General features: G+C 38.5%; 2 protein-coding genes across 15 annotated transcripts; both read right to left on the bottom strand.

Moving 5' to 3' along the window:
- Positions 1–3,220: 3,220 nt before the first annotated feature.
- Positions 3,221–38,426, bottom strand: LOC104115712 (uncharacterized). Of its 14 annotated transcripts, none has more exons than XM_070192625.1 (19): positions 38,292–38,405; positions 35,220–35,281; positions 34,437–34,666; positions 27,510–27,618; positions 26,942–27,365; positions 26,736–26,858; positions 26,151–26,292; positions 25,872–26,083; positions 25,683–25,741; positions 25,391–25,485; positions 21,993–22,095; positions 21,758–21,852; positions 21,585–21,647; positions 8,175–8,250; positions 7,954–8,062; positions 7,527–7,708; positions 7,390–7,448; positions 4,072–4,180; positions 3,221–3,695 (listed from the first exon to the last, which is right to left on the bottom strand). In XM_070192625.1, the coding sequence occupies exons 5-19, from the start codon at positions 27,327–27,329 to the stop codon at positions 3,561–3,563; spliced, it is 1,950 nt and encodes a 649-aa protein (XP_070048726.1). In that variant the 5' UTR covers positions 27,330–27,365; positions 27,510–27,618; positions 34,437–34,666; positions 35,220–35,281; positions 38,292–38,405; the 3' UTR covers positions 3,221–3,560. The 14 variants fall into 14 exon arrangements, with proteins under 14 accessions (XP_070048726.1, XP_070048725.1, XP_070048727.1 ...); XM_070192624.1 differs by having other exon boundaries at positions 25,866–26,083; positions 38,292–38,404; XM_070192626.1 differs by having other exon boundaries at positions 7,596–7,708; positions 25,857–26,083; positions 38,292–38,403.
- LOC138891659 (uncharacterized) lies at positions 28,428–29,770 on the bottom strand. Its single transcript, XM_070175346.1, has 2 exons — positions 29,341–29,770; positions 28,428–28,780 (listed from the first exon to the last, which is right to left on the bottom strand). Exons 1-2 carry the CDS (start codon positions 29,768–29,770, stop codon positions 28,428–28,430), a joined length of 783 nt encoding a protein of 260 aa, XP_070031447.1.
- Positions 38,427–72,089: the final 33,663 nt, after the last annotated feature.

Below are 72,089 nucleotides of genomic sequence, written 5' to 3' on the forward strand. Positions count from 1 at the left end.
AGAAAAGCCGAAATTTATTCTGACCGTATACAGAAACCACCAATAAGAGATATACAAATCCCAAAAAAACCCATAGTTGTTATATATTGGACAAAGAGGACATGGACAACCACAAACAAGAGTGTAAAACAAATATATAAATGTACAGAAAATAAATCAGATAACATATTAAACCCCAAGAAAGAGACAATAGTTGCAGGTTCCCAAATATTAACAAACCCTATAAGTTTTAAACTTAAAGTTGTAAACACTTACATTAATCGAAGAAAGATTGCAAGATAATGCTAAATATGAAAGATTCTTCAATTTCGTCCACCAAATCAAAGCGACCAACTAACCTTACTGAAACCCTAAAATTGCCATCTGAACGACCTCAGACCAAACGAGAAGAGAAATGGAAAGAGAGGAGTTTGGTTGGTGGGGTTGAGGGTTATTTTTAACGCGGGTAACAAAAAACAAGGTCGAGTTCAGTTAATGGGGCTAATTAGGGCTGGGCATACACGGGGTAAAACCGATAGCCCGAACTGAAAAAAACTTATTGAATTATCGGTATCGGGTTATTGGGCTAACGGTTCGATAACGGTTTTGGTGTTATTTTACCATTGGGTTATCGTTCGGATCTCGATTTGCCCAATTTTTTAACGGTTTAACGGATAACCCAATAAACTTTATAAAAATATAATTTTACCCTTAGATATATAAATTTTTCAATTCTCCCAATTCTCTATCTATTGTTCTAACCCTCCCAAATTTGTCATTCAACATACATAGAAGCAATGTTATAAGGTTTATTATATTCTTTGAGAGGGTTACAACAATCGAGAAAGTTTATCATATTGTTTATACAGTACACATTATCTTTCATTACTTCTTCTAATAGAATCGAGATTGAGTTATCTTATCGGGTAAACCGATAACGATCGATAACCGATTAACCGATAATCGAAAATCGATATCCTATCGGTTCGGTTATCGGTTTAGCATATTTATAAACCGATAACCGATATGCTAAACCGATAACATTCACAGCTGAACCGAACCGACCGATGCCTACCCTAGGGCGAATATTATACTCAAATTTGGTTGAACAGGAGAGCTGCATGGCCCAGTTTTAAAAAATGACAACGCATCAATTTTGTGGCCCACATGCGGCACCTTAAAACGTGATAGCTTTAGGTTTAAAAATAATGTCGCCTGTATTTTTAGATCAACTAGTTTATCCGTTTTGCGCGTGACCCCTATATCCCTGTATCAATGTAGTTAATACTAAAAAATTATATAAATATTATTAAATAATGTGTTTAACTTATAAAGCAGTAACAATTAAAGAAAAAGGAAAGAAATTATGTCGCGCAAAAGTCTCGATATCTTTTTGTTATTTCTAAAAACTTATATAATCTAGTGATAATTGTCACTGTTTCTATTTCCTAGTAATGAAAACAAACATATGCACGATTCTTCAAAGATCTGTTAGTTTGATTTGAGATTTGAATGAAGAGGTTAGCCTTGTAGCTCCTAGAAAAAGTTGCTAAGTAAAAATGCTGGTCTATAAATGACTAATGTTGACTTAATTTTCTATTTATAAGTGCAATTATAATTTTATTCACTCCAACTTTTATATTTTCAAATGGTAAAAAGTTGATTTAATATTTCACTTCTTTGTGTTTGTAGAACTATTAGTGTTATTGACTCTTCAACTACTTTGAATTTCTGTCTTTTATATTCTTAAATACTTTCTTGGTTTCTCGTTCTAATTATTGAGTGTAGTGTTCAAATATTGCAAGAAAAAGTTGATGAATAAAAAATATAATTTGAGTAGGAAAGTAGTTCAAATATAAAAATCAAATATTTTATAATTTATATATGTCGTTGAAAGGTAATATGTACCGAATTATTGATATATTAACACCTTTAATAAAGCTTCATTATAAAGTTTGGTGTATAAATATAATTTATAATCAGTTTTTGAAAAGGCAAAACTAACAGCTTCTTTGGAGGGTTGTTACACATCGTTTCATAATGTATCGTATTATATTGTATTGTACTGTATTGTATCGTTTGATAAATATAATGTTTGGATAGATTGTATCGTTTTTTGTTGTTTCATGATATCACACCACGGCAATATGAAGAATAAACTTGCAATATTATAAAGAAAAATCATGATACGGGGTAAATTTATTATATAAAAGGTAGGGTAAATGATAAAATAAAATTATTTAATAATAATGAGGGGTGAGATGAGAAAAAAAAGACAAGATAACGACACAACCACACCAAATCGGTCGTTACATAAAGTGACACATTCCGTCGTTACGTAACGACAAATTTAACGATACCATACAATAAAATTTAAATAACAACCAAAACAAGCATAATATTTAAAGTAACAATACGATACAATACAATAGGTACCAACCATCCAAACAAATTGTAATGTGTCTAGCCTACTTTATCATATCGGTAAAAGTTTTCCAAGGTTAATATTCATATAGATAGGCTGCTAATACGCCCATATCTTTTTTCTATTAACTTTTCTTTAAATAACTAAATATATTTATTATTGAATAAATAACTATAAATCAAGAAGTATTGGAGTATTGTACAGAGATCGCTATTCCAAAAGGAGTTGATTTTTGTACGGATAGTACTTTCAAGTTTCACGATTTTATAATTACGTTACCTATTTTAAAAAGTAAGAATTTATACAAATAAAAAATCTTAATCATTTTTAGATAAACATTAAAGCTTTTTTACACATTCAAATAAGGAAAGATTACTAAACTTTTAGTTTATTTCGAACTCTTAAATATTATGAAAAATAATTAAATGACTATTTTGTCCAGTGTAAAATCAGTTTTTATTAGGGTAAAAAAGGCGAACGACATTTCGTTAAGGAATTTCGTGCTTTTAATATAATATAGATAGATATATGGACGGAGGGTAAATATAATCTATTTTCAAACAATAGAGGTAATTTTGACTTTTTTGCGATCATCAATTGTCAAGGTTGATGTTTTTTTAGATAGTAGAGAACGGCTATTAATACCTGTTTGATTTGAATTATGAAATCTACTAGATTCTACTTTTAACTATCTAAATAAGTTAATTAATCACTTATCTTGAGGAAATAGACAGCGCTCCAAAAGTTGATTTGTTTTCATGACAATCAAAACACTGACTGATGAAACTAACTTAATAAACACATACAATAAGCAAATTAATCTAAAATCATTCTCAATATATTTAATTACTTGAAGCTATTCCCTTTCAAAGTTAACAGAGTAGATTGGATACAGCAAAATCATTTGATCCACTATTGCACAATCTCTACGCCTGAAGGATTTTTGCTGCATCGTAAGGTCCCAAAGAGTTCATGAAGCAAGAATATAAAGCTAGCACCTTTATATTCTACTGTTGCTTTCAATGATGCCTTTGACTAATGGTTGTAATCAAAACTTAAAATTGGACAGATAGCTTTCAAGGTCCACATAGACACTGGAAAACAAACTTAAAATTTACTATCCGAAACAACAACTCACAAGAGAAACCAGAAGCTGTCATGCCATAGATGTAACCCGAACCGAGTGATCTGCAGATCCAGTCAAGAAGATGGGCGACGTCGGATGCCAGTCTACTGTTGTTATAGATGCACTGTGAGGAAGACTTCTCATCCCATATGCATGACCGCGGACCTAAGACAATTAAGAGGAATTATTTATAGTCAAAAAATCTTTAAACTGAAGTAAACCAGCAAGGCAAGAAATAACAGTAACTGGAAATGAAGAGGGGGCATAGCAAGGACCGATGAAACTACATCTTATCAGACTGCTCCTAGGCCTTCTGACACCATATGTGCAGTGCTATTCCCAACAGTACTTGTTAAATACTCATAAACAACTATTAAAAGAGAGATCCAATTGGTTTACTGATGGGACAATTCAGTGACCCCCACAAGTGATCTCCATTTACAGATAGAGGCCAACCTAGAGCTTATGAACAAATAGTTAAGCTCTGAGACAATCAAAGCAAAGGAACCTAAACACATCAATCAGAGTGAAACAAATTCACCTGGTAAATAGGCGCTCTCAGGGAGTTGGATGTCACCAGAAGTCTTCTTCCATCAGCATCGAGAGCCATTTCATGCTTATAGTGTAACGAATTCTGAAGGTTACATAATCTGCAACAAGGAAAGAATAGATGTCAAGTCTTATTCTACAACAACACAGGGAAAGAGAACATCTTTCAACTTAGAGAACAATTTAATGGGGAAAAGAAGAAATTTTAACAGATATTACCCTGCTACTTGATAGAAAGTATATTCAAGCACAATGCAGTCCGTACGAGCAAAAAGATTCATGTATATTTATTTTATTCTTTCCACAGTTAGTATACAGTTCGAAGGTCCAAACAACTTATTTATGCAGTTTTATAGAAAACAAAGAATTTATGGCTGAATCATCCCACAGAGCTAGTATGAACAGTTTGAAGGAGACTTCATGTCAACCTAACCATTTCGTTCTCTTCACTGCCTATTGAATAGAGAGAATTGATCTTTACTCATCAAAACCTTCATAAAGTGTCCTAGCACCATGCCAAAATGAGATGGATATGAGTTTTCACTGCTTGCCAATGAAACCTACTAAATATCCGTACATCCTTCACAAGCACCACACAATTCCCCTTAAGGTAAATGTCACTATCCTAAAAGTTTTAAAGCTTGCATTATGATGAGCGTAGACGAGTTAGCTTCTTTGACAATAGTAACTCTCAGGGGTCGTTTGGTAAGCGAACTAAGTTATCCCGGGATAATAATCTCAAGATTATAATCCTTGGACTATTTTATCCCCCTGGGAGGTGGAATAAAATAATCCCAAGTTTGATGGAATAAGAGAGGATGATGTGGGATATCCAGTATTAAGTCTAGGATTAAATTTATACTATGTTTGGTTTATGGTATAAATTTATCCCAGGATAAATTTAGGATAAATTTATAGCATCAACCAAACATGATATAAATCTAATCCCTTACCTTATCCCACCTTAACCCGCGTACCAAACGATCCCTCAGTGCATGACCACTTTTTTAGTAAAAGACATAACTCCACCCACAACTATACAATTATCCTGCAAGTGGAGAAGCCTTTGAAGAAATGTACTTGTGAGAAATAATGAAAAAAATTATATTATTGATGTCTTAAGTGTTTTTACAATAGCCCTACTCGTATATAATGTTTACATAGTACTATATAGCTAGTTTTCTGCTAACTATCTAACACTCCCCCTTAAGCTGGTGCATATAAATCATATGTACCGAGCTTGTTACAAATATAACTAATATGAGGACCAGTAAGGGACTTGGTGAAAATATCTGCAAGCTGATCACTCGACTTCACAAACTGTATAACAATATCTCCTGAGAGTATCTTTTCTCTCACAAAATGACAATCAATTTCAATGTGTTTAGTCCTTGTTAGATAGTTATGTGTAAATAGTCTTAATCTCATATGAAGAGGAGAATTGTTGATGTCCCCGTGAGGAGTTGTGAGAGATTGGTTGTGGTGGCATGAGGATAGATAGAGGTAGGCCTAATAAGAATTGGGGTGAGGTGATTAGGCAGGATATGAAGAAACTTCAGCTTACTGAGAACTTGACCCTAGATAGGAGGGTGTGGAGGTCGAGGATTAGGGTAGAAGGTTAGGGGGTAGTTGGGTGTATTCCTTTGTCATCCTAGTGGCAGTAGTATTAGTCTTGTAGTCTTTTTTTTCTTTTTTCCTGTTCGTAGAGCTATATTTCTGCATGTTATTTATTTTGCTTCAGTTATTTACTGTATCGCTATTGTTTATATATTGATGTTGTTACTTATTGCTACTGCTCCTTTTCATTTGGTCCTTGAGTCGAGGGTCTTCGGAAACAGCATCTCTACCTCCACGAGGTAGGGGTAAGATCTGCGTACACACTACCCTCCCAAGACCTCATTCGTGGAATTATAATGGGTATGTTGTTGATTATAGTGACATTTTCTCTCTCGTGGCTAAAGTAGTATTTGTTCGCCTTTTTCTGTCCATGATTGTTGTTCGTCATTGGCCTCTTTATCAATTGGACATTAAGAATGCCTTTTTCCATGGTGATGTTGAGGATGAAGTCTATATGGAACAACCACATGGTTTTGTTGCTCAATGGGGAGTCTAGTAGTCTTGTATGTCGATTACACAGGTCACTCTATAGTTTGAAATAATCTACTCAAGCCTATTTGGTAAGTTCGGCACAGTTATTTAGGAGTTCGGCATGACTCGTATTGAAGTTAATCACTCTGTGTTTTATCGGCATTTTGCTCCTAATTTGTGTATTTATCTGGTGGTTTATGTTGATAATATTGCTATTACTGGCAATGATCAGGATGGAATTACAAATCTGAATCAACATCTCTTTCAACACTTCCAGATTAAGGATCTAGGTAGATTAAAGTATTTTCTAGGTATTAAGGTCGCTCAGTCTAGCTCAAATATTGTTATTTCACAAAAATATATACTTTAGATATTCTTGAGGAGAAAGGAATGATGGGCTGCAGACCTGTTGACACTCCCAAGGATCTGAATGCTAAGCTCTTCTGCCAGGACAGGGGGAGCTCTTAGCGATCCTTCGAGATATAGACTATTGGTTGGAAAATTGAATTACCTCATACTGACTAGACCTGACATTTCATTTACGTTCTACATCTGGATATTGTGTTTTAGTAGAAGGTAATTTTGTCTCTTGAAAAAGCAAGAAATAGAATGTAGTTGCTCGATCGAGCGCATAAGCAGAATATTGAGTCATGGTTATGACAACATGTGAGCTAGTTTGAATCAAGCAGTTGCTCAAAGAATTAAAATTTGAAGAAATCAGCCAAATGAAATTTGTGTATGATAATCAAGTTTCCCTTCATATTGCATTAAATCCAATGTTCCATACAAGGACTAGATTGACTTTCGCTTCATCAGAGAGAAGATTCTCTTAGGAGATGTTATTACAAAGTTTGCGAAGTCAAATGATCAACTTGCAGATATTTTCACCAAATCTCTCAGGGGTCCTCGTATTAGTATGTAACAAGCTTAGTACATATAACTTATATGCACCAGCTTGAGGGGAATATTAGAGTTAGTTCATGTAAATATAATCCCACATGGAATAGGAGTAATGTATATATTGTGTATTGTTATAAATAGGAGTCCTTGTATTACAGTTTAAACACATCAATAATATATTTTTCCCGTGTCAATGTTTCTCACAAATACCATGTGAGATGCGCATGCATGAGGCTAGGGCTAGAAAAACCTTGCTAGTTAAGTGGAATTGTCATACAAGAATGAAAAACCAAAACTAAAGGATTAAACAATCCATATTTACCTGCTGCAATCTCTTGACCAAAGTACTTTGCCTTGATTCTGCAAACTCCACTCAAATATCTGATTCACAAGCTACTGAGTTAGATTCTTCACAATGCAGCTAACAAAGCAAAGCTTTCAGCAAGGAGATAACCGTACATATATGGAGAAGCACTCAAATGCATGAAAGAAAAATAAAGTGGATTTGGTGACTGCTGAATAACTTGCCTTTCCATCTATACCCAAAGTGAAAATGCTTGTCTCATCAGAACCAAACAAAACAGAACTAATTGCAGAATCATGTGCAGGCCATCCAGTAATTTGCAAGCCAGCAGACATATCTATCACCTTGTTAAGGTTATGCTGGCTATGGAGGCCAGCGAAGTTATTATGCTCGCTATGGAGGCCAGCGAAGTTATGAAAGCATCTCAACTAACTGAACAGGTTCCTTCCCTAAACACCATTACTCACAATCATCCAGAGAGAGAAATAGGCAGAGACAATGCGAAATAAATTCAAAGGCTTCTAATGCAAGGTATAAGAGAGGACATCGACACACTATATTCACTAGTTCAGACAAGGATACCAAACATGTGTATCATTCCATCAGTAGCTGCAGCTGCTAAAAGTTTTCCATTGTGATTGAAGCATACTGAAGTAATTGCAGGTGGATCTTCGCCAAGAGGAAGGACTGTCTTCAATAAAGTTTGAAGAAAGTTAGGCTTGAGAATCCTCTTGCTGAAAGGGAAAGTAATAGTATTGAAAATTCAGCATTGGATACAACTGGGACCCAGAATATGAACATACCATAGCCTTCCACATCCTCATGTTCCAGACAGTTAAAGAAGCACAGCCCAATTTGCCAATGTCACTCGAACCACGCCTACAAAACTGCCATTTAGGATCGGTTCTTGAGGCTAACAAGAACTACCAAATACATCTTAATTAAGCATATCAGAACTCTCACATAGGTCCCCTAAAAATTGTTTAACCAGAATAAAACAAGTGAATCTTGCTTTAAATGAATAAACTACAAAGTAAAACAAGTGAATGTTTTAACTGAAAAAAGAATCTTGCTTCCATTAGCAGAATAGTTTTTTTCTTTTAGAAAGGTAACAGGTATTTACAATTGCAAAAGGCATTGTTCATCTTACAAGGCTTCAAAAAATTCAAAAGAAGTTTCTATATACTCTACATAATTTTCTTTACACCAGAAAAGAAAGGACAAAAAGCACTTCATCTTGATTTTCTGTATAGATCAAGAATTGTCTTCAAAACACCTAGCGATCCTTTCTTGCCATACAGTCCACCAAATGCAGGCAGGAACACATTCCACCATTTCTTCTGTCCGATACTACCTGCTGCATTCTTTCAGCTCCCCAACAGATCCTTTGTAGCTCTAGGCATTACACAATTGATCCCAGCCAAGGACAAAAACCATTGCCATAAGATACAAGTGACCCTACGATGAAGGAATAAATGGCTATTGTTTTCTGCTTGCTCTTGACACAAGAAACACCTGGAGGTCAATGAAATCCCTCTTTTCTGGAGATTTTCATGTGTCAAACATGCTTTCCTAGCCACCAACCAAGTGAAACAGACAACTTTGAATGGAGCATTGACTTTCCAGATGGAGTTACAAGGCCAATCAGAACCTGTGTGAGAAGAATCTGACAAGAGATGATAAGCTGACATTACCGGGAACTTCTTGTTGCTGCTCCCATTCCAATGCAGTGAATCATCCATATTGCTAACACCATGAAAAACCTTTAGTGTCTTTGGAATACCAACCACCCTCTCAATCTCCCAATCATTCAATAATCTTCTGAAAACAAGATTCCAACCCTGTTGACTCCATGCATCTTCAATGGTAGCTTCAAGTGAAGAGGCTAAACTGAACAGGTCTGGATATGTCTCTAAGAGGACCATGTCCTACCCAATTATCATTCCGGAAATTTTTTTCAACTACAAAAATTCAGTATCTTCCCCCGAATTAGTGAATTAGACAGGATTCCTTTGTCCAGAATAAAAAGTGGTGGGTCAATTTTCAGAAATATTTTCCTGCTATTACTGTTGAATGATAGAGGATTCCCAAGAAGATATTGTCCATATCAAGATCTGATCCTCTAAGATTTTAGAGATAATTGTTGTAATCTAGAATATCAAATTCTGATTCTTTTTTTATTTTATTCTGTATAATCCCCTATTTTATGGGATTTAAATGATTCTATTTCTAACCTCTTCTTGTATATAAAGCCATGTATATGACACTCAAAGACATGAATGAAATTATTCAAGTTTCTTACTCTTTCCACATGGTATCAGAGCGTTAGGCTTATTCCTGACTGATTTGTTTTCATTCATCCATCTTTTCATCACATTTGTCCTCTTTATCCGCCCAAGGGTTGAAACCATTTGAAAACCATGTCCGAAAAGAGTACTATTGCAAATATTCCAGTCTCTGAAATAGTTTCTGCCACTGTAGAGCATAGTTCTACAGTTTCAACTGGAGATTTACAAAATATCCAAGCCTCTTATCGGTTGAATGGGAAAAATTATCTAAAATGGTCTCAGCTTGTTCGTACCTTTCTAAAAGGTAAAGGGAAATTAGGACATCTCCTCGGTACAGGACCATCTAAAGAAGACCCCAAGTTTGATGCATGGGATGAACATGATTCAATGGTGATGTCATGGTTATGGAACTCCATGCTTCCAGAAATTAGTGATACCGTTATATTTCTGAATACTGCTAAGGAAATTTGGGATGCAGTGAAGGAGACATACTCTAAAGTTCATGATGCTGCCAGGATCTATGAAATAAAAACAAAATTATCTGCAACAAAACAGGGAGCTCGATCTGTCACTGAATATTCTAACCTTTTATAGGGGTGGTTATGGCAAGAGACGGATCACTATCAATGCATTCAAATGCATTGCACAGACGGTGCTGTAATTTTGAAAAGATTTATTGAAAAAGAAAGGATTTATGAATTTCTTGCGGGGCTAAATGCAAAGTTTGATGTTGTACGAGTGCAAATTTTAGGGAAAGAAGATCTGCCATCATTGAATGAGACAATGGCCATTATACGGACAGAGGAAGGACGAAGGAGTGTTATGCTTGAAACTCAAATAAATGAAGGATCGGCTCTTATGACAAAAGGGACAAATAATAAGGAGTCTGGAGTTTCACAATTGAAGAGCACCGTCAAGCCCGCAAGTTCATTCAAACCGCTTGTCAACAGGGACAATCTTTACTGCACTTACTGCAAAAAGTACCGGCACACGAGAGAAAGATGTTGGAAACTCAATGGTAAACCTCCAACCAAAAATACTTTTGATGGAAAGCAGGCACACATTGCTAGCAACCCTCAGATTGATGAAAAAAAATCCATTAGTCCCAGAATTCAACAAAATTGAAGACATTGCTAGAATCTCTGGAGCTATCATCTTCGGCAGGTAGTTGTTCAATGGCCTTTGCAGGTATTTCTTCCACTTTTGTTGCTAATGTTAGAGACAAATTTTCTCCAATGTGGGTAGTTGATTCCGGGGCAACTGATCATATGACTTGTTCCTCCCATCTCTTTATATCATATTCACCTTGCCCTAGCTATAAAAAAATAACTATAACGGATGGTTCAGTTATTACTGTAGCTGGCCAAGGAGACATACAACTGGGAAAGTCTTTGATACTTAAGAATGTTCTTCATGTCCCAAAGTTATTTGCAAATCTCATTTCTGTCCACAAAGTCACCAAAGATTCCAAATGCAAAGTAACTTTTTTCTCTTCATATTGTGCATTTCAGATACAGGACACGAAGGAGATGATTGGGCGTGCTAGTGAGAAAGGTGGTCTTTATTTTCTGGATTTTCACAATGGTGGAGATACAATTAAGAATTCCTTATCTAGTTCATTCTTGTCTGAATATGTTATGTCCAATAAAGAGAGAGTTTGGCTCTATCATCGTCGCTTAGGTCATCCTTCTTTTTATGTAATCAAGCTAATGTTTCCATCTTTATTCAAAGATTTGGTTGTTGAATCTTTTCATCGTGAAGATTGTGAAATTGTAAAACATAAACGTGTTTCGTTTCCAATAAGCAACAAAAGATGTCAGACTCCATTTTCTCTTATTCATAGTGATGTTTGGGGACCCTCTTCCATTCCTAATATTTCTGGTGCTAGATGGTTTGTGTCATTCATTGATGATTGTAAAAGAGTAACGTGGATCTATTTGTTAAAGCAAAAATCAGATGTCAGCCATGTTCTTCCTACCTTTTTTAATCTGGTCAAAACCCAATTTGATGTGACAATTAAAAGATTCCGTTCTGATAATGCCAAGGACTACTTCAATCAAAACCTCTCTGTTTTCTTCAAAAAGGAGGGAATTATTCATGAATCCTCGTGTGTCAATACTCCTCAACAAAATGGGATAGCGGAGAGAAGAAACGGTTTGTTACTTGACATTACTAGATCACTATTGTTTCACAAAAGGGTCCCAAATCAGTATTGGGGGGAAGCTGTCCTAACTGCTGCATACCTTAGTAACAGAATACCATCAAGAATTCTGAATTTTAAAAGCCCACTTGATACTCTTAGGAGTTTCTTCCCGAATTTCGAAAATTCCAGTAAATCGATTCCTAGAATCTTTGGGAGTATTGCCTATGTTCACGTTCATTCTCAGAATATAGGCAAATTAGATCCACGTGCTCTTAAGTGTGTTTTCTTGGATATTCTCCTACTCAAAAAGGATATAAGTGTAACCAACCATCAACCAAGAAGTTTTTTGTTTCAGCTGATGTTACATTGATGAAAGTGAGTCATGTTTTAAAAATTATTACATTCAGGGGGAGTCATTGGATGGAAAAGGATCTCTAGACTTATCACTACTTGATTTGTTTATTCCTAGCCATGACAAATCCTTATCTGTGTCCTTGCCCAAGTCACCATCTCTTCACTCATCTGAGTCTCTAAATCCTAATGAACCTATTGAGTCTTCTAATCTTGATATAGATGAAGGAATTCAAGAAAGTAATCCACCATTGCAGGTTTATTCCAGAAGAAAGAGGGTAACTGATCAAACTACTCAACCACAATTATCTCCTCATGTTACTACTCCTAATACCTATCCTGAACCTGTTGAACCAACAGAAACACCAAACCAAACTGATCATAAAGAAGATCATAACCAACCAAATGACCTTGACCTTCCCATTGCACTTAGAAAAGGAACCAGAACCTGCACACAACACCCTTTGTGCCTTTCCTTGACATATCAAAACTTATCCCCAAGCCATAAAGCTTTTCTCAGTAACCTCCACACAATTCCTGTTCCAAAAAATTTATCTGAAGCATTAGGTAACAAAGAGTGAGAAGAAGCTATGAAGGTAGAAATGGAAGCATTGCAGAAGAATAAAACTTGGGAAATGGTGGAATTACCAAAAGGGAAAAAGGCGGTAGGGTGTAGATGGGTGTTACCGTGAAATACAAGTCAGATGGGTCTATAGAAAGATTTAAAGCCCGTTTGGTAGCAAAGGGTCACACACAGACCTATGGAATTGATTATTTGGAGACTTTTGCCCCAGCGGCAAAAATGAACACAGTGAGGATCTTATTGTTATTGGCTGTGATTTTTAATTGGAAGCTACAGCAATTTGATGTTAAAAATGCTTTTCTACATGGAGATTTAGATGAGGAGATCTATATGGAGGTACCACCTGGTTTTGAAAGCAAGAAGGGAATGGTATGCAGACTGAAGAAGGCACTCTACGGACTAAAGCAATCACCCCGTGCATGGTTTGAAAGATTTACAAAGGTTATGATCAAGCTAGGTTGTCGGCAGAGTCAAGGAGACCACACCTTGTTCATAAGGCACTCAAAAACAGGAAAGGTAACTGCTCTACTAGTCTATGTAGATGATATCATAGTAAGATGTGATGATTCAAAGGAGATACACAATTTGAAGAATTGTTTACTCAAGGAATTTGATATCAAGGATCTTGGAAAATTAAAGTATTTTTTGGGAATTGAAGTAGCACATTCTAAACAAGGAATCTTTATTTCCCAACAAAAATATGTGCTTGATTTGCTGAAAGAAACAGGGAAATTAGGGTGTAAACCAGTGGCCACACCAATTGAATATAATCATGGGTTGTGCAATGCTGCAGAAGATTCTGTGGTAGATAAAGGCTCGAATCAAAGGCTTGTAGGGAAATTGATCTACTGGTCCCATACAAGGCCAGACATTGCCTTTGTTGGAAGTGTCGTTAGCCAATTTATGCATGACCCTAGAGAAATGCATCTCCAAGCGACCAACAGGATTCTACAATATCTTAAAGGAAGTCCGGGAAAAGGAATACTATTCAGAAGAGGAGGAGACATGGTTTTAGAGGCTTATACTGATGCGGATTATGTTGGTTCATTAGTGGATCGAAGGTCAACTTCTGGATACTGTACTTTTTTAGGAGGAAATCTTGTGACTTGGAGAAGTAAAAAACAAAATGTTGTGGCCAGATCAAGTGCAGAATCCGAGTTCAGATCTATGAAGATGGGAGTTTGTGAGTAGTTATGATTAAAGATAATCCTTGATGATTTTAAGATAAAATGGGAAGGACCTATGAGACTATATTGTGACAATAAATCAACAATAAGTATAGCTCATAATCCTGTACAGCATGATCGCACTAAGCATATTGAGGTAGATAGACACTTCATTAAGGAGAAATTAGTTAGTGGACTCATCTGTACGCCATTTGTATCTACAAAAGATTAGTTGGCCGATGTTTTAACAAAAGGACTGCCAAACAATGTGTTTCAAGACCTGATAAGCAAGCTAGGAATGGAAGATATCCATTCACCAGCTTGAGGGGGAGTGTTGAATGATAGAGGATATTGTCCATATCAAGATCTGATCCTCTAAGATTTTAGAGATAATTGTTGTAATCTAAAATATCAAATTCTGATTCTTTTTTTATTTTATTCTGTATAATCCCTGATTTTATGGGATTTAAATGATTCTGTTTCTAAGCTTTTCTTGTATATAAAGTCATGTATATGGCATTCAAAGGCATGAATGAAATTATTCAAGTTTCTTACTCTTTCCACAATTACCAACTCTGAAACCAGTATTCATAACAAATTCCTCCCAGTATTTTCTGATTGCTTTCCAAATGCTAACTCAAAAGAAGAACTTACTGATTTAGTACTGCAATGTCCTTGTTGCCCATATTTCTGCATAAACACCTTCCTCCATGAAGCTTTGACTTCAGTGTTGTATCTCCAAAGCCACTTCCATAGAAGGCTTTTCTTATGCAATCTTAAATTTCTAATACCCATTCTACCGATTCTTTTGCTAGAGATCAAAGATTTCCATCTCACGAGATGAAAGCATCTATTCTCCTTGTTTCCTTCCATATGAAATTCCTTCTAAGCGAGTCCAACCTTTTTTCCACTTTAGAAGGTAAAGGAGAAAGTGACATGGCATAGGTAGGCAGTGAATCCAAAATGCTATTTACCAGAATTATCCTTTTCCCACACGATAAATATTGAGTCTTCCATCTTGCTAATCTCTTCTCACGTTTATCTGTCACTCCATTCCGTATTTCCATGGACTTGTTTTTTGCCCCAGAGAAAGACCAAGGTATAATGTAGGTAAAAAACCTATTTCACATCCCAATGTCGGCCGAAATTTGATCTTTTTTTTTCTCCACTTCATTGATTGGAAACAACAAACCAGGGCCCAGACAACCTCAAACAAGGTGAGAATCAATCTCACATACCTCAATTGATCCACTTCAGCATCACAAAAGAACAAAGTGTCATCAGCATACAATAACTGAGGGATAATGGGTGGCAATGAGACACGAACTCAGCACCTCTGTCTACTCTGGTACCATATAAAGAAATAGACTTTGGGCCTAACTCAACCCCTAAATCAAGACGTGAGGATTTCCCAAGATAATATAAGAAGACAACATCCTATTTTCTCCACCAATGTGGGTCACTTAACACCCCTTCATGCGTAAGACTGGACATCTAGAGCATGGATAATATAACATGGGGCCTAATATTGGGTAAATCAAGATAGAAATGGGTGTCGCTTTGATACCATGTTGAATTGTATGATCAACTCGTTTAAAATCTTAAGCGTTTAGATGAGATGGTCACACATACTGCAATATGGTATTAGAGCAAGTAGAGGTATCTTAGGTTCGAATCTCAACACCACCCATTATCGGAAAAAAAATTCACGTGCTTGACCCATGAAAAAAGAATCATGCTTGCACGTGAGATGGCGTGCTGAAGACACAATTAAGAAAAATAAGTGTTCTCTTTCTAACGGCATAAGCATTTAGATGAGATGATTACACACACTTCGACCAAAAAATTGTCTTACAAGACCTAGAATCTCCAGAAAAATCAACACACTTAACTGAGAATAGAAGACAATGAAAGACTTAATTGGGTTGTACTTATATTGAGTACATTGTTTGTCAGGAATTTTTCAATCTTTTTTATATGGTTAGGGATTTGTATGGTAATGTAGGAATAAGTGTGTGATTTGAAGAACCTCTAATTTTAGAAAACCTCTTAATTTGTACTAAAAGATGACTATTTACTAGTATTGGGATGAAATGGACCCGAATTAAGGAAAAATAAATATTAAGAAATGTTGGTACTAGTTATTAGTATTAGTATTGTGAGAAGGCACGGGAGAAAATATGTTATTGATATTGGATGATAAATACTGTGAGAAGGCACGGGAGAAAATATGTTATTGATATTGGAGGATAAATACAATAGGTCCCTATTTATAGCTATACACTACAAGGAGATATTACTCCTCTTCCAATGTGGGACAAGACTACACTATACATATCTATAAACTAACACTCTCCCTCAAGCCGGTGCATACACATCATATGTACCGAGCTTGTTACACATGTAACTAATACGAGAACCAATAAGAGACTTAGTAAAAATATCTACTAGTTGATCATTCGACTTTACAAACTTTGTAACAATATCTCCTAAAAGTATTTTTTCTCTGACAAAGTGACAGTCGATCTCAATGGGTTTAGTCCTCTCATGGAACACCGGATTTGACGCAATATGAAAAGCAGCTTGGTTATCACACACTAGTTCCATCTTGCTGATTTTTCCGAACTTTAACTCCTTGAGCAACTGCTTGACCCAAACTAACTCACACGTCACCATAGCCATGGCCCGATATTCGGCTTCGGTGCTAGATCGAGCAACTACATTCTGTTTATTGCTCTTCCACTAAACCAAATTACCTCCTACTAGAACACAATATCCAGACGTAGAACGTCTATCAAAAGGTGATCTTGCCCAATCAGCATCTGTGTACCCAACAATCTGCTCGTGGCCTCGATCTTCGAATAGTAATCTTTTGCCTGGAGCTGACTTTATATACCGAATAATGCGAACAACTGCATCCCAGTGACTATCACACGGAGAATCCATAAACTGACTTACAACACTCATCGAAAAAGAAATGTCAGGTCTAGTCACTGTGAGGTAATTCAATTTGCCAACCAACCTCCTATATCTCGTAGGGTCTCTAAGAGGCTCCCTCTGTCCAGGCAGAAACTTAGCATTCGGATCCATAGGAGAGTCAATAGATCTGCAACCCATCATTCCAGTCTCCTCAAGAATGTCTAAGGCATACTTCCGCTGTGAAATAACAATACCTGAGCTAGACTGAGCGACCTCAATACCTAGAAAATACTTCAATCTGCCCAGATCCTTAGTCTGAAAGTGCTGAAAGAGATGTTCCTTCAGATTAGTAATACCATCCTGATCATTACCAGTAATAACAATATCATCAAAATAAACCACTAGATAAATACACAGATTAGGAGCAGAATGCCGATAAAACACTGAGTGATCAGCCTCACTACGAGTCATGCCGAACTCCCGAATAATTGTGCTGAACTTACCAAACCAAGCTCGAGGGGACTGTTTCAAATCATATAGTGACCTGCGCAATCTGCACACACAACCATTAAACTCCCCCTGAGCAACAAAACTAGGTGGTTGCTCCATATAAACTTCTTCCTCAAGATCACCGTGGAGAAAAGCACTCTTAATGTCTAACTGATAAAGAGGCCAATGACGTACAGCAGCCATGGACAAAAAGAGACGAACAGATGCTACTTTAGCCACGGGAGAGAAAGTATCACTATAATCAAGCCCAAAAATCTGAGTATATCCTTTTGCAACAAGACGAGTCTTAAGCCGATCAACCTGGCCATCCGGGACGACTTTGACTGCATAAACCCAACGACAACCAATAGTAGACTTACCTGCAGGAAGAGGAACAAGCTCCCAAGTGCCACTCGCATGTAAAGCAGACATCTCGTCAATCATAGCATGTCTCCATCCTGGATGAGATAGTGCCTCACCTGTAGACTTAGGGATAGAAACAGTGGACAAAGAAGATATAAAGGCATAATGAGGTGACGACAGACGATGATAACTTAAACCGACATAGTGGGGATTAGGATTAAGTGTGGATCGTAAACCTTTGCGGAGTGCAATTGGTTGACTAAGAGGAGACAAGTCCGCAGTAGGTGCAGAATCGGATGCGGGGCGTGAATCACCTGGGCTTGATGCTGGATGTGGACGACGATGATAAGTCAAGAGTAGTAGAGCTGCAGAAGGTTGAACTGGATTATGTGGAGAAAATGGAGCTATAGGTGGTGGAGCCACAACCGGAGCTGTAGGTGGTACAACCGGAGCTATAGGTGGTGGAGCTACAACTGGAGATATAGGTGGTGGAGCTACAACTGGAGCTGTAGGTGGTGGAGCTGAAGTGACAGAATCTCCAAAAGATGAAACTGGTAGTACCTCAGAAATATCTAAGTGATGACCTGAACCTGTGAAGTATGATTGGGTTTCAAAGAAGGTAACATCAGGCATCAGCGGACATAAGGTACCGCTGGAGGTCAGGAGAGTAGCATCAATACCCCTTTTGTGTTCTCGAGAAACCCAGAAATACGCACTTAAGAACACGAGGAGCTAACTTATTTGTTCCTGGAGTAAGGTTATGGACAAAACAAGTGCTTCCAAAGATACGGGGTGGAAGAGAGAACAAAGGTAAGTGGGGAAACATGACAGAGAATGGAACTTGGTTCTGGATAGCTGAAGATCGCATACGATTAATAAGATAGCAAGATGTAAGAACTGCATCCCCCAAAAAAAGCAACGGAGCATGAGATTGTATGAGTAGGGTACGAGCAGTTTCAATAAGATGTCTATTCTTTCTTTCAGCTACCCCATTTTGTTGAGATGTGTACGGACAAGATGTTTGACGAATAATCCCATGAGAATTCATAAACTGCTGAAATGGGGAAGACAAATACTCTCGGGCATTATCACTACGAAATGTGCGAATAGAAACCCCAAATTGATTTTGAATTTTAGCGTGGAAGGTCTGGAAAATAGAAAACAGCTCAGATTGATTTTTTATCAAAAATATCCAAGTGCACTTGGAATAATCATCAATGAAACTGACAAAGTAGCGAAATCCCAAGGTGGAACTGACCCGACTAGGACCCCAAACATCTTAATGGACTAAAGTAAAAGGTGACTCTGCTCGATTATCAAGACGCCGAGAGAAATGGGAGCGGGTATGCTTACCGAGCTTACATGACTCACACTTTAGAGCTGACAAGTGAGATAAACCAGATACCATTTTCTGAAGTTTTGACAAACTGGGATGTCCCAACCGTTTATGTAATAAATCTGGTGAATCAGTAACAGGACAAGTTGTATAAGGAAGACAAGATGTGAGTCCGTGTGATTTAGCAAGGATAAGGTAATAAAGTCCGTTTGATTCACGCCCGATACCAATGATCCGCCCCGTACTGCGTTCCTGTATAAAAACATGTCATCAAGAAATAAAACAACGCATTTAAGTGATTTGGCTAAGCGACTAACAGCTATGAGATTAAAAGGACTATTGGAAACATAAAGGACGGAATCTAAAGGTAAGGAAGGAAGCGGGCTTGCTTGACCTATTGTAATTGCCATGGTTTGAGACCCATTGGCCATTGTGACTTTTGGAAGAGATTGAGAATACGAAATAGTAGTGAAAAGAGATTTGTTACCAGAAATATGATCCGATGCACCTGAATCAATGACCCAAGACTCAGAGGATGAAGATTGGGAGAAATAAGTCACGTTATTACCTGTTTGAACAACAGAAGCTATCTCAGAAGATGTCTGTTTACATGCTTTATACTGAAGGAACTCAATATACTCTGCTAAAGAAACAATCTGACTATTCAAAGCATCGGTTCCCATGTCGCTACAAATTGTAGTAGTAGGGTTAACTTGAAATAGTGGAAATAAGTAACTCCTGTGAGAAAACTGAAGAAATAGCTTGAAAAACACTGTTTACAGTAGGGAAACAGAACATTGTTTTGTGCCGGAAACACTGTTCACGCCGGAAACACTATAGCTCGCCCGAAAATTCCAAAGTTGTCGGAATCTTTCGTAACCAAGATGGATAGACTCGGAATTCCTTTGCGAGCAAGTTGTCCTGAAGAAATATTTTCAAAAAATGGCCAGAAAGGTTACTGTTCACGCCGAAAAAATATAAAAGTGGCCGGAATTTATTTTGAATTAGATGGGTAGGCTCGGAATTTTGAGGAGAGCACACTATCCTAAAGAAGTTTCGCGAAAATATGGCCGGAAAGTGGCCGGATCCCTCGCCGGAAAAGTAGTTGTTGCCAGCGCGTGGAGGAGCGTAGCGGCTTTTCTGCCGGATGAAATTTCAGTGGTTGGTCGACGGAGGGTGATCTACCTCGTGGTGGTGTTGGTTTTAGCACAACACCGACAGAAAGTGACTTTCACTTAGACAAGTCTCCTGGTTAACGCTGGAATGACGCACAGCGATCTTTTCTCACTAATGCTCTGATACCATGTGAGAAGGCACAGGAGAGAATATGTTATTGATATTGGATGATAAATACAATACAAGAGGTCCCTATTTATAGTTATACACTACAAGGAGATATTACTCCTCTTCCAATGTGGGACAACACTACACCATACTATACATATCTGTAAACTAACAAGTATTTTCACTTGCCCTTCACTAGACTTTAGGGCAAGTTCTACAGGGTGGTGGTTAGACCGGCTATGTTGTATGGGGTTGTGTGTTGGACCGTCAAGAAGTCACATGTCTAGAAGATGAGTGTAGCTGAAATGAGGATGTTGAGATGAATGTGTGGACATACTAGGAAAGACAAGATTAGGAATGAAGTTATTAGGGACAAGGTGGGAGTGGCATCCGTGGAAGACAAGTTGCGGGAATCGAGGCTGCGATGGTTTGGGCATGTGAGAAGGAGAGACATAGATGCCCTGATCAGGAGGTGTGAGAGGTCCTCAAGGCGGGAGTAGGCCAAAGAAATATTGGGAAAAGGTGATTAGGCAGGACATGCCGGTGCTTCACCTAACCGAGGACATGACTAGCGATACGAAGGTATGGAGATCGAGAATTAAGGTGGTGGGCTGACAGGTAGTTGTGACTTCCTCCTACGTTTACCAGTAGTACTAGTAGTACCCTTGTTGTTGGTTGAGAGATGTTTTCTTTTAGATTGTTAGTGTATCTGGTACTTAGCTACCACGTCCATTGTTGTTTGTTTGAAAACTGCTACCGGAAATTGTTGCTCTCTAACTGTTACTATTTTATGCTACTTTTTCTCCCCTTTTATTGGAAATTATTGCTCCCTGATTGTTACTATTTGATGCTACTTTTTCTTCCTTTTTTCCTTATTGTCTTTTGTCTCCCTCTTTCTTTCTTCCCCCTTTTTTATCTACTTCTTCCATTTTCTTCCTTGCCACCTATTCTTGAGCCGAGGATATGTCGGAAACAACCTCTCTACCTCTCCAGGTAGGGGTAAGGTCTGCATACACACTACTCTCCACAGACCCCACATGTGGGATTATACTAGGTTTGTTGTTGTTGTTATTGTTGTTGTACTAGACAAGTATATATCTACAATAGCTTAACGCAGAGAAATTATAAGAAAAACATTCTTAATCTATAACCTTTACATAACAAGACATCAAAGTAATAACATTCTTAAGCTATAACTTTTAAGTAACAGGACATCAAGGTAATAGATAGAGAACTTTAGATCAAAAAAGTACATCGAGAAGGTAGAAGAACAGGTAGAAGCAGAAGTTACCCTCTCGATGCTGCAGCAGACACAAAAATTGGCTCCACAGGGCTGCATTTCAAGTCCAACACACTACTTCCAGGAAACATGAAATAGGAATGAGAAAAAGAACAAGTAAAATAGTGTCCAAGTATTTCATTTTTTTCCCCAAAGAAGAGAGTAAATCAATGTGTGTGAGGAACCTCGGGAATGCTTCAGTGCAGCTAAGATCGCAGACAACACGCTTAGCATCAACATTCCATACTTTGATTCCTCCATCGGCTGTGCCTATGAGAAGCTTTTTCAAGATGAACATTAGTTCCAGAAGCATTAGAGTTCAATCCAGTATTGAAACTAGCAACTATACTAAATTCCATGAAAAAGAAACAAGAATCATGGAAACATAATGTATGTATATAATATTGGCAGTATCTATACCAAACGGTCAGATTTGCACTCCCACTCAAGTGACATGATCTCTGCCCCACAATAGATGGTTGCATTTCTTGATGCTGGTGCTGATGAGTCATATGTCCATATCCTTCATAAGAATACATTAACATCAATACAAGTATCGGATTCAGATATTTTTGGGCAAGTCAAAAAGTTTCATCGATAATACACCAAGATGGTGTCACTCTACAGAGTGCGGATATACATCAAACCCCACAAAGTCCAACTATATATATATATTAAATCCTTTTACACCAAAGAATAAATGAGCAAAGATTGATCTCAGAATAAAGAATAAATGAAACAAAAGGGAGCTCTTAAATCTCCAGAAAGAGTTTTCTACACCCTTGAAAATTCTATTATTTTCTCTCTAAATTACCCAAAAAATACAATGAGAAGTATCCTTGCATAGTTCTTTTTTATGGTCTCCAGCTTTTTCATCCCCCAGCTCCATAACCTCTGCCGCCGTTCTAGGCAGCTCTCTATCAATTAGACATGGAGAAAACTAGAGCTCAAAACTGTCAGAAAGTGCAATTTAGTAAAAGATGATTCACCTCCCATATGCTTCTTACACCAACACCAATTTACTATGCATTTTCATTCCTTCAGATAATCTGCCATCAGTATGGCATCCCAGCCGTAAAACATGTAAGAAACGTTAGTGCTATCCTATTGCACTCGCGTCTCTTGTGCTACACAAACAATTATAATATGATTTAACTGAAAATTGTTGTGAAGCTTCTCCTTTTTGATTTGCACCGGGTGTCCGAGTCTCTTTGAGCCCCGACTAATCCCGGGGTGCACAGGCCCTCGGGAAGGAGTTTCCCGCAAGTGCACCACGGTTAATTCAGGTTTTACCCAGTCCGATGGCCCTCAGAAATTGTTTGCACCCAGTGGGTTTCGAACTTGAGACCTTGAAAGGGAGCAAACCCCAAGGCTCAAGTCAATTGCCACCAGGCCAACCCCTGAGGCTTCTCCTTCTAGCATTCTCTCGACCTCCACAAACTGTTTACATCAATAGACGTTCTGTAAGAAATGGTTTAACTAATTCCATTCTAAATCTATCTATTGTGGGTCTTTGAACAGGTCTCCTGAAAGAGAAGTCACAGGATACAATCTCCTTCCTTGAAATCTTGGCCATCATAGCCTCGTTATCCATCTTTATACAGTTATAGAAATGGAGTGATAAATTTATGTTTTTAGGAGTTGTACCACTATACCAAACATCCAACCAAAATAAAACATGCCAACTATTACCACTTGCAAAACTAATGAATTAAAAAAACTTTTCCTTATCTTTCACAGTTCCTGTTAGATAGTTATGTAAATAACCCTAGTCTCGCATGGAATAGGAGTAGAATGTGTATTGTGTATAATTATAAATAGGACTATTGTAAAACACTTAATAGAATATGAATAATATATTTTTCTTCCGTGCTTTCTAACATGGTACTAGAGCGGTAGTGAGAAAATAGTCGTTGTGCAATCTACCAACGATTCCGGGAAGAAACAGTTGCCGTGCAACTTTTCCAGTGGTTGCTTGCATCAACACCATTTGTTACCCGTAACCGGTGTTGTGCATAAACCAATACCACCACAGTGTGGTGAGTTAGTTTATGGATTCTCCCTGTGATAGTCAATGGGATGCAGTTGACGCATTCTTCGATATATAAAATCAGCTCCAGGCAAAGAATTATTGTTTGAAGATCGAGGCCATGAGCAAATTGTTGGGTACTCAGATGCTGACTGGGCAAGATCACCTTCTGATGGACGTTCTACGTCTGGATATTGTGTTTTAATAGGAGGTAATTTGGTCTTGGAAGAGCAAGAAACAGAATGTGGTTGCTCGGTTTAGTATAGAAGCAGAATATCGAGCAATGGTTGTGGCAACATGTGAGCTAGTTTGGATCAAACATTTGCTCAAGGAATTGAAATTTGGTGAGATCACTAAGATGGAACTTGTGTGTGATAATTAAGTTGCCCTTCATATTGCATCAAATCCGGTGTTCCATGAAAGAACTAAACACATTATATTGACTGTCACTTCGTCAGAGAAAAGACACTCTCAAGAGATATTGCTACAAAGTTTGTGAAGTCAAATGATCAACTTGCAGATATTTTTACCAAGTCTCTCACTAGTCCTCGTATTAGTTATATATGAGGCAAGCTCGGTACATATAATTTGTATGCACCGGCTTGAGGGGGAGTATTAGATAGTTATTTAAATAAGCCTAGTCTCACATGGAATAGGGGCACCATATGTATTGTGTATAGTTATAAATAAGGCTATTGAAAAACACTTAAGAGAATATCAATAATATATTTTTCTCCCGTGCTTTCTCACAATTCCCTTCCACACACTAGTTTCATACGAGTTGGTAATCCCCTCAGAGAATCACTTGTATCGGCTACCCCCATATTTTTCCTGAACATCTTTATTCACATGACTTGGTTTCATGCTTTTATTGAGCCGATGGTCTATCGAAAACAGACTCTCTACCTTCACAAAGGCAGGAGTAAAGTTTGCGTACACACTACTCTCCCGGACCCCGCTTGTGGGATTTCACCGGTATATTGTTGTTGTTGTTATTTTGGTCTTCATGTGCAAACCTCCATAATTGTTGGCCCAAAAAAGTTTGGAAAAGTACATGAGTAAATTTAAAATCCTCCTACTCCATATATAGCATGTTTGGCCAAGTTTCTCCAAGGCCAAAAGCATTTTTTTTTTAAGTTGAGGTGTTTGGCTAAGCTTCTAGGAAGAAAAAGAGTGTTATTGAGTAGAAGCAGAAAAAGGTAACTTCTTCCCAAAAGTACTTTTTTGAAAAGCGCTTTTGGAAAAAATATACTTAGAATCAGTTTCTAAAAGCTTGGTCAAATGCTAATTGCTGCTCAAAAGTGCTTTCAAATTGATTAGCCAAACACAATCTACTACTTTTCTGAAATGCACTTTTAGAAAAAAACACTTTTCAAAATAAGATAACTTTAGAAGCTTGGCCAAACAGGCTATTAGTGTTGTAACGTTTATCTTACCTACCAAATGGAATCATCCTTCTCCCTCTGTCCCATTTGATAAAATATCTCTCATAAACTATTCAAGCATTTACTGACATATGACGCGATGGAAAACAATAACATGAAGAATGTAGGAAATATTAAGTGTATACAATTCGGTAAGTGCATAATTACAAAATTAAATCAAATCAAAAATTTTAAGTGCATAATTACAATATTAAATCAAATAAAATCCTAATCAAATCTCTGATAAGGTACTTCAAACCTGTTTTCAGCTTTACTTTATCACTTTAGATAAGGTACTTCAAACAATTTAGTCATTTTTTTCAGCAACATTTATACGAGGATGCATGTAAGTTAGGGGAACATACCTAACTGTCCCATCCACAGAAGCACTGGCAACATTGTCCCCAGTAGCAGAAAAACGGCAACGACTTATTGGACTTGTGTGGCCCAAGAATGTCTCCTGAAAAAATATGATTGCAGAGTTATCAATTAACCCCACCTCAGTGTCCAAAGGAAGAATAAATACAGCTTATATGTCTATTATGTTAGAATAAGCATCAATCGAAAATGAAGACAGGAGGTGCTGAAGTAATTAGAAAGAGAAAAGAACTGAAACTCAGCCTATTAAACTCAATATTGTCTCTTAAAAGAGTCTACCTGGAAGTCCACTCTCACTTCAGAGAATTCTTCTTCTCTCTGCGCTCCATTTCCAGTGTCTGTCGAAAGATCACGTAATAGCTCATTTCAGAATGAATCATCATCATCATCAGAAGAAGAAGAAGAAGAAGAAGAAGAAGGAGGAGGGGAAGGAGGAGGGGGAGGAGGCATCTCTTCTCTCACTCTGACTTTGACTACTAATTTTAGAAGTTGAAACTTGAGTATCATCAGGCCTGATATCATCAATGTGTTTAGGTTCTCTTTCACCCGCTTGTGAAGTTGCAGACACACAAATATCACGAGATGCCATAGGTTTGAAAACTGTAGGTTCCCCACAACCAGGATGAGGATTCAATGAGCTGTTTGTCCCGACAATGACTTCTGTTGCTAACAAAGCATTACTGAGATCAAACAATGCAGTTAGTAGCCTTTAAATTTTCAGTAAGAACCCAGTGTAACTGCTCTCACCTCCTAAACTGACGTAGCTGAGCCTCTTTCTCCTCCAACAAAGCTTGAAGTTGTGCAAGTTTGAAATTAAGTTGCTTGATATCTCCTTTGAGGCGACTCACCATGTTCCTTTCAGAACTGATCTTCATTAACGCAGGGATACGTGACATGGCTAAGGAGAAACTCAATGAAAGCACAGTGGTACAATTCATTCCAAACATCTCTTCTTTTCTCATTGATTACATTTAGCTTACTATCATATGGCAATAGCAATGTGTGATTGCTTTTACTACAAATTAACAGGCATAGTTTTTCCTGACTCAAACATTAAATACCATCAAACATATTATTGATCTCACATGAGAAGAGACATTTAACTGCTTTTCCTACAAAATGATTCCTTCAAAAGAAGTTGGTAAAGGCTAAATCTCCGCTTTCCCAATCTGCCAGACAGTAAAGAACCACACACTAAAGCATAAAAGATACTCTCCTCTTACACCAAAGAACTATAATTAATATCACCTGTAAGGCAACTACTCGAATTAAAAGCTAGAAAATTTATGTGATAACTAGGATAAAAATGTGACAATATATACTTAAGGATATGAGTGCCATTAAACATCTTGCTTACAAAATTTCTAAGAGATAGATGTAGCGCATTGGACCACTCCTTAGAAAAGTATACTCGAAACAGGGGATCTGATTGAGGAGTTTTAATATATGGAATTGCTGCATGAAATGTTTGCATGTCAATTTAATATGAGAAGAAAGTTTCATAATTTAGTAAGATAGATAACTGAAAGAGGACCCACCAAACCACGAGGCCCACTCTTGGTCTTTTTGCAGCAATTCACTCCCATGTATGTCAAACAGCTCTATCACTTTGTCCTTTCTGCCAGCTTGTATGGCATAAACGATATAATACCGTAAAATAGAGACATCTAAGTTTGATATGACAGAAATAAATTCTGTCTCATAAGAAGAAAAGCACTGCTTGAAAAAGCGAAGGAGTTCAATCAGGTTTTCAGCTTGGAATTTGGGCACGTAAATGGAGAAAATTAAGTCTAATATCTTATCAACTTGAAATCCTTTGCCAATATCAGTACCCAACTCTTTGTCAAAAGCCTGCAGGGTGTTCGTAAAGCCTCTGAATACTAGAAATTCCCTGACAAGCTCCTCTGCATACAGCATATTCTCCATCTTGCCTTGAGCACTTACAAGGACTGCCTTCAGAACCTGGGAAAGACAAAAAGATGCTTACTCCCCTCATAAGACAAGTATCCACGAGCGCCACAGCCATTAGATAGGCAATACGAAACACTCTGTAACTTCACACGTACTTTGAACTGTAAATATGGTGGCAATCTGCTGAATCCTTACCACAGGACAATAGAAAATTTACCCTTTGAGCTTATATGGAATAAAAAGAAATCCAGGAATCAATAACCACTTCTGAACTCCAGCTGCTCCAGAAACAGTCTGGCAAGCTCTGCAAACATAGGCATAAATTGGTTCCATGATTATTCTGAAAATAGAGAGAAAAAAGGACCCAAAAAAAGAAGAATTTGTCTTGAATTGAGTGTGGGTCGAGTTTAATATTAGAGAAAAGGTAAGTTAGACTACATGGAATAAGAAAATTACTTAAATACCGAGATTTCTAAGTATGACAAAATTAGGAAGAATTTTCTATACTACTAACCTGAAACAGAATGAATCTAGAACATTCTGTTATATAACAAAATTAATTTTCTTTGACTTTCAACATGTCCCGCTCAAGGTACCATAAACAACTTGAATTTCCAAATCAAAGCTAGAAAGCCGATCGGAGTATGCCGGAAAAAGTTATTGTTGAACAGTCATGGGAGAAAAATATATTATTGATATTTTATTCAATTATAATACAAGTAACCATATTTATACAATACATATCCTACTCCTATTCTACGTGGGACGAGGATCAGTGAAGCACTTGGTTAAAATATCTGCAAGCTGATCATTTGACTTCACAAACTTTATAGTAATATCTCTTGAGAGTATCTTTTCTCTAACAAAGTGACAGTCAATCTCAATGTGTTTAGTTCTCTCATGGAACATTGAATTTGATGCAATATGAAAGGCAGCTTGATTATCACACAAGTTTCATCTTGTTGATCTCGCCAAATTTCAACTCCTTGAACAACTGTTTGATCCAAACTAACTCACATGTTGCCATAGTCATAGCCCGATACTCTGCTTTTGCACTAGACCGAACAACAACATTTTGTTTCTTGCTCTTCCAAGATACCAAATTACCTCCTACTAAAACACAATATCCAAACATAGAACGTCTATTAAAAGGTGATCCTGCCCAATCAGCATCTGAGTATCCAATAATCTGCTCATGGCCTCATCCTCAAACAATAATCCTTTGCTTGGAGCTAATTTTATGTACCGAACAATGTGGACAACTGCATCCCAATGACTATCATAGGGAGAATCCATAAACTGACTCACAACACTCACCGGAAAGGAAATGTCATGTCTGGTTACTGTGAGGTAATTTAATTTACAACCCAGCCGCTTATATCTTGCAGGATCACTAAGCGGCTCCCCCTGTCCTGGCAGAAGATTAGATTTGGTTGGATCCAAAGGAGTGTCAACAGATCTACAACCTGTCATTCTTGTCTCCTCAAGAATGTCCAAAGTATACTTTCATTGTGAGATCACAATACCTGAGCTAGACTGAGCGACATTAATACCCAAAAAATACTTTAATCTGCCTAGATACTTAGTCTGAAAGTGCTGAAAGAGATGGTTTTTCAACCTAGTAATACCATCCTGATCATTGCCGGTAATAACAATATCGTTAACACAAACTACAAGATAAATACAAAAATTTGGAGCAGAATGCCGATAAAATATAGAGTGGTGAGCTTCACTAGGAGTCATGCCAAACTCCTGAATTACTGTGTTGAACTTACCAAACCAGGCTCGAGGAGACTGACACAACCGACATACAAGGCCACTAGACTCCCCCTGAGCAACAAAACCAGGTGGTTGCTCCATATAAACCTCATCCTCAAGATCACCGTGAAGAAAAGTATTCTTAATGTCTAACTAATAGAGAGGCCAATGGCGGACAGCAGCAATGGATTGAAAAAGGCGGACCGATGCTATTTTAGCCACGGGAGAGAAAGTATCATTATAATCGAGCCCAAATATCTGAGTATACCATTTGGCAACAAGACGAGCCTTAAGTCGATCAACTGGCCATCTGGACCAACTTTGACTACATACACCCAACGATAACCAATAGTAGATTTACCTAAAGGAAGAGGAACAAGCTTCCAAATACCACTCGTATATAAAGCAGACATCTCGTCAGTCATAGCCTGTCGCCATCCTGGATGAGACAGTGCTTCACCTGTAGACTTATGGGTGGAAACAGAGGACAAAGACGATACAAACACATAATGGGGTGATGACAGATGACGATAACTTAAACTAATATAGTGGGAATTAGGATTAAGTGTGGATCGTATACCTTTGCGAAGTGCAATCAGTTGACTAAGAGGAGACAAGTCCGCAGTAGAGGCAGGGTCAGGTGCTGGACGTGAATCAACTAGGCCTGATGCTGGGCACGGACAACGATGATAAGTCATGCGTGGTGGAGTTGTAGGTGGTGGAGCTAAAACTCGAGTTGTAGGTGGTGGAGCTGAAACTCGAGTTGTAGGTGGTGGAGCTAAAACTCGAACTGTAGGTGGTGGAGCTAGAACTCGAACTGTAGGTGGTGCAGCTGGGACTGGAGTTGTAGGTGGTAGAGCTGGAGTTGTGGAGGAAGATGAATGGGAAATAGTGATTGAATCTCCAAATGATGAAACTTCTAGCACCTCAGAAATATCTAAGTAATCACCTCGACCTGTGAAGTATGACTGGGTTCAAAAAAGGTAACATCAGTGGACCTAAGGTACCACTGGAGGTCAGGTGAATAGCATCGATATCCCTTTTGCATTCTCGAGTAACCTAGAAATACGCACTTAAAAGCACGAGAAGCTAACTTATCTTCTCCTGGAGTAAAGTTATGAACAAAACACGTGCTCCTAAAGATACAGGGTGGGAGAGAGAACAAAGGTGAGTGGGAAAATAAGACAGAGAATGGAACTTGATTTTGGACAGCTGATGATGGCATATGATTAATAAGATAACAAGAAGTGAGAACGCATCCCCCCCAAAAGCGCAACAAAAAGATGAGATTGTATGAGTAGTGTACGAGCAGTTTTAATGAGATGTCTATTCTTTCTTTCAGCTACCCCATTTTGTTAAGATGTGTACGGACAAGATGTTTGATGAATGATTCTATGAGAGTTCATAAACTGCACAAGTGGGGAATACAAATACTCTAGGGCATTATCACTACGAAATGTGCGGATAGAAACCCCAAATTGATTTTGAATTTCAGTGTAGAAGGTCTGGAAAATAGAAAACAACTCAGGTCGATTTTTCATCAAAAATATCCAAGTGCATTGGGAATAATCGTCGATGAAACTAACAAAGTAGCGGAATCCCAAGGTAGAACCGACCCGACTAGGACCCCAAACATCTGAATGGACTAAAGTGAAAGGCGACTCTGCTCGATTATCAGGACGTTGGTGGAAATGGGAGCGAGTATGTTTACCGAGCTGACATGACTCACACTCTAGAGTGGACAGCTAAGATAATCCAGGTACCATTTTCTGAAGTTTTGACAAACTAGGATGTCTCAATCGTTTATGTAATAAATATGGTGAATCCACAACATGACAAGTTGTTGAAGAAAGACAAGACGTGAGTTCATGTGATTTAGCAAGGATAAGGTAATAAAGTCCGTTTGATTCACGCATAGTACCAATGATTCGCCTCGTACTGCTTTCCTGTATTAAAATAAGCAACAACAACAACAACCCAGTATAATCCCACTAATGTGGTCTGAGGAGGGTAGTGTGTACGCAGACCTTACCCCTACCCAGGGGTAGAGAGGCTGTTTCCGATAGACCCTCGGCTCCCTCCCTCCAAGAACTCTCCACCTTGCTCTTAGGGTGACTCGAACTCACAACCTCTTGGTTGGAAGTGGAGGGTGCTCACTACTAGAGCAAACTCACTCTTGTCCCCTATATTAAAATAAGGTCATCAAGAAATAAAACAGAGTATTTAACTTATTTGGCTAAGCGACTAACGGCTATGAGATTAAAAGGACTACCGGGAACATAAAGAATTGAATCTAAAGGTAAGGAACGAAGTGTACTTGCTTGACCTATTCCAGTTGCCATGGTTTGAGACCCGTTGGCCATTGTGACTGTTGGAAAAGATTGAGAATATGAAATAATTGTGAAAAGTGATTTGTTATCAGAAATGTGATCAGATGCACCTGAATCAATGACCCAAGAATTGGAGGATGAAGATTGGAAGACACGAGTCACGCTAATTCACGTTATTTACATAATTATCTAACATCGTCAAAATCTCCAGATTAGCGCACAACCACCAAAAAGAAAAGCATTGGGATTATTTCCTCTCAAAACTTGGTACTGTGCACAGTGAAGAAAAGTGCTTCTTGATCACACACTAAAAATGATCTACTAGCTCAAAGAATCATGGTGATGCAAATCTCCATGACATCTTTACTGTAGCTTGAAATTTGAATTGGCAGCTCAAAAATAACTAAAAAAGATGGCACCCAAGAGTGTGGCCTAATGGTCAATGAAGTGGGTTGAGAACCATCAGCTCTCAGGTTCAAATCCCAACGGAGAAAAAAACACTAAGTGATTTCTTCCCATCTATCCATGTCTAGGTGAACAAAGTTGTCCCATACGTGTGCTGGGAGGTAGCAGGTACCCAGTAGAATTAGTCGAGATGCGCATAAACTGGCCCAGACACCACGAGTATAAAACAAATAACTTAAAATGTTGTCGAAAAGTAAGTGTTTAGCAGAGGGAGTTAATACCCAAACTTTAATACCAAAGAAAAAAGAAGAATTTTTTGTGATAGCTAACAAAAGTTATGTTCAGAGAAGGAACTCAACATCCAACCTCTGATGGTAAAGAAATATACGGGAATAAGACTTCTAAAAAGATAAAAGAAAACCTTTTCCAAAATAAAGAAGATTTAAAGAATATTTTGCTTGAAGGAGACCTTTTTCAGCCAAAAAATAATGGAGTGTTTATATGTCATGCACTTAAAGAAGCCTCAAAGCTGAAAGGAAACTCTGTAAGATGATGGAAGTTCCAAGAAGATTTCTCATAATATTTTTGCGCAAGAAATTACAACCATGGGCGTTATACAAGTATTGTCAGCATTCAACAAGACGAGATCAGTCATTATTATCCCAGAATTTGCATTTAATATGAGGTGGGGTGACATTGTAACAAAAATCTCAACCTTCGCTAATAGCAAAACCCAAAAGACAGTTATAATTGTTTCTAGGAATACAGACGAAGAACTCCCCTACTCTAAAGTAGTCAAAATAGATGAAGGAATAAATGGACAACTAGAGAAATGAATGAGAAGACGGAATCATCAGCATTAATGGTGGAATCAGCACCGCTCAAAATGAACTTTTGTTCAAAAGGGTCATAGGTATCCTACCTGTTGGGATATCCGACATCGTAACACTTCCGGAGATTTGTTGCTGGGCTAGTAGTACGTGGAAGCAGGCACATGGAGTTAACATGTACAAGATAGGACAAAAACGCTTCTTCTTCAGCATATCATTGAGACTTTCCATGGCAATGATGAATAGGAAGGGAGATAGGGGATTACCTTGTCTCTGTCCTCTATGAGATGGAAAGAAACCAACCATTGTTATCAATAGCGAAAAGTGCAAAAATTCTCTATGGTCTGTTGGAGCTTTAAGCGCAAAGCGCAAATAAAGCGTGGGCTTTAATGAAGAAAGGCGCAAATGGAGAAAAACTACAAATATGTATGTGTAGTCTAAGACTAATATCTATAAGCTCGAATCCCAAATATATGGACAAAGAAATTGAAGAAAATTTACGATAAAGTGAAATATCAATTGTTTAGTGTTGCGTCTTCCGGATTACGCTCGTTAGTAAGGAAAAGTATGCCTTAGAGCCTTGATGACAACACTGAAGCGCATGTTAAGCGAGGCGAAGCGCTCAACATGTTTTGAGCCTCGCTTCGGGGCTTAAGGGCACTTTAGGTGTGCCTTTGATAACACTGAAACCAACAGGAGAGCCATTAATCAGGATAGAGAATCTAACTGTGCTGATGTAAAACTTAATCCAGTTTATCCATCTGACTCCAAATCCCATCTTCTCCGGAATCACAATTCCAATTCAAATGGACAAAGGCCTTGTGAGTGTCTAGTTTACAAAGTATCCCTGGCTTCATGCTTTTTATCCTTGCATCTACACACTCATTTGCAATGGGTATAACATCCATTATCTGCTTGCCTTTAACAAAGGTCATCTATTGAGCATATACCAGTTTGCGAATTACTCTTTTTAGTCTCTTAGTCAACAGCTTTGAGATGATTTTGTAAATGCTTCCCACTAGGAGGTTGGGCCTGAAATCTTTTGGACGATTTAGCACCCACTTTCTCAGGGACCAAGGCCACATTAAAGCTTTTCTTGAAAACCCCTCTATCATATAAGCTCTATATGGCAGGTGGTGAAGGCCATAGGATAGCCATCAGGACCGGGAGCTTTATCCCCAACATAAGCTTAAATACTACATTATATCTCTTGAGCTTCAGATAGACCTTGTAGCATCTAGTTCTCCTTTGCATTAATAAATCTAGAACATAATAAAATTATAACTAAATTAATTCTCAACTTTCGAGCATTACCAAGAAGAACGATGGAAATATCTTAAGACTAGTCACTTCATTCCATGTTGCAACTCTTTATAAAAGAAAATTACTAAAAGAGGAAAACTCAATAGTTAAGGTTAAAAAAAACTTGGTAATGTACTTCTACGTCTTCTTTTAGTTTCTTTTCTTTTTGATAAATGAGCAGTATCATTCATTGACCACCAACATGCTGTGAAAGTGTGTATAAAAAAATTAGCAGCTCAACCAAATTAGCTATCATTTCATCCCGTTTATCCATACACATGGTTATCCCTCCAGCAAAAAATACAAGAAAATAAAAAGATATCTTAATACTACCTATTTCCTTTTTACTATTATGAAAAAAATTACCTTTTTTTTAATAATAGTGGTGTCCGACCCAACTTGCGCGTACCTCGACTATTCCACTGAAAACTTGCTACCTCCTACCAGCACAAATAAAGAGTAACGCTAGCTTAAGTAGATGGGAAGAAATTACCTACTTTTTTCGTCTCCACTAGGATTTGAACCTTGGTCACACCCACTTCATTGATAGCTAAGTCACACCCTTGAGTGCGAAACATTCACATATTTCTTTCAATCCATACAGACCAAAGATTACATCAAGTTATAGCTCTCTGTTATTTCTTATTTTTTTTGCTTATCTTCGGTATCCTCCAACTTGTGACAATGTGAAATAACAAACATAAGGTTTCAGAATAGTGAAACAAACCTGCATTGTAGCAAAAATTGGTCAGTGCCTTATTCGTTTTCTTTCTTTATAGGCAAAATAGTGCCTTCTCCATTTTCTTTGCACAAACAACACCAACTTACTATATTTCCTCCTGCTCCTTACATTGTATGATGCAAGGTAGGAACAAAAGTTCCCTGCTCAATGAAGTATACCTAATGAATGTAAGTCAATTCTTTACTTTATGGAAGGAATCCACTCTAAAAGCTAGTTTTCTTTTACCCAAATTACGTAAGGCATTTAGTAGGAGTCGTGGTACTTAAGGAAGTCAGCCATCTATAGTACTCCAAACCTATATGTCATAGTTCATTATTTTGATAAGGAACAAATATCAACATGGGATATTCTGATATATTGTTTCAAACCAACTACTAAAACGATAAAAGCAATAGGATAGATAGATGGGGGGTTCCCAGGCCCAAAAGCGATACAATTTCAAATAACTCTTAATAGATAGCAGCCTCTTTCTCCCTTTTACAACCTCAAGGATGAAAGAAAAAAAGAAAAGTTAGAGAATGAAGCAGTGAAGGCTCACAAAGTAGACGGCAAGCAACTTCTCATAGCCTAACCTTTCGATTTTTCAATAATGCTTCTTATCTGAAAAAACGTAAACATAGAAGGAATCAGTTTTACTGTACAATTTTAGAGAGTACTCCGGATTAGAAGACTAATCCAAAAAGAAAAAGAATGTGAGAATTCTTCTCGTGAAGGTAGCGAGATGGTAAAATTTTTAATCCAGCAACAAGCTAAATCTGTCTGATGGAGAGATTCACCAATTCCTTTATTTCAATGTGTTGTATCCTTTACAGAGCTAGAACTTTAACAAAGCACATCCATTGAATACTTTCATTTTTGAATAACCATCTCTTTGAAAGAAGTGAAATGCCCAAATATACCACCAATAAAATCTTCTCTAATATAGTATGTCATTTTATAAAAGTGTCCCTTTTTATTTCCACACAATACACCAAGTCAAGAATGCAACTTTCTTTTGTACCTTGGTGTCGTGCACTTTTCATCTACACCTATCTTTATCTCCTTCTCCAGCTAATTCAAGCAAATAATAAGTTCTTCATTTGTTCCCCTCTCCACACGATGCGTTGTCCCCGATATCCCTTCCAAGCCAAGAATAGAGTTTATAACAAAACTCATCCACCTCCTTCCACTCCCGGTTCTGTATAACCCTTCTGTTAGTGTCCGACATTAGCTACGGGTGAGGTGTTTGGTCTCTTTATATGGTCTTGAAAAATCTTCACCTCTTGAGCTAGTTTTGGGTTGAGTTAGGCCTAATATCCACTTATAATGGTATCAGAGTCAGGTTCACCCAATTCTTATTTCACCCGATGTTGGAACACCATCTTATACTATTTATGCTCCAAATGCCCAATCACGGGCGTGTCCGGGGAGGGGGGAGGTGTTAGTGTCCCACAACGACTATGTTTGAGGTGTTTGGTCGCTTTATATGGTCTTGGGTACTACTCAGCTCTTGAGCTAGGCCCAAGGTCCATTTTCTTATCACTTTCAAAATGTTACATCCCATATTATTCCTTGATTACTAGTGCAACATCACATCCTCCTTATCATTTGCCACCCAAACACTTGCAGGAATGACTCCATTAAAGGTCCCCCCCCCACACACACACACACACCCCACGAGTCCTTCCAAAGGTTGACCTGCTCCAACTCCATAAGAATACACATCCTCCAATTTGGGTGCTGCACCTGACTATTCCAGTCAGGCTATTTTCTTCTGTCCCCCCTCCCTCTTTAATTTTTTATTTTTATTAATTTTATTACAATCAAAAGCAAATAAAAAAGATGGCAAAGTTATATATGAAGTGGCAAAGTTCTATTTCTGTTTCTGTATTCTTTTAAAATACTAGCTATGACACATAAACCTTGCAGGACATCTTTAGCTAACTAAAAAAAACTGCATTTTTGTACTCCAATAAATTTATAAAAAAGAGTCCTGAACTTTAGAATATTAGGACTACAGACAGTAGTTTCCACTTCCTAAATGATTGAGCAGTAGTCTAGCAGGATTGCAATTAAGATATAGATTATGTATCCCTTAAGTGAACCATGCTAACACCATTTAAGTTACAGCTAGATAAACTGATAAGAGGCCACAAACAAATTAAAGACTAGAAGTAGTTCAAATCTTCTTTGTCAACTTTAATGGGATAGATTCAACTTTAGAACTAGCTAGCCTAATTTGTCATCCCCCGTAGACCATCTGGTATACTTCATTATTACATAGACCTCATATGATCTCAGAACCTCATGCTCCTAAATGTATAATACAGCAAGCCACAGACATAGAAAATCGCACCATAGTAAAAATTCGACTTATCTAGAAAATCATCACAATCAATTCTCGACGAAGCTTCAATCAAAAATTCGAAAGTCGACCATGCACATAACCACTAAGCAACCAGAAAGTTGAATATAGCTCAATCTATCTATATTTGAACTTTTAACCAAAATTAAACACCCAAATTTCGGTGCATTTAACATATATATGCTCTATTAAGCGATCTGGTAAAAAAACTCAAGTACTAAACACCACGCACTACATTCTAAAAGAATGTACACAACATTGAGTGTGCTAACAGACATATTTAAAGCATTTCACCTCTGCTAAACTTGTCACCAACTCAGCTGCACAAAGATTCACTACACTCGCAGGAGAGAAGCCACTAAGATGTATGTAAATAGGACATCCGTAAAATGCTAAACATTATCATACCATACTCCAGGAAACAAGCGGCTTTGGCCTGCTTATATGACCAAATGAGATCAGCAAGTAAATGAAATACCAGGGAATGGATATGACTAATGCCAGGTGGTACTTACACCAGTGAAGACAGATCATCTGAATATATCGAATCTAAAGATATGGCTATCCCCAATTTAAAGTGCATAGAATATATTTCACAGAAAAAAGAAATATATACTAATAACAAAGAGGCAAACTCACGTATTAAAAATGCGAGGAGACCTTTGAACCGTGCCAAACAAATAGTATTGGAATACTATAATCTCACAAACAGTCACAAGTTCATCAGAACAGTAAAAAAAAAACTCAAACAGCCGTTCATTTTATAAAATAAAAAGATGGGTCGAAAAGGGGATTATGAGTTTGAGATGAAAGAAAAAAGTGTGATTTTTTTCTAAGAGATCAATAATAAACAAGAGTTTTATCTAAGATGAGATTCATCCATCAGGAAAGAAGAAGGAATATTTTTTTTAAACTGTTAAAACTAACCTGCCAGACAAACTCAATGCACAATTCCTAAACAATATTCATAAACTGATTCATTAGCAACTAGGCAGTAGAATAACATCAACGTACAACAATCAACAAATGAAACAGGGATTTGAGACATGCTTTTGCACGATATAACAAAGGATAATTCATGGAATCACCAAAAGGGTGCAGTAACCACCCACAAAAAATCAATTTCAGCTGAAGCACCTCACAAATATTAACAGACCACAGACAAGAAAGCGACGGCAAGTCGCGATAACATCCAAAGCCGGCAAGGCTGATATTACAAAATACATAGTAACAACGCCACAAGGCAAAGATTAGAAAAGATTGTACCCGGATAATAAAGCAGCATCAAGCGGATCCAGTGGCAGCTTCAAATCGGCGTCTCAGTCACAGTAGTAGCCTCAAATGACGGTCTGGTAACAGATCTTCAAAGGCTCGCTGGTGGACCCTACTTTTTTGTTTAGCTGAAATAACAATTTAATTGGTAAGTGGTTTTAAGAATATGGATAATTTATATTGTAATTAAAATAAATAATGATAAAAAAAAATGTAAATCATATAAATTAAACAATTTCAGTCTTAGAAGGTTAGCCACTCTCGAGCACAACGTATTTCGATTGATATCAGGACACAAGAATAAAAACTTACTTTGGAATGCGTGTTAACATGTGTTTTACAAGTAATTACACCCACTTTATATAATAGTGGAGTCTTACATTATGTACAATTCTATAAAAGGTAAAAATCTCTTGATTTGCTAATTGTCGGTTGCTTACTGATATGCGCCGAGATTCCCGTCGTAACGCCCGATCGGTCACGGATATTTCGGTCTTCTGTTGTTTATGCTAACAATGTTTTTTCGAGCTCGTTCAGGAGTAAGGTCGACTCCGGACTCAATGTTCTCGAAGGCAGGCGTCCTAACTCCGGGTTCTAACTCAGTGGGACTAGGGGTCGATCTTACTTCCTTAGTTGTCATGTTCCAAGCCTAACCTACCATGTCGTAATCGAACTCGATTTCGACCGTATACAAATAGTCTCATCTTTTTTCGGAGAGTATACGAGGAGAAACGACATGAGCTTCAGATCCTGACTTTGATACCCCATGACAGAAACTACAAAACAGACAAAACATCTCGTTAGTCAAGTCTTTAATGACATTAAATGCTTGTCAGTTGCTGGTCGCACACTCCCAGATGCGAACCGTCGTTGAAAAACTATAAATACCCCCTCATTTGTTCATTCAAACTTTACATTCAAACCTTCTGCCCCTCGTACTTTAGCAATCTTAATATTTCCAGACACTTATATTTCGGTTATTTGAGATCTTTTTATAAGAACTTATGTTTTGTCTTCATCCCAAACCATGAAGTGTACTATTTTAACTTCCTCGTTTTCATCTTTTTCACTTCACTTTCAAGGAAATGGTGAACACTTCAAAAACCGTTCCTCAAAATGAAACTCATTCTGCCTCGCGGCCGGCTACGGAGGAAACCGTTTCACGTACTGCAATGGAGGAACCAGTACCGGAACCTCCTTTGAAAATGTTCATCCCCGGGGGGTGCCCGGTCAATGCCGATTTTAAGGTCGAAAAGCCCTCCTTTGTACCAGGTCGGCGCGAGGAGGTCTCGAGGTACGTCTTCTCGATCACTTAGGACATTCTCTCCGAAGTCAAAAAGGATTGCAACTAGGTTGATAAACATATGGTGGTTCTCGAACCTGACGAAGCCATCACTACTCACGTCGAGGGATTTTTAAGTGTTTACACTTATCCCTTCACGTTGGGCCCCTAGGACCCAGTTATCCCTTCACGAAGCCATCACCACCCAAGTCGATGACCTCATTTTCACTGACCTTCTCGTATTCTGAACCGGCATATGAAGGTGGCCAACGTTGTCCATTCCCATTTCATGAATAGCCATGGTGATAGAACCGAATGCAGCAGCTCCGCGGGTTGATGAATCATCAAAGCATGTCTTTGACACTCATCACATTTTCCTACAAACTCCTTCGCGTCTTTTTCCATATTGATCAAGTAGTTGCCTGCTCTGATTACCTTTCGGACCAATGATTCGGCGTCTGAATGATTTTCGCAAGTGCCTTCGTGAATTTCCCTCAAAATGTATTGTGTCTCCCAGTCCTAGACATATCACGAGCGGGCCATCGATTGTTCTCCCGAATAGAGTTCCGTCATCGGATAGAGTAACCTAGGCTGCCTTCGTATGCGGGGCCCTCGATTTTTCGTATCCGATGGCAGTTTTCCGATCTTCAGATTCTCTAGATATTTGTTTATCCAGTCCCAAGTTAGGCTCGTTGAGTTAATCTCGGCATAGCCTTCTTCCATTATCGATCTCATAAGTTGTATGACTGCCCCCGAGTTAAACTTGTCATCCTCGACCAACGACCTTGAGTTAGCAAGGGCATTGGCCTCGTTGTTTTGATCCCGAGGTACGTGTTGCAAAGTCCATTCTTTGAAGCGATGTAATGTTACCTGCAACTTATCCAGATACCTTTGCATTAGTTCATCTCTAACCTCGAACGCCCCATTAACTTGGTTCACCACAAGGAGGGAGTCGCACTTGGATTCGATCACCTCTACCCCAAGCTTTGGGCTAGTTCGAGACCTGCAATCATGGCCTAATATGAGGCCTCGTTGTTAGTCAATTTCAAAGTCCTAATAGATTATCTAACTACATTGCCTTTTGGTGGCTTCAATACGATGCCAAGTCCAGACCCTTTTGCGTTCGAGGCGCCATCCGTAAAGAGGGTCCAGATCCCCGAAGACGTCCTAAGTTCACCAACAACTCTCTTTCAACCTCGGGTACTAAGGCCGGCATAAAGTTGGCCACGAAGTCCGTCAATATTTGAGTTTTAATGGCAGTCTGGGGTCGATATTCAATATCGTACCCGCTAATTTCCACAACCCATTTGTCCAATCGTCCTGAGAGCTCGGGTTTATGCATTATATTTCACAATTGGTAAGTAGTCACAACACATAAGATGACATTAAAAATATGGTTTCAACTTTCTATAGGCGCTTAGCAAAGCGAGCACCAGCTTTTCTAGGTGAGGGTACCTAGTTTCGGTCTCACCTAGTGTTCTTCTCGGACCAGGACTCCACTTACTGCTATCTCCGGTACTGCCAAGTACAAGTATAGTTGTTCGTATGTCTTAGGCATGTGAAGCAGCAGTGGGATCGATAGATACCGCTTGAGTTCCTCCAAGGCCCGTTGGCACTCTAGGGTCCATGAGAACAGTGTGAAGAACCGGTGGCTCTTGTTGGAGGACCTCGAGATGAGCCGCCCTAGGGTGGCTATGCGCTCGGTTAATCTTTGAACAACCTTCACGTTGTCCACAATCGTGATACTTTCAATGGCTTTGATCTTGTCGGGGTTGATTTCGATTCATCGGTTGGATACCATGAATTCGAGAAATTTACCCGACCCAACTCCAAACTCACATTTCTCTGGGTTCAGTTTCATATTGTATTTCTTCAATATGCTGAAGGGTTCCTGCAAATGTTTTAGCTGGTCCTATGATTACATGGACTTAACCAACATATCGTCAATGTAAACCTCCATTGATTTTCCTATTTGTTCCTTGAGCATTCGGTTTACTAGGCGTTGGTAAGTGGCACCGACGTTTTTTAATCTGAATGGCACCACGTTATAGCAGTATGTGTCGTACTTAGTGATGAAAGAGGCTTTTTCCTGATCACCCATGTTCATCCGTATTTGGTTGTACCTGGAGTAGGCATCGAGAAAACTGAGGATCTCGTGGTCGGCCGTGTCACCGATCATGCGATCGATGTTGGGCAAAGGGAAGGATTCCTTGGGACACGCCTTATTCAAATACGTATAGTCTACACATATTCTTAATTTATTTCATTTTTAGGGACTACCACTATTTTTGCTAACCAATATGGGTATTTAACCTCCCGAATGAACCCTATTTTAAGGAGTTTAGATACCTCACCTTTGAAGGATGCATGTTTTACCTTAGACTGGGGTCTCCTCTTCTACTTGACCGAATGGAACTTTGGGTTCAGGCTTAGCCTATGAGTGGTTGTCTCCGATGGTATCTATGTTATGTTAAGGTGGGACCAAGCGAAACAATCTTCATTAGCTATAAGAAATTGAATGAGTTTTTTCCTAAGCTCGGGGCTTAAACCCGCGCCCAGGTATACCTTTTGATCGGTCAAATATTCACTCAATACAACTTGTTACAGTTCTTCGACCATTGATTTTGTAGCGTCGGAGTCATCGGGGGCTATGAAAGATCTGGGTATCCCGTAATCATCATCCTCGTCCACCCTCGTTCTTTCGATTCTACCAAGGCTGGTATCAGTGATTGCTACTTGGCCCCGTCTTTGATCATTTGGTTCAGATCATTCGATGTTAAGATTATGGATACCGGTATCACTTCATCGACCGCGAACATTTCCTTGTCGGTTGGTTGTTCCCTATAGACTATTTTTGCTCCGCTAGGTGTTGGGAATTACAACACCTGGTGCAGTGTCGAGGGCACTGCTCTCATATTGTGAATCCATAGTCTCATGAACAAAGCGTTGTATCTTATATCCCTATCGATTTACGTAGAACTTGGCTTCATGCATGGTTTCGACGACGTTTACTAGCAATGTTACCTCCCCTTTAGTGGTCTCGCTCTCGCATGCCATGTTGAACCCATTTAAGACTCGGGCTGTATGTACGATCTGGTCTTATAGGCCGATTTGTTCCACGACCCTTGATCTGATGATGTTGGTTGAGCTACCTGGATCAATTAACACATGCTTAATTCGAGATTTATTTACAAGTACTAATATTACAGGTGCATCGTTGTGGGGCTGCACGATCCCTTCCGCATCTTCATCGTTGAAAGACAAAGTTTCTTCCAGTATGTAATCTCGAGTCCATTTTTTCCTTGTGATGGATACTTTGGTGCGCTTCAACATCGGCCCCTGAGGGACATCGACCCTACCGAGAATCATGTTAATGACGTGCTGATGTTCTTCTTGTTTGGTCCGTTTGTTAGAGTCCCTGTTCCTGAAATGATTCCTATCCCGGTCGCTCAGGAATTCTCGACGATTCCCATTGTTGAATAGTCGGGCTACTTCTTCTCTCAACTTTCGGCAATCCTCCATTCTATGGCCGTGATATTTACACATCTGGTTAGGATCCTATTGGATTGGATCGGATTGTAGATGTCGAGGCCATTTTGTATCTTTGATGCATCTGATAACTAATACAATAACGGCAATGTCGACGTTAAAGTTGTATTCCGATATCGGTGCTTCCTTAGGCCCGATAGGTCTGTTGAAACTGTTCCTTCCCATGATCCCGGTTACTTTGACCTCGATCAATTTTCCTTTCATTTTTTACGAGATTTCTCTCGGACCCATTACCTCTTCGATCCCCATTGTACGATTGGTAATGATCCCCGCTGGACCTCGGTTCACAATAAATGTCTCCATTGGCTCTATCAACGGCTCTAACGGGATAAACAGACCCCGATGAGGCCCCAAGTTGATCATCTTCGACTCTAATTTTTAATTGATACCGGTTATGCACATCGCCTAAGTAATGGCCGAATATTCTATTAGGTTTTGTTTCAACTGATGTGAAGACACTGAGCTTCAAATATTGAGTCCTTGGGTGAAAGCTTGAACGGCTCAATCATCAGAGACCGGTGGTAGGTCCATCCGTTCCATTTGAAACCGGGACACAAACTCTCTAAGCATCTCATTATCCTTCTGTTTTGCTTTGAAAATGTATGACTTCCTGGTCTCGACCTTGATGGCCCCAGCGTGTGCTTTCACGAAGTAAACTACAAGCATGCCAAATGAGTCAATAGAATTAGGAGGTAAGTTTTGATACCATATCATAGCTCCTTTTGATAGTGTTTCCCCGAACTTCTTCAACATGACAGACTCGATCTCATCATCCTCCAAGTCGTTCCCTTTGATGTCACATGTGTATGAGGTTACATGCTCATTTGGGTCGGTCGTTCTGTTATACTTAGGAATCTCGGGCATGCAGAATTTCTTAGGTATTGGCTTTGGAGCCGCGCTCGGAGGAAAATGTTTTTGCACGAACTTCTTGGAATCCACGCCTTTCAATATCGACGGTGTTCCTTGGATTTGGTCTACCCTGGAATTGTAGGTTTCCACCTTTTTGTCATTAGCTTCAATTTCCTTCTCCCCTGATTCTACCCGTTTGGTCAATTCCTCGAGCATTTTTATGAACACGGGGTTTGTTCCTGATTTATTTTCATTCGACCTCTCTACGATCGCTTCATCCCTACTGGTAACTTCCCGGGGTGGATCGGGTTCTACTTTGCTCGGTGTTCGTCTTTGGTTTTGTAACTGAGTTATCGTTGCCTGTTGAGCCGGCATCACTTCAAAGATTACCCTTAAATTGATCCCGTTTCCACTAATGTTTTGTGTATTTTGAGTCGTCGATCGGACTTTAGCACGAGCGCTATTCTCGGGGTCAGTAGACAGGTTTGTATCGATAGCCACATGCGAATTATCGTCAATTGGGTCTACGACCGGAATTCCGATGGGATCAACGGGAGGTACCTCATCACCATGCGCTATGTTGTTATTTTCATTGTGATAAACATACTCATTGTCAACATGTCCAAAACAGGGGAAACTCTATCCGTTTTTCTGTAAAAGATACCGATGAGGCTTACTTGGGGGCACTTGCTCCTAAGTGCCGGTCATGATCCTAAATTGGGCCGTGACAAAGTTGGTATCGGAGCTTAGGTTTTAAGTCCCAGGTCATGAAGCAATGTTTAGTAGAGTCTTTTTCATGGGTATATAAACGCCCATACTTATGATCTTGAGGCTACTGAACATCTAGGAATGTTTTTTCATCATTCATTCTTTAATCGTGTGTTGAGATAACTTGAGATTAACTTTAGAGTATTTCTTTTGCATATGGCTAGGACACACACACCCTCATCTGCTGGACGTAGTGTTGGACGTGGTACTACCCGGGGTGGCGGTCAAGTTGGGGTTTATCAAACTAGAAGACATGTTGCTCCTCAACCTGAAGGTGGGAACATGGGTCAACCCCAAGCTACTATGCCAGATCAAGTACAAGAACATGGGGTTCATGATGCTTCATCAGCAATGCCAACTGTTGTACCTATTGTTGCCTTACCTGCGGACGCAGTGGCAATGTTATTGAATGTGTTAGAGGCATTGGTGCCTACTCATGGTGGATTTCAAGAGTTCCTAAAATTGAAATCACCAAAATTCATAGGTTGTGATAATTCAGCAAATCCTTAAAGTTTCTTGGATAGGACACTCAAGGCATTACATACTGTAGGATGTTCTAGTGAGAGATCTGTGGAGCTCGCAACATACAAACTAGAGGATATGGCCAATACATGGTATGAAACCGTGTTTCTAGGAAGGCCAGCATGAGCAACACTACTGACATGGGACGCGTTCACTAAGTTGTTCATGAATCATTTTCTTCCAGACAGCCTGGTGCAAAAATATGATAGAGACTTTGAGAGATTGGTTCAGACTCGAGATATGGATGTGTCAACATATAACACCAAGTTTTGTAAGCTAGTTAGATATGCGCCTTACTTAGTGCCTACGGAAGAAGCTCGAGTTCAGAGGTTTGTTGATAGATTGGTTGGTTGTCTATACACTTTAGTAGCCCCATAGATGAAGACTTTATCCTAATCTGATGCATTCGACCTTGCTAGAAAGATTGAAAACAATGGACGTAATGAGCGTGCAGCTAGTGATTTACGTAAGAAGGCCAAGACGGGAGTGTCTTTCAGTGGCGGTTTTAGTGAAAATCAAAGAGCGGGAAATCAGGGACAACAACAACAAGGTTCTCAGACAGGGACACACATGTCTTCACAGTACGCACACAGACCACATTACAGACAAGGTACTAGGGGACCATCATCATCATCATCATCATCATCATCATCATCTGGACATCATAATTCTAGGCAGATATATGCCACTACTTCAGTCTGCCAGACCTGTGGTAGATCACATTTGGGACAATGTCGTGTTATAACTGGAGAGTGCTTTCGGTGTGGCCAGTTGGGGCATCACTTGAGGGACTGCCCTCAGTCTCCGAGAATTTTCAACCATGCTTCTAGTCAGCTGCACCTACTCAGAATACTCGTAATACTTCAGGTGCTACAGGTATAGGAAATATAGGTCAAAGTGCTGGAGATCGTGCTATTGTGAATCAAGGATAAGGGAATGCTGGTAAAGGTCATGTGAGAGTTTTTGCATTTACTAGACAGGATGTTGAGACCTCGAATGTTGTGGTCACATGTATTCTTTCTGTCTATTCATTTGATGCATTTGCATTGATTGATCAGGGATCTACTCACTCATATGCGTCCTCGTACTTTTCTTTGAGGTTTAATAGACAAGCTGAGCTATTGAATGATCCTTTTCTAGTTTCCACTCCTGTTGGGGAGTCTCTATTAGTTGAAAACGTGTATCGTGCTTGTCAGATTTGGGTTGAGGGTAGAGATACTCTAGCTAACCTTATTGCACTTTATATAATTTAATTTAACATGTTGATGGGAATAGATTGGTTATCTTCTTGATATGCTATCGTCGATTGTCATGCAAAGATAGTTAAGTTTGAGATACCAAATGAAGCCAGTTTTATTCTAAGAGGGAGTCAGGTTCTAGAGATTTGCAAAGTTTTATCTTTTATGAAAGCTCAACGACTTCGGAAGAAAGGTTGCTTGGGTCTCTTAGCTTTTGTAAATGACACAAGAAAGGAAATAATTAGTATAGAAAATGTACGAGTAGTGAGAGAATTTTCTTATGTATTTCCTGAGGATTTACCAGGATTGCCTCTAGTATGAGAAATCATTTTTGGTATTGATTGGCCACCTGACACACAACCCATATCAATACCCCCATATCGGATGACACTAGCAGAGTTGGGTGAGCTAAAGCAACAGTTACAGGATTTGCTAGATAAAGGTTTTATCAGACCTAGTGTATCACCACGGGTGCACCGATGCTGTTCGTAAAGAAGAAAGACGAATCCGTGAAAATGTGCATTGACTACAGGCAGTTGAACAAGATAACAATACACAATAAATATCCTTTGACCCGTATAGATGGCATGTTTGACCAGTTACAAGGAGCTGCCCACTTTTCAAAGATTGACCTCCGTTATGGTTATCATCAACTTAGAATCAAAGATAAGGATATTTCTAACTGCTTTCAAAACTTGATACAGGCACTATGAGTTTCTTGTGATGCCATTCGGATTGACTAATGCTCCACCTACATTCATGGATTTAATGAATAGGGTGTTCAAGCCGTTTCTGGATAGATTTGTCATATTATTTATTAATGATGTCCTTATATATTCTCGTAGCCAAGGAGAACACGAGAATCATCTCAGGTCTGTGTTGCAGATATTGCGAGAACATCGACTTTATGCTAAGTTCTCAAAGTGTGAATTTTGGCTAGACTCATTACCATTCATGGGGCATATTGTATCCAAAGATGGAATTATGGTAGATCTTAAGAAGACCGAGGTTGTACAGAAATGGCCCAGACCTACTTCTCCTACAGAGATTCGTAGCTTTTTAGGCTTGGCAGGCTATTACATGCATTTTGTACACGATTTCTCCAGAATAGCAGCGCTACTGACCAAGCTAACACAGAAAAATATAAAGTTTCAGTGGACGGAGGAATATGAGCAGATCTTTCAAAAACTCAAAACATGTTTGACAACTGCACCAATATTAGCTTTACCATCAGGTTCCAGAGGATTTACGGTGTTCTGTGATGCATCGAGGGTTGGATTAGGATGGTTGGTTGTTGATTTTGAGACAGGAAATTTTTTTGGATAGTCCAAAAATAGTGGAAACTCTTCCCGTTTTTCTGTAAAATACCGATGAGGCTTACTTTAGGGCACTTGCTCCTAAGTACCAGTCATGATCCTAAATTGGGCCATGACAATGTAGGGGTGCTGATTGAGAGTTCGACATTTTGAGTTTTAACCTGAAATTAGAGACACTTTAAAGAACAAGCGTAAAACATTGTGTGTTATGGAGATTTGTATCAAATAACCACTATTAACCTTAGCCCCACAGTGGGCGCCAAACTGTTTACCCTCATAATCAGATAACAATTAAATTCCTAAGTGGTTTTAAAGATACGCGGATTAACTTAACACAAAATGATAAGTCGGATTGCAATTGAAATAAATAATGATAAAGTAAATACAAACCACACGAATTGAACCATTTTAGTCTGGGAAGGTTAGCCACCCTCGAGCCTGTATGGCCACGTAAAATTTCGCAAAGGACAATAAGGTTTCGTGGTGCCAAACTAGGCTGAGGAGTTTAAGGATTTTTTTTGGCAGAAGAAGGTGTTTATGCGGTTCATTTTTGGGTTTTTATAACCCGACCCTACTTTGTTAAATAGAAGATATGTACCATCTTTTGAGCAAGAATCTGATATTTTTAGAGAGAGGTGAGAGCATCTTAGAGAGAGAAAGTGAAGACCTGGTCATTTATCCATCAATTCTTATTCAAGGTTGAAAGATTTCACAACGAACTTGCTAGGGCTTCAAAGAGGTAAGAATTTCTTCCCCCAATTCTTTAATTTCGAGTTTGGAGTAAAAGATGGGCGATTAAGAGTATGATTCTTGGGTGTAAGAGTATTAATTATACATGTTTGTACCTATAAGGTTTGTGGAAAGATTGTTGAGCTCAAATAAGTAAAGATTGGGTTATGAAATGAAGGAAATATGGTAGAAGAACCTTGTAGCCAAATTTGCACACATAGTGTCTGATAAAATGTTCAAATGAGCCGAAACCATGAATATCTTCCTAATTTGTATTCGATTTTACTATATCTCTAAATAGATCGAAGTGGCTAGGATATCCGGAACGTTGTAGTAAATTGAAAGCCTTGAATCAAGGTATGTTGGCTAAACTACTCTCTTAAAATTGAATTCTACGGTATTTATGTAAGTTTCGCATGGTTCATCATAAATTGGCTATTCTGAATAAGCTTATGTTGAAAGATATATGTTCAATAAGTATCCCAAACCTTTTATTCATGTTATGATATCATTTGAGGATGTGTTCACAATATGGCATGTGCATTAAAATTGTTTCGATTTCAAGTCAAGTTCAAACGAAGGCTATTATGCCAAATTTAGTGAAAAATCTCTATGTGTCTTAGACTCTTAATTTCTCACATGTGTACTACAAATCGTGATTTGAATTGTTGTTATTGGTGTTGATGATGATGTTGTTTGAAAGTGAAAAGGTGAGCATGAAATACTAAATACGACCAACATGCCAAGAATACTTTTATAATTGCCACTAATGCCAATGAAATGAAAAGATGGCAAAGAAGTATGAAATGAGATTATTGGTATACAAAGGTTGATGTCTCGAATGACGGCCTAACCGATCGGGTCATGATCGGACGCCAAGCCATGGTGGTGATTGTAATGGAAATTGTAATTGAAATTGTGATTATGGTTGATATCCCTAATGAGATGGTCTAGCCGATCGGGTTGTGATTGGACTTCGTGCTAAAAGTACAGTGGTATTGGTATTGAGAGTGATCGTGGTAGATGTCTCTAATGAGATGGCCTAGCCGATCGGGCCGTGATCGGAATCCGTACTAAAAGTACTATGGCATTGGTATTGTGGATATTGGTACTATGAAAGGTGGTATTTGGTATTAAAGATATCCCAATTTAAGATATTGAAATTTATTTGAACACTCTCTTGATCCCAATTTGAGGTTTGGTGTTGTTTGTGGCTTCCACTGATATTATGATTGTTCTTTCTTGTATTATTTATCATTCTATTGAGAAGGTATTTTGTCATTCATACTAGTAGTATTCCATACGCACTAACATCTCTTTTGTTGGGGGCGCTGCATCTTCAATGGATGCAGGTGGTTCCACAGCAGGAGACATTGATCAGTGATAGCGGTACATCCTCTTCCCAGCTGACTTGGTGAGCCCCACTTTATTTCGGGGTCATGTATCTTTTGTTCCTCGTGTATTGTGTTTAATGTATAGCCGTGGCCTTATTGCCAGCATTATCATAATACTCTTCTGTATCTATAGAGGCTCCACAAACATAGTGTGAGTTGTATATGCGTGTTGCAGAAGTCCAACTAGTTATATTGTGTTTGAGTTACTTGTTTCACTTTAGACCATGAAAATGTGTGTAATTTGAGACTTTAAAATGAAGTAACTTATGGTAATGAATTGGTATTGTACACATGGTCTCCTTATTGTATAATTAACAAAAATATGTATTCTCTTTATTCATAAGTGAGTTTGGGTGGAAAGTATCTAACATGATTGCTTGACCGGATTTACTCGGTTAGGCGCCGGTCGCGCTCCCCGAGTTTGGGGAGTAAATTTTTTGGTATCAGAGTCTAAGGTTTTAAAGTATCCTAGGATGTCTCGGAGCCGTGTCTAGTAGAGTCCTTCTTATCGGTGTGTTGTCTACCACAACTATAATTAGGATGCTACTTGGGCATTCAGGAACCATACCCTTCTTTCCTGTTTTCGATTGTGCGATAAAGCTAATTGTTAGATTGTTCCTCCTTTAACTCATGCTTTCTCTAACTTTCAGTACGTGGCACCTAAGAAGAAGGCAAGAACTGGCCAAAAAGCCAATGTCACCCAAGGAGTGGCAGCTAATTCTATATTTAGTGATGTGGGTGAGCACCCAAGGAGTGAGAATATTCATCCAGTTACTACACTGCCTGATTCTACTACAACTGATCAGACCGCACCTGTCCTTACACCTACTGATGGTGCAATGCTCCCTTTAATTGATATTCCAGTTCTAGCTTCCGATTATGGTGTTTCTAATGTTGATCTTAGGGGAGCCATACATATGTTGGCTAAGATAGTGGCTTCCCAGAACCCAGAGATCAAGTGTTGCACCCACTCCTTCCAGTCAGTCAGGGGATTATGCTAGTTCCAAGGTGAACAAGTTTCTCCAGTGAGATATGTCCAAAAGCATTTCATGGCAGAATAGAGTGGCCATTATTTTCACCAAATAGGTGAAGCAAGTCTGTAGCCATGGATTATACAAAAGGGAAAATGATACAATGTGGAGAGATTTTTTGATTTTGGGTTTAAATATCACGTGAGGAAGGTAGAAAATGATACAGTGATGTGTAAGCTTTTTTTTCACCTAGTGGGTTAAAAAAATTACCCATTAGGTAAAACAAATATGTGATCCTCATTTAAGTAAAATAAAAGGTAAATGTAAAAAGAAAAATATGCGGTCTAAATTTAAAACCACTTTCTTAAAACCATGGGCAAAAATCATGTGCCTAAGGCTAGGCTGTTCCCGGTTCGCTCGCCGTTACTAGAGGAATCCTTGTAAGTTTCTTTTCGTCCACTTATTGATATGCTTAAACTCAGCGGGTAGTCCCGCCTGACCTGGGGTCGCGGTCGGAGTGCCTAAGCGCAATAAGGGTCGGGGAGCCCAAACGTGCGACGGGCCGTAGCCGCGACATTATGAGAGTTGAGTTTCAACCACCACTTGTCATGACGTCCATCGCCGTGGACTCGCATTTAGGCCAACCGCGCGCTCGGGGCGCACGGGAGGCCAGTATCCGCCCCGCGACACCGCCACGCCCATGATTCTGGGTGCGGCGTGCGGGGGGCGACGCGATGCGTGACGCCCAGGCAGACGTGCCCTCGGCCTAATGGCTTCGGGCGCAACTTGCGTTCAAAGACTCGATGGTTCACGGGATTCTGCAATTCATACCAACTACAAGATTTAATTTTATTGAGACACCAGCCCTGTCAAGCCACAGTCTTGTCAAGCAAACGTTAAACCACGGTTCTCCTTATGACTCTCTCAACGCCCACATGGCTAATACGAGTCTTAAGGACCACCGATTATGTTTCCATAAGCAAGGTTTACTGCATGAACTGTTAAACTTCCCGGGCTCTACAGTCTCAACCTCAGAACCATTGGGTGATACAATATAAAACTAGCAACAAAACATGTTTTAAGAATAGATTAGTATGCATAAGTTTAACACACCACTATTTAGCCTATCATTTAGACCAAATGAATATCATAATTATAACAAACAAATTAAATTAAATATCTGAGACTGCGGAGATTGTGGTCAAGTAGCTTTCTGATTTTTATTCCAAATATAAAATTGTTACAAAGGGAGATTTACAAAAGGTGAGATTCTAGAGAGATGAGAGATTTCTTAGAGAGAGGTGAGAGCTATTAGCCGAAGCCTTTCTCTAAACTAAAAATTGAGATCCTTATATAATGGATCTGTTTCTAAAACAAACAAAACCTAAACAGTAAAATGGCGACACAATAGTTACATCGTGTCCGAAAGATAAAAATCTAAAACCTAAAAGTCAAAACGCTAAAGAGAAACAGACATACTTTATAAAAGTAGATTCTCTTAAATTGGTGGGGTCTATTACTTTATTAAAGTTATTCTTCCTTATTACCCCAATTATTCAATGGTGGGGCCTTTAGTGTCTCTCTCAGGCTTTGTTTTTTCCTTTATTATTTTTACGGAAGATTCTTTCATGATTTTTTTGAATTGTTGTTGAAATCTTTCTACACTTTCGAGGTCTACTTCTTCATTATCTTCAACCTCTTGAGATTCTCCTACTATGACTATGTCATCTTCCATAGTGTGGCCTGTTGAAGCCATATATATATATATATATATATATATATATATATATATATCATCTGGTATCTCTATTTCAAGATTTTTCATTAAATCTTTCTTTACTTCTTCCATGTATGAAGCCAGAATTTTTGATTTGGTCATAACACCTTTCTTCATTTGAAGACGTCCGGTTAATTGCTTGAAAGGAATTAATTCGTGCAACGTTTTGTCATCAAATTTTTCTTTATTGTACTCATCAATTTTCTTTTGGATATTATTCAAATCTCCCGACCATGTAATTTTCCTTGCTGGTCTTTTTGAAGTAATTTACTCCAAAATTTCGTAAAAAAGATTTTGTTTAGGCTCGAGAAACCTTCTGTCGTATAACTGACTTTCACATCCCATTTTATTATCCAAGGGATAGAATTCTATAAAAAAAAAAGTACATGGCTTCCATATTTTTAAAAACAAAATGTCTTGTATTTGCATATTAATAATTTTGGGAGATATAACTATCTATTGAGTATATAAACTCTTAAATTATTCTGGAAGAATTTCCAATGATGGACCATATAATATCCACCAGTTATAGAACCAATTTGGGATATGTTGTTCATACATATGGAACAGAGCTTTATGAACCAAGAGTACTTTTTATTAGTATTCTCATATAATAAGACTTTATTAAAGCCCTCAATATAATTCCAATAATTAAATTTTACTGGGAGTTTTTGCTCAGGATAGGTGTATTCCCTTTCCTTTAATGTACTGAGCCCCCATTCATATGAAGCTAAAATCCTTTTTTATTATATTTTTAGAGAAATTATAAACTCTCTTTATATTGGCTGGGTAAAAGTGCTAAATCTCAGCTGAGGTTGTGGATGTCAGGACTAGTTCATAGTGCATTCTATATTTGTATGAAAAGATGGCATATGATGTTGTATCAAAATATATGGTCATAAGTTTCCAAGGGTTGTCCTTCCATTTTAGGTCAAACTGTTCTAGAAGAATTATTAACTCTTTTTTCTTATTTTGGTTATAAACCTCAATAGTATCATGACTATCATATGTTAATGCCAATGAATATGATGGACTAATATTATTACCTTGTTTGGATTTCATAAAATCCAAGAACTCTTTGTACATTGGGTGTTCGGTATCAATACATAATGTTCCTGCTATATTAGCAACTATTAGCTGCTGGTTCCCGATTTGGGCAAGAATATTCCCTCTGCCATAGGACAGTGTCCTTCTTCGTTCTCTTTCCTGAGGAGGTCTATACTCGGGCATCATATCCTGCCATAAAATTTAAGGAATTATTAGTTCAAAAATTCTCTAGCGATAAAATCAGGGAGACTATTATCTGTCCCTTTTTTGCAAATGATTTCAAAATCAAATAGTGCTAACATGGCTTTCCATCTTACAAACATCTATTTAAACATCATGTTTACAATATTTGTTAAAGATAAACTTTGCTACTTGGCAATCAGTTTTTATTAAAAACTTCTGATCGTATAAATCAGTACGGAACTTTAATACAAATTTTACTATGGCAAGGATTTTCTTAGCCACAGTAGCATAATTCTTTTGGGAATTATTCTATTTCCCAAATATAATTGAACAAGATATTCTTATTTATCAGTTGGAGAATATTGTTTTAATATTCCACCATATCCAATATCTGAGGCATCAGTTTCAATAGCTTTTGCCCAATTTGGATTAGCAAGCATAAGGCATGGAATATTATTAACTTTATGCTTAATTCGTTTGACTGATTTACTATGATCATAGTCCATGCTTTCAAATTTTTCTTTAATCTTTTATAAAGAATTGAAGTATCCTTTACAAGGTCCTTTATGAAAGGAGCTATATAATTAAGGCTTACTAAAAATCTTTGGAGTTGAGTCTTATTAGTTATGACATCACGAAATTTGGATGCAAATCCAATGCTTCTTTCGATCAGAACTATTCTTCCATATTGAATATTATGACCTAAAAATCTTATATTGGTATGAAAAAGGGCTATTTTTGGTTTAGAAATTACTAAGCCATCTTGAATTATAATTTTTCTATAAAGGTCCAAATGTTTAATGCTACGATCCAATTTCACCTCTAGGTCGTAATGGCGCCCAACACTACAGCTAGGCAAGCCAACTTAATAAATTAAGCATACATTGACAAAATTTAAAACCAAAAAAATAATAAAATACCAAATTCTACCAATGTGTGTGCCAAGACTTGGTGTCACAAGTGTATGAGCATCTAGTAGATTATACAAAACCTCAAATACTGTCTGAAATAAAAATAGACATAATGAAAAATATAAGGAGAGACACTAGTAGCTGTAGAACGGATCAGAAAGGCAGCTCACCACTATACCCCTGGATAACGTGGGTGTAAGACGATAGGTCCCCCACTAGTACTTGCCTCAGGTCCTGCACAAAAAGTGCAACAAGTGTAGTATGAGTACGTAAACAACGTGTACCCAGTAAGTATCAAGCCTAATCTCGAAGTGGTAGAGACGAGATGGGCGAATTTGACACTCACTATGGGTCAATATAATAATTGAAATACAACTAGGATATTTAAATCAGCATTATTTACGAAATTTAAAATAATTTATTTAATCAGCGAAAATAATCAAATTACTTCAAATGCAACAATTCTCAATATATTAATTAAATTCCTTCAATTCAAATAATTTCCAATTTATCAATTAAATAATATTTACAGGAATAACAATTAATTCTTTAACAAGCAAGAATAATAATTCATTAAAATCTAAGGATTTTCCAATTTATCAATTATCTTCGCAAGCTGAAATAAACTATTAAAGTATCGTGTAATTATTATTATAAAGCACGATTTCTGCCGAGGACGTCTGACCCGATCCAGAGTGTCGTGTACAATGCCGAGAGACGTGCGTCGCGATCCATAGATGCATCTATCCTGCCGAGGCGTTCGGCCCGCTCCATAAGAAAGGAGAACATTTTCTTATGTACCTCCGGAAGGGGAGTATTTTTTTTATTATAAGATAAATTCGGAAGGAGAACAATTTCTTTTAACAATTAATTGATTTAAATAGAAAATCAAGCATATGAGATTTCCATCATTTAATATCTTTATCTAACAATTCACAATATATTCATATAATCAAGGAATACAATTTACACAAGTAATTCATGCTTTGAGTCCTAAACTACCCGGACTTTAGCATTTATAGTAGCTACGCACACTCTCGTCACCTCGTGCGTACGTAGCCCCCACAATTAGCAACAATATTCAATTTAATCCCTATGGGGTAATTTTCCCTCACAAGATTAGACAAGAGACTTACCTCGTCTCAAAGTCCACTTTCGATTATCGCGTCGCGTAAAATTCTCGATTCAATACCGAAAAATTCGAAACTATCCAAAAGTTATATAAAATAATTATTATATGTTCAATAATTCAAAATTCATCTATTAAATAAATTATCCTATCCAAAATGGTAAAATTTCTAAAATTCACCTCGGGCCCACGTGCCCGGATTCTGAAAAACTTCGGATGGAAACGTTACCCAAAATCTCCAGAACTCAAATATATAATTTTTACCCAATTCCATAACTATTGTCGTGGTTAAAATCTCACTTTTATAAAAATCTAGATTTTTCATCTAAATCTTTGATTTCTAAGATTTACTAGTTATAATCTACTTATAATCTATGTATTTAACTCAAGGGGTGTAGAATTAACTTATCTCCAAGTTGTTAGTTGAAATCTCCTCTCAAAAAGCTCCAAAATCGCCCAATAATAGAAGAAAATCGGCAAAAATGGTGAATTCCCGTTCTTTTAAGCTTTCTGCCAAATAGGTCTTTCGCACCTACGGAGGTTGGAACGCACCTGCGGCTCTGCACCTGCGGCTCTGCACCTGCGGAAATATCCTCGCAGGTGCGAGTTCCACTTGCCTGACCAATTCTCGCATTTGCGCACACAGCTTCGCACCTGCGAGTTCGCAGGTGCACAAATCATCCGCATCTGCTGTCGATTGCCCCTTCCCTTTTCCGCTTCTGCGCACAAAAATCCGCATCTGCGAGGTTCGCTTCTGCGAGCTACTGCCACACCTGTGGTTGGCCAAGCGCAGGTGCGATTCTGACAGTAGCTGGGAGCTTCAGTTTTGGTTCCCAACTTCCAACTTGATCCGAGCCTCGTCCGGTTGATACTCGGCCCCTCGGGACCCCGCCCGAATATACCAACAAGTTTGAAATCATAAAACGGACTTGCTCGAACTTACAAAATGTATAAAGCAACATCAAATCTATGAATCACACCTCAAACCAAATTGATTCAAACTTAAGAATTTCAAGTTCTTCAATTTACTTCTAATGCGCCGAAATATACTTAAAATGCTCGGAATGACACGAAATTTTGTGTGCAAGTCTTAAATCACTATACAGAACTATTACCAAACTCGAAATTCCAAACGAAATTCAATTACTCAAAAACCTACCCCAAACCAAAATTTTAGAATTTTAAACCTTCAAATAGTTGATTTTTACTATTAAGCGTCAAAATGCTCCAGAGTTAACCAAAACTCGATTCGAACATACGCCCAAGTCCAAAATCATCATACAAACCTATTGGAACCGTCAAATCCCGATTCCGGGGTCGTTTTCTCAAAATGTTGACCGAAGTCAAACTTGTCCATTTAAAGCTAACTTAAGGAATCAAGTGTTCCGATTTCAACTCATACACTTCCAAATCCCGAACCAACCATCCCCGCGAGTCATAAATTAATAAAAGCATGTTCGGGGAGTTTTATTTTAAGGAACATGTTTCTAAAAGGTAAAATGACCGGTTGGTCATTACATTCTCCACCTCTTAAACAAACGGTCGTCCTCGAACGGGTTTAGAATAATACGTGGAGTGCTAAATAAGTGTGGATATTTGCTCTGCATGTCTTCCTCGGCCTCCCAAGTCGCTTCCTCGACTGGTTGGCCCTTCCACTGGACCTTTACTGCAGAAATCCTCTTGGACCTCAACTGGCGAACTTGTTTATCAACAATGGCAAATGGCACTTCTTCATAACCCAAACTCTTATCTAGCTAAACTGTGCTGAAGTCCAACACATGTGATAGGTCAACATGATACTTCCGGAGCATAGATACATGGAAAATCGAATGAACTCCCGATAGACTGGGAGGCAATGCAAGCTCATAAGCAACCTTCCCAACTCGTCTCAACACCTCAAATGGGCCTATAAACCTTGGACTCAACTTGCCCTACTTCCTGAATCTCATAATTCCCTTAATCGGCGAAACCTTCAAGAGAACTTTTTCACCTACCATAAATGATAAATCACGCGCATTCTAATCCGCGTAACTCTTATGTCTGGACTGTGCCTTATGATAGGTCAACATGATACTTCCTGAATCAACTTTACCTTTTCCAAGGCATCCCAAACCAAATCAGTACCATATAACTTAGCCTCACTGGGCTCAAACCATCCGATAGGTGAACGACATCGACGACCATATAAAGCCTTAAATGGAGCCATCTCGATGCTGGATTGGTAACTGTTATAATAAGCAAACTCGGCCAATGGCAGGAAACGATCCCACTGAACTCCAAAGTCAATCACACATGCCGTGAGCATATCCTCGAAAATATGAACTGTCTGCTCTGACTGGCCGTCGATTTGCGGATGAAAGGTTGTGCTGAACTATACACGGGTCCCTAATTCACTTTGTACTACTCTCCAAAAATGTGAAGTAAACTGAGGGCCTCTATCTGATATGATGGAAATTAGCACACCGTGCAACCGAACTATATCCCGAATATAAATCTGGGCCAACCTCTCTGAAGTATACGTAGTCACAACATGAATAAAATGTGCCGACTTGGTCAACCTGTCAACAATTACCCAAACTGCATCAAACTTCCTCAAGGTCTGCGGCAACCCAACTACAAAGTCCATAGTGATGCGTTCCTATTTCCATTCCGGTATTGTCATCTGCTGAAGTAGGCCACCTGGCCTATGGTGCTCATATTTAACATGCTGGCAATTTAGACACTTAGCTACCTACTCAACTATGTCCTTTTTCATTCGTCGCCGCCAATAATGCTTCCTCAAGTCACGATACATCTTCATATTACCTGGATGAATAGAGTACCGAGAACTGTGTGCCTCCTCCAGGATCGTTTTCCTCAGTTCATCCATATAAGGAACACACAGACGATCCTGGAGTCGAAAAACACCATCCGCACCAATAGTAACTTCCTTAGCATCACCTCGTAGTACCGTTTCTCGAAGAACCATTAAGTGTGGGTCGTCATACTGGCGAGCCCTGATATGCTCAAATAGTGAAGACTAAGCTACGACACATGCAAGAACTCAGCTGGGCTCTGAAATATCTAGCCGCATAAGTCTGTTGGCCAAGGATTGGATATCCAAAGCTAATGGCCTCTCTTCTGCTGAAATGAAAGCCAAACTACCCATACTTTCTGCCTTTCTACTCAAGGCATCTGCAACTACATTTGCTTTACTTGGATGATATAGGATAGTAATATCATAATCTTTTAGTAATTCCATCCATCTGCGCTGCCTCAAATTTAGGTCCCTCTGCTTGAACAAATGCTACAAACTGTGATGATCAGTATAAACTTCACAGGACACCCCATAAAGATAATGCCTCCAAATCTTAAGGGCATGAACAATCGCAGCTAACTCCAAATCATGTACCGGATAATTCTGCTCGTGGGGATTCAACTGACATGAAGCATATGCAATAACTCGCCCTTCCTGCATTAATACACAACCCAAACTAACGCGTGAAGCATCGCAATACACTATATACATCGCCGCACTAGAAGATAACACTAACACTGGTGCTGTAGTCAATGATGTCTTGAGCTTCTGAAAGCTTGACTCACAATCATCGGACCATCGGAACTGAACACCCTTCTGGGTTAATTTGGTCAAAGGTGCTATAATAGATGAAAAACCTTCCACGAATCGATGATAATAACCTGTTAAACCCAGAAAACTCCTGATCTTAGTCGCTGTAGTGAAACGATGCTAATTCTGAATTTCCTCAATCTTTTTGGGATCAACCTTAATACCATCACCCAATACATTATGCCCCAAAAATACTACAGACTCTAGCCAGAACTCACATTTGGAGAACTTAGCATATAACTTTTGTTCCCGCAATGTCTGAAGCACTACTCTCATATGTTGCTCGTGCTACTCCTTAGTGCGCGAGTAGATCAAAATGTCATCAATGAAGACAATGAAAAATGAATCAATATATGGCCTGAATACCATATTTATCAAATCCATAAACGCTGCCGGTACATTAGTTATACCGAAAGACATTACCATAAACTCATAATGACCATATCTAGTACGAAAAGCAGTTTTCGGAACATCCGAATCTCGAATCTTCAACTGATGATACTCTAACCTCAAGTCGATGTTAGAGAACACCCTAGCACCCTGAAACTGGTCAAATAAGTTATCAATATGCGGCAACAAGTACTTGTTCTTAATAGTAACTTTGTTCAATTATCGATAGTCAATACACATTCGCATTGTGCCATCTTTCTTCTTCACAAATAATATTAGTGTACCCCAAGGCGATACACTCGGTCTGATAAACCCTTTGTCTAGTAACACTTCAAGTTGTTCTTTCAATTCTTTCAATTTTTTCGGAGCCATGCGATACAGTGGAATAGATATAGGTTGAGTATCTGGAGCCAAGTCAATATAGAAATTAATATCCCGATAAGGTGGCATACCTGGAAGATTTGAAGGAAATACATCGGAGAACTCCCGAACTACTGACACTGAATCAATAGCCAGAGTCTCTGCAGTAGTATCCCGAACATAGGGTAGACAAGCCAAACAACCCGATTAAATGAACTAACCGACAAACATTTCCACTCCAGCCTAGGCAAAGATGGAATAACCAAGGTAACAGTTTTGGCATGACAATCTAGAACAACATCATATGGATATAACCAGTCCATACCCAGAATAATATCAAAATCGGTCATCTCGAGCAATAAGAGATCTCCTCTAGTTTCATAACCACAGAATGTAATAATACAAGACCGGTAGATCCAGTTCACAATAACAGAATCGCCTACAAGAGTGGACACATAAACATGAGTACTCAAGGACTCATAAGAAACACCAGGAATGGAGTAAATAGAGACGACACATATGAATGCATGGATCCTGGATCAAATAATACTGAGGCATCTTTGCCGCAAACAGAAATAATACCTGTAATCACAGAATCTGAGGCCTCTGTATCTGGTCTAGCCAGAAAAGCATAGAACCGAGTTGGAGCACCAACTGGATGGCCTCCGCCTGGCTGAACTCCACCTCTAGGACGACCCCTACCGACATGTCCTCCACCTCTTGGTGGTCGGACTACTGGTGAAGCAACTGGTCTGGTAAGCATAGGCTGCTGACCCTGTTGTACTGGTCTACCCCGAAGCCTAGGGCAAAACCTCCGCATGTGACTGGGATCCCCGCACTCATAACAACTCTTCTGTGCGATGGGCTGCCGACTAAGTGTCTGGCCCTGGGGAACTGAGTACCCACTGGGAGAACCCTGAATAGCTGGTGGGTGGTAGGAACTCTCTAGTATAACATTGAGATAAGGTCGCACTGGTGCACCTCGAGGAGGTGATGATGCTGGAAATGGGGGTCTGCTGGACTCCCCCCCCCCCACGAACTGATCTCTGCCCCCAGATGGAGCACCTTTGAACTCTCCAGAGTACCTGAACCGCTTATCTCTCATAATCTGTTCTCGGCTCCGCTGACTCACACCCTCAATTCTCTGGGCTATCTCCACAACTCACTCATAAGAAGTACCAATCTCAACCTCTCGAGCCATAGTGGCCTGAATACCAGTATGTAAAACCGGCTACAAACCTATGCACTCTCTCTGCCTCAGTAGGGAGTATCATAAGTGCATGGAAAGATAATTTAGAAAACCTCGCCTCATAATCAATCACTGATATCTGACCCTGCTGGAGCTGCTCAAACTGAAACCGCAACTCTTCCCTCTAAGAGGGTGGAATATACCTATCCAGGAAGATACAGGTGAACCTGTCCCAAGTCATGGAAGGAGAATCTGCTAGTCTGCCAAGAACATAAGACTGCCACCATCTACGGGCTCTATCCTCTAGCTGAAAAGTAGCAATGTCTACCCTATGAGACTCCAATATCCTCATGTTGTGCAGTTTGTCCCTGCAATGATCAATGAAGTCTTGTGGATCCTCATGTCGCTCACCCCCAAAGACTGGAGGATGTAGTGTAGTCCATCGATCCAATAATTTATGAGGATCGACGGCTACAGCTGGCCTGAGCTCAGGTGTAGCTGTTGCCACTGGCTGGGCTCCACCCATAGGTAGTGCACCCTGGGTATGATATATACAACATCTACTTGTCCATGAGCCTGCGCGGTAGGGGTCTGTGCTCCCCCGCCCGCCTGAGATGTGGCTGGGTCTGCCGAAAATAAACCGGCCTGAGTCATATTGTCCATGAACCGCAGCATACTACCCATGACATCCTGAAATCCAACGAAGTTGGCTCTGCCATAGTCACCTCATCATGTTCCTCGACAATGGGGTTCTCTGCTGGACCCACTGGTGGCATAACTGGAATAGTCCTGGGACGTCCTCGCCCTCTACCATGGATTGGAGCCCTCCCTCGGCCTCTGCCTCTAACAACTGGGGGAGTAGTTCTTCCCTGGCCTGGAACCTCATTCGAGCGCGTTCTCACCATCTGAGAGAGAATAAGAGAAGTATATTTAGAACTACATCAATTGCACGATGGAATATGAAGAAAGGAGATTTCCTAATACTCTATAGCCTCTCGAAGATAAGTACAGACGTCTTCGTACCGATCTGCAAGACTCTATTAGGCCTGCTCATAACTTGTGAGACCTACGTGAACCTAGTGATCTGATACCATGTTGTCGTGACTCAATTTCACCTATAGGTCGTGATGGCGCCCAACACTACAGCTAGGCAAGCCAACTTAATAAATTAAGCAAAGAAAATAATAAAACACCAAATTCTACCAATGTGTGTGCCAAGACCTGGTGTCACAAGTGTATGAGCATCTAGTAGATTATACAAAACCTCAAATAATGTCTGAAATAAAAATAGACATAATGAAAAATACAAGTAGAGACACTAGTAGCTGCAGAACGGATCAGAAAGGCAGCTCACCACTATGCCCCTGGATAACGTGGGTGTAAGAAGATAAGTCACCCACTAGTACTTGTCTCAGGTCATGCACAAAAAGTGCAGCAAGTGTAGTATGAGTACGTAAACAACGTGTACCCCGTAAGTATCAAGCCTAATCTCTAAGTGGTAGAGACGAGATGACCGACTTTGACACTCACTATGGGTCAATAATAATAATTGAAATACAACTAGGATATTTAAATCAACATGATTTACGGAATTTAAGATAGTTTATTTAATCAGCGAAAATAATCAAATTACTTCAAATGCAACAATTCTCAATATATTAATTAAATTTCTTCAATTCAAATAATTTTCAATTTATCAATTAAATATCATTTACATGAATAACAATTAATTCTTTAACAAGCAAGAATAATAATTCATTAAATTCCAAGGATTTTTCAATTTATCAATTAGTTTCACAAGCTGAAATAAACTATTAAAGTATCGTGTAATTATTATTATTAAGCACGATTTCTACCGAGGACGTACAACCCGATCCAGAGTGTCATGTACACTGCCGAGGGACGTGCGGCGCGATCCATAGATGCATCTATCCTGCCGAGGCATACGACCCGCTCCACAAGAAAGGAGGACATTTTCTTATGTATCTCCGGAAGGAGAGTATTTTTTTTATTATAAGATAAATTCGGGAGGAGAACAATTTCTTTTAATAATTAATTGATTTAAACAGAAAATCAAGCATACGAGATTTCCATTCTTTAATATCTTTATCTAACAATTCACAATATATTCATATATATCAATTAATATTAATTAGATAAGGAATATAATTTACACAAGTAATTCATGCTTTGAGTCCTAAACTACCCGAACTTTAGCATTTATAGTAGCTACACAGAGACTCTCGTCACTTCGTGCGTACGTAGCCCCCGCAATTAGAAACAATATTCAATTTAATCCCTATGGGGTAATTTCCCCCTCACAAGATTAGACAAGAGACTTACCTCGTCTCAAAGTTCACTTTTCGATTATCACGTCGCGTAAAATTCTCGATTCAATGCCGAAAACTCCAAAACTATCCAAAAGGTATATAAAATAATTAATATATATTCAGTAATTCAAAATTTATCTATTAAATAAATTACCCTATCCAAAATGGTAAAATTCCTAAAATTTACCCCGGGCCCACGTGCCCGGATTCTGGAAATTTTCGGATGGAAACGTTACCCAAAATCTACAGAACTCAAATATATAATTTTTACCCAATTCCATAACTAATTTCGTGGTTAAAATTTCACTTTTATAAAAATCTAGGTTTTTCATCTAAATCTTTGATTTCTAAGATTTACTAGTTATAATCTACTTATAATCTACGTATTTAACTCAAGGGCTGTAGAATTAACTTACCTCCAAGTTGTTAGTTGAAATCTCCTCTCAAAAAGCTCCAAAATCGCTTAAGAATGGAAGAAAATAGGCAAAAATGGTGAATTCTCGTTCTTTTAAGCTTTATGCCAAACCGGTCTTTCGCACCTGCGGAGGTTGGAACGCACCTGCGGAAATATCCTCGCAGGTGCGAGTTACACTTGCCTGGCCAATTCTCACATTTGCGCACACAGCTTCGCACCTGCGAGTTCGCAGGTGCGCAAATCATTCGCATCTGCGGTCGATTGCCCCCTTCCCTTTTTCGCTTCTGCGCACAAAAACGCGCATCTGCGAGGTTTGCTTTTGCGAGCTACTGCCGCACCTGCGGCTGGCCAAGCGCAAGTGCGATTCTGACAGTAGCTGGGAGTTTCAGTTTTGGTTCCCAACTTCCAACTTGGTCTGAGCCTTATCCGGTTGACACTCGTCCCCCTCAGGATCTCGCCCGAACATACCAAGAAGTTTAAAATCATAAAACGGACTCGCTCGAAATCACGAAACGTGTAAAACAATATCAAATCTATGAATCACACCTCAAACCAAATTGATTCATACTTAAGAATTTCAAGTTTTTCAATTTACTTCCAATGCGCCGAAATATACTTAAACTACTCGGAATGACACAAAATTTTGCGTGCAAGTCGTAAATCACTATACGGAACTATTCCAAAACTCGAAATTCCAAACGGACATCAGTTACTCAAAAACCTACCCCAAACCAAATTTAAAGAATTTTAAACCTTCAAATAGTTGATTTTTACTATTAAGCGTCAAAACGCTCCCGGGTTATCCAAAACCCGATTCAAACATACGCCCAAGTCCAAAATCACTATACGAACCTATTGGAATCGTCAAATCCCGATTCCAGGGTCATTTTCTCAAAATGTTGACCGAAGTCAAACTTGTCCTTTTAAAGCTAACTTAAGGAACCAAGTGTTCCGATTTCAACTCACACACTTCCAAATCCCGAACCAACCTTCCCCGCGAGTCATAAATTAATAAAAGTATGTTCAGGGAGTTTTAATTTTAAGGAACGGGTTTCTAAAAGTTAAAATGACCGGTTGGGTCATTACATTTAAAATGAATTTTAATATTTTTTGAAAATACTAACATATCATCAATATAAACAATTATAAAATTTGTTTAAGGCATGAAAATATCATTCGTTATTTTTTGAAATTCAGAAGGGACTTTTTTTAAACCAAAAGGCATGCCATTCCATTCATACTGACCCATTGGGACATTAAAAGCAATTTTGTATTTATCTGACTCAGATATCTAAATCTGCCAATAATCACATTTTAAATCAAAATTTGAAAATATTAAGGCATCATGCAATCTATCCAATAAATCCTTTTTATTAGGGATTGGATATTTAATCCACCTTAAAACTTTATTAAGGGTGTTATAATTGATAATTAATTTTGGAACTGCTCGTTCTTGTTCAACATGTTTATTAATATAAAAGGCAGTATATGACTATTTAGATCTTGAATGTCTTATAAGACCTTTTTGCAGTAAAGAATCTATTTCTTTTTTGCATAATTTCAAATAATCTGAATTCATTTGGCAAGGTCTACCCTTAGTTGGAATATTATCTTCTGAAAAGTCTTTTTTCATAGGGAAGACTAACTATACAATTTTTCATATTCCAAAATTGGTTTGGTTGGTCCCCACATATTTGTAATGAAAACTAATTTATTTCGAAAATCATTTTTTTCTATAATCTTTGGGTTTTGTAAATCTTCTGCAATAGTAAGACTACAAATTTCATTTTTCAAGAAATCAATTTGTTTTTTTTGTAGAGATATTCTCAGTCATTTCATTTAAAAATCTTTTAAATGGTTGAGTTTTAAAAATAAAACTAATTTCTTTATTATCAAAGGTTCCTGTAAAACCTTAGGCATCCCACCTAGTAAGAAGAATTATAAGATGAAAAAATGAGACTCCTAATATGATATCATGGGATATATCTTTTACCAAAATAAATATTTCACGTATACAAACCTTATCTTGGCAAATAAAAACTTTTGGCAATTTATAAGAAATACTCACCCTATCACCACTAGCATTTCTTAATCTATGAATAGTTTTATAAAAATATCTCAAAAGTATTATTCCTTCTTTAATACAAGTTTTTGTAAAAACTCATTATCAACCATATTAAATGCTCCTAGAAAATTACTTTTTGCTGCATCCTTAGAGGTACCAACATTAATATCATCAAACCCTTCTTCGGTGATATTAGTACTGAATTCCTGACTTATAAGGACATAAGAATTTTCTAATCTAATAATTCTCTTGTCTAAGGCTATATTTGAAGTCTTTAAGTCCGAGATTTTTCCTTTGAGATTATGAATCTCATTTTTCAAATCCTGAACAGTAATTGGCCTATCAATGAACTGTGATTTTTCTCTTAAAATTCTTTTAACATCAGACATTGTATATGGTCCCTTTTGAGAAGGAATTTATTCAATCCCTGGACTTGTAGGAATTTTATCTTGAATTTTGTCCTTATGATCAATTATTTGGGACCTTAATTCTGGGTATTTAATAACCCTAAGAAGTTTGAATAAGCTATCATTAATCAGGACATTGACTTCTAGATCCTTAAATTGAGAATAAGTATTAAAACATTTGTCAATTGTGTTGTTATACAACACTGATTCTGATTCTGTTTGCATGGTCCACATTCGTCTTCTGAGGAAATGTATTCTTCCTCCTGTAGAACCCTTAGATATTCATCAGTTGATGAATCTTCGTAATTATTCTCTTGGTCAGTATTATCAAGAGAGTACATGAGGTCGGTTGTACTCATACTACACTTCTGCACCTTGCGTGCAAATATTGAATGTTGATGTTAATGTTGCTGTGATCGATGGGAGCGGGATTTGAAGACGTACATGCGTTCCGGTTGTAGCTGCCTCTTATTCATGGTAGCCTTAGATTTTATAAAAATCTGTTTATGTACATTCGAACACTTGATGTATTGATTTCATACCAGCTTTGTAAATTCTAATATTTGAAGGTCATGATTTATACTACCAGTCTTTGGGGAGTGTGTTAGAGTTAGTTAAATATTAATTGAATTGGATAGTTGTTATTTGGCTTACCTGACGGGTTGGGTTAGGTGCCATCACGACTAAGTAAATTTTGGGCCGTGACAATAAATGTGAAATACTTTGACTTTTCGTGTGCTTACTTTTTTTATTTTATGAATTATCTTGCTAAAAATCGAGGGATTTGCAGCCGTACCCTATATTTGTGTCACCTTTTAACCTGCACCCTATTTTTAAAAATTAATGATTTGGTAGCTTGCTGACAAAAAATCCGTAATAATATGACAATAATACCCCTGACAAAAAATATAAAACCTGCATCACGCATTAATCGTGTGATCTGCAATCTCATTCGTGATGTTTTTTACATTGAGGCTAAAACTTCATGCTAATGCATGCTGGACTTATTTATCCTGCAATCTACAGTTTTATCATGAGTTTTATCCGAAACTTCAGTCTTAACATGATGAAGTTTTTAGTTCATTTGCTAAAACTTCAGACTAAACATGCTAAATTTTTTGTCTTGCGGTATGTAATTTTTTAATGAGTTTTTCCTAATGCATGCTGAAGTTATTTAGTTCATTTGCTAAAATTTCATACCAAAACATGCTAAGTTTTGTCCTGCAATCTATAGTTTTATCACGAGTTTTACCCGAAACTTCAGTTCAAACAAGCTGAAGTTTTTTAGTTGCTAAAACTTCAGACTAAATATGCTTAAGTTTTTCTCTTGTAGTATGTAATTTTCTAATGAGTTTTTGCTAATGCATGCTGAAGTTATTTAGTTTATTTGCTAAAATTTCATACCAAAACATGCTGAAGTTTTGTCCTGCAGTCTACAATTTTGTCATGAGTTTTATCCGAAACTTCAGTCTAAACAAGCTTAAGTTTTTTAGTTTATTTTGCTAAAATTTCAGACTAAACATGCTTAAGTTTTTGTCTTGCAGTATGTAATTTTATAATGAGTTTTTGGTAATGCATGCTAAAGTTATTTAGTTTTTTTGCTAAAATTTCAAACCAAAACATGCTAAAGTTTACAGTCTGCAGTTTTGTCATGAGTTTTATCTGAAACTTCAGTATAAACAAGCTGAAATTTTTTAGTTCATTTACTAATACTTTATACTAAATATGCTTAAGTTTTTGTCTTGCAGTATTTAATTTTTAATCAGATTTTGCTAATGCATGCTGAAATTATTTAGTTCACTTGCTAAAATTTCATACCAAAACATGCTGAAATATTTTCCTGCAGTTTATAGTTTTTTCAATAGTCTTTTATTAAAGAAAGATAAAATTATTTTTAAAAAATGCTTTTAACAAAAAATTGGTTATGGATACAAACGGAAAAATTAAATAGATACAAGTTAAAAAGGGGAAACCAAATAGGACAAATGATACAATTTTTACGTAAAAAGCTTACCTCCGCCACCGATCTCTATCAATCAATCTCAAACTTTGTCAAGTTTGGCAGTGTGATTAAAAAAAAGGGTTTGGCTCTATCAATCAATCTCAAACTTTGTCAAGTTTGGCAGTGTAATTAAAAAAAGGGTTTGGCACTCTACGTGAAATGCAATGGGACCATATCTCTTACACATGAAGCAAATGTTGCTTATGAGAGATATGTTATTTCTTATTCGTATTTCCAACATACCAAAAAATGTGGCAAAGTATTCTCAGACATTTATAGGGCGTTTTATATTTATTCCAATAAGATATACATAAAACTATTCTTTTGTTCAACATTTATTGTATTTATGTAATTTTTGAAGAAGTCATATGTATACAGTAAAACCAGGCCCACTCCTTACGAGAGCTGATCGAGACCGGAATGTGACAGATTAAGGTTCGACCTTGAACCCATGCCGAACCGAGGTGTGAGGTTATACCGTCAAAGCTCGAGCCTCCGGAACAAAAAAAAATCGGGATTGACGGAAATTTGCTGAGGCGGATAACAGAAAGACGAAATATCCACGATCGAGCGTAGATCACGGCAGAGATCTCGACATGTAACAAGGATAGGGCGATTAATTAGCCATCAACTATATCAAGAGTAGGACTCCCCTACTATATAAAGGGGGTCCGATCATTTGTAAAATACATCACATTTACGCAATACAAAGCAATACACTATCTCTGTCTAACTTTCATTATCTTGTTACTCTATTCTTATATCAGTTGAAACTTTTCTTGGTTCAAGGGTGATCGAACTCGAGGGCCAAGTCTATTCGATTCATTTAGTTTGCATTTATTTCTTCTATAGTCAATTTTAATATTAATATATTTTCTCAATTTCTGCCAAGTTATATCACGTATCCTTAAAAACGCGTATAAATTCAATTGTCATCCGTTTTTAGGGTAAACAGTTTGGCGCCCACTGTGGGGCTAAGGATAATAGTGATTGCCTGGTACTGACTTTCGTAACACGCACTATTTTACACTTGTTCTTGTGAGTATCTTTGATTCCAGGATCAAAATGTTGAACTCTCATGCAGCACCCATACACGTGGATAATGACTTCGGTCACCATGACGAGAATGACAACATAGCACTAGGGAACGACGTACCTCCAGTTGGCCTCGATGGAGCCCTAGCTGTAGATCAAATCGACGTCAGCTCGCATGTAGCCATCAATGCAAATTTGGTCGTCGATCCCGAGAGTAGCTCTTCGTAGGGATGTTTGATCGGCCGCTCAGAGCACACATGGTGGCGAAGAAGGAGGGATCAACATTCGGGTGATCTTCGAGATGTTGCAGGCTCAACAAGCCGTGATAGCCCAACTCCAAAACCAGAATCATGCACCCAGCAGGATCGAGCCCGAGCCGTCCCAGGAAGTTGTTCACAAGGTCAAATCGGTGTCAAGGAAATCGAACGGGAATGAATCGGGGGCCGATCCCGCAATCACAAAGATGCTCGAGGAACTAACGAAACGAGTTGAGTCGGGGGAAAAGAAGATCGAAGCAAACGACAAGAAGATGGAAACTTATAACTCCAGTGTTGATCAAATCCAGGGGCACCACTAATATTAAAGGGTTTAGAGTCCAAAAAGTTCGTACAAAAGCCCTTCCCCCCGAGCGCGACTCCCAAACCGATCCCCAAAAGTTTCACATGCCCGAGATTCCTAAGTACAGTGGAACGACCGACCCAAACGAGCATGTCACCTCTTAAACATGTGCAATAAAGGGAATGATCTAGAGGACGATGAGATCGAATCCATGTTACTAAAGAAATTCAGGGAGACCCTATCAAAGGAAGCTATGATATGGTACCACAATTTACCACCTAACTCTATTGATTCTTTTGCTATGCTTGCGGATTCTTATGTAAAGGCACACACCGGAGCCATTAAGGCTGAGACGAGGAAGTCATACCTCTTCAAGGTAAGGCAGAAAGATAACGAGATGCTCAGAGAGTTTGTGTCTCGGTTCCAAATGGAACGAATGGATCTACCACCGGTCGCCGATGATTGGGCCGTTCAAGATTAAACTCAAGTACTCAATGTACGAAGCTTAGTGGCTTCACATCAGTTGAAGTAGAACTTGATTGAATACCGAGATATTACCTGGGCCGATGTTGATAATCGACATCAATCGAAGATTAGTGTCGAAGATGACTTGCTAGGGGTTCCTTCCGGGTCCGTTTATCCTATCAGGCCCATTGACAGAATCAATAGGGACATTGATCGAGAACTAAGGTTGAATAGGGATCGATACCAGCCATATAATGGAGATCGTAGGAGCAACGGATCTGGGCGCAACCCTATACGAAGTGAAAGGAGAAATGACGCCAGAGCTCTTGAGGGCTCATAAGCAAGAATGGATTCGACAGGCATACCAGACCTAAAGAAGCACCACGATTCTCAGAATATAACTTCATTGTTGACGTATCCGCCATCGTATCGTCTATCAAACGCATCAAAGATACTAAATGGCCTCGACCACTACAGACCGATCCAGCCCAGAGAAATCCCAACCAAATGTGTAAATATCATGGCACCCATGGCCACATAACTGAGTATTGTAGACAGTTGAGAGAAGAAGTAGCTTGGTTATTCAACGACGGGCACCTGTGGGAGTTTCTGAGTGATCGAGCCAAGAATCATTTCAGAAACAGATATTCCAACAAACAAAACCAGCAAGAAGAATCTCAATATTTCATCCACATGATTATCGGAGGGGTCGATGTTCCCCAAGGGCTATTGTTAAAATGCACCAAGGTCTCGATCACAAGGGAGAAACGAACTCTGGATTACGTACCATAAGGAACCATGTCCTTCAACGATGAGGACGTAGAAGGAATCATGTATCCCCATAACGATGTATTGGTAATATCTATACTCATGAATAAGACTCAAGTTAAATGTGTGTTAATTGATCCAGGTAGGTCGGCCAACATCATTCGATAAAGGGTCATAGAATAGCTCAGCCTACAGGATCAAGTTATGCCTGCAACCCGAGTGCTAAATGGATTGAACATGGCTTGTGTAACTACTAAGGGCAAAATGACTTGCCGGTGAACATTTTCGGGATCATCCAGGAAACCAAGTTCCATGTAACCGAGGGAGATATGAGGTATAATGCTCTATTTGGGAGACCATGGATCCACAACATGAGGGCAGTGCCCTCGACCCTTCACTAGGTTCTAAAATTCCCGATACCAGAGGGAATTAGAACAATCTACGGGGAGCAACCCACCGCAAAGGAAATGTTTGCCGTTGACAAAGTGATTCCAATATCGGCACTCTCATTAACAAAGGGGTCAAATTCGAAGGGA

The sequence above is a fragment of the Nicotiana tomentosiformis genome, chromosome 1 (genome assembly GCF_000390325.3).
Source record: "Nicotiana tomentosiformis chromosome 1, ASM39032v3, whole genome shotgun sequence".
In the NCBI taxonomy this organism is placed as follows: domain Eukaryota; kingdom Viridiplantae; phylum Streptophyta; class Magnoliopsida; order Solanales; family Solanaceae; genus Nicotiana; species Nicotiana tomentosiformis.

Bases quoted from the DNA above. Each gene is read 5' to 3' on its own strand.
- LOC104115712 (XM_018777515.3), bottom strand. From the start codon at position 27,329: ATGGAGAATATGCTGTATGCAGAGGAGCTTGTCAGGGAATTTCTAGTA. The intron at 7,709-7,953 runs GTATCCTTGTCT...ACAAGGTGATAG, and splicing joins TGGAATGATACACATGTTTG to ATATGTCTGCTGGCTTGCAA. The intron at 4,181-7,389 runs GTAAATATGGAT...TCCTTGTTGCAG, and splicing joins TGGTCAAGAGATTGCAGCAG to ATTATGTAACCTTCAGAATT.
- LOC138891659 (XM_070175346.1), bottom strand. From the start codon at position 29,770: ATGACTTATCATCGTTGTCCGTGCCCAGCATCAGGCCTAGTTGATTCA. The intron at 28,781-29,340 runs GTATACTCAGAT...CAAGAATGACAG, and splicing joins GCTCGTCTTGTTGCCAAATG to GTTGTAGATCTGTTGACACT.